Source organism: Schistocerca nitens, chromosome 2 (assembly GCF_023898315.1).
Source record: "Schistocerca nitens isolate TAMUIC-IGC-003100 chromosome 2, iqSchNite1.1, whole genome shotgun sequence".
Lineage (NCBI taxonomy): Eukaryota > Metazoa > Arthropoda > Insecta > Orthoptera > Acrididae > Schistocerca > Schistocerca nitens.
In genome coordinates, this window is record NC_064615.1 from 55,748,608 (window position 1) to 55,820,696 (window position 72,089).

Consider the following 72,089-nt stretch of genomic DNA (forward strand, 5'->3'; position numbering starts at 1 on the left):
GGGCATGCTCATTGGGGTTAGCTCAATGAGCAAGGCCTTATAGTAGGTTTATATTTTTTTTTCAGCTGACACATCTGTAAGCTGCAGGCTTTAGTGACTAGTTATAGTTAATCAGTTAGGTTACCACATAGTACTCACACACCATACTAATTTGCCCATTGTAGATTCACATAGTTTGCCTACTAACTAGTTACTAAATTACACTTAGAATAGCTGCAACCCACATAAATGTAACATACCTTGGCCCACTAATCATATAAGGCAGTGGGCTACTTTGTATAATTAATATGTATTTTGGAAATAAAGAATTTTTTTTTAAAAAACAAAAAAAACTGTTCTAGGAACGTAAGGTCTCGGAATTTTAACAGTAAGCTTCACCGTGGTGCAGAACGCTTCTTTTACAGCGTGCGCCACTGGAGTTAACGTCGACATGCAGCAGGATTTTAGAACATATATTGTGTTCGAACATTATGAATTATCTCGAAGGAAACGGTGTATTGACACACAGTCAACATGGGTTTAGAAAACATCGTTCCTGTGAAACACAACTAGCTCTTTATTCACATGAAGTGCTGAGTGCTATTGACAAGGGATTTCAGATCGATTCCGTATTCCTGAATTTCCGGAAGGCTTTTGACACTGTACCACACAAGCGGCTCGTAGTAAAATTGCGTGCTTGTGGAATATCGTCTCAGTTATGTGACTGGATTTGCGATTTTCGGTCAGAGAGGTCACAGTTCGTTGTAATTGACGGAAAGTTATCGAGTAAAACAGAAGTGATTTCAGGCGTTCCCCAAGGTAGTGTTATAGGCCTTTTGCTGTTCCTTGTTTATATAAACGATTTGGGAGACAATCTGAGCAGCCGTCTTCGTTTGTCTGCAGATGACGCTGTCGTTTATCGACTAATAAAGTCATCAGAAGACCAAAACAAACTGAAAAACGATTTAGAAAAAATATCTGAATGGTGCGAAAGGTGGCAGTTCACCCTAAATGCCGGCCGGTGTGGCCGTGCGGTTGTAGGCGCATCAGTCTAGAATCGCGTGACCGCTACGGTCGCAGGTTCGAATCCTGCCTCGGGCATGGATGTGTGAGATGTCCTTAAGTTAGTTAGGTTTAAGTAGTTCTAAGTTCTAAGTTCTAGGGGACTGATGACCACAGATGTTAAGTCCCATAGTGCTCAGAGCCATTTGAACCATTTGACCCTAAATAATGAAAAGTGTGAGGTCATCCACATGAGTGCTAAAAGGAACTCGTTAAACTTCGGTTACACGATAAATCAATCTAACCTCAAAGCCGTAAATTCAACTAAATACCTACGTATTACAATTACTAACAACTTAAATTGGAAAGAACACATAGAAAATGTTGTGGGGGAGGCTAACCAAAGGCTAGGTATTATTGGCAGGACACTTAGAAAATGTAACAGACCTACTAAGGAGACTGGCTACACTACGCTTGTCCGTCCTCTTTTAGAATACTGCTGCGCGGTGTGGGATCCTTACCAGATAGGGCTGACGGAGTACATCGAAAAAGTTCAAAGAAAGACAGCACGTTCTGTATTATCGCGAAATATGGGAGAGAGTATCACAGAAATGATACAGGATTTGGGCTGGAAATCATTAAAAGAAAGGCGTTTTTCGTTGCGACGGAATCTTCTCACGAAATTCCAATCACCAACTTTCTCCTCCGAATGCGAAAATATTTTGTTGACACCGACCTACATAGGGCGGAACGATCACCACGATAAAATAAGGGAAATCAGAGCTCGTACGGAAAGATATAGGTGTTGATTCTTTTCGCGCGCTGTACGAGACTGGAATAATAGAGAATTGTGAAGGTGGTTCGATGAACTCTGTGCCAGGCACTTAAATGTGATTTGCAGAGTATCTATGTAGATGTAGATGTAGATGAGTGAGCTGAGCATTTCTTTGATGCTTTGCACTTACTAAACGAATCTCTAACGAAACGCTCTGCACTTCTTTGGATATTCTCTATTTCCTCTATCAACCTGTCTGGTATGGATTCCGGTCTAACAAGCAATAATAAATTAGTGACCCAACGAGAGTTTTGTAACCAATCTCCTTTGTGGGTGGAATATGCTTCCTGAGAATTCTTCCAATGAAGCAATGGTATCGTTCAAAGATCACAGGGCCGTAACAAAGTTGGCACCTCGCTTAGATACCACAGAAGCTAGCGATGTCTCGCTGTATTCCGCACTGACAAATGGGACACGCCGGCGGAAGCACACTATCTCTCCCAGCGCCACCAAACGGAGGCCGGTATACAGCCGAGCAGACTAGGTCCACCCCACTCGTCACCTCCAATCTAGCATACAGTATCGTGTAGATAGGGCACCAGTGGATGTTACGTCTTATGCTGAACTGTAACTGCGAACTTTGTACATCAAGACAAGAGTTAGTATATGTGCGCATCAAGTGATGCTTTAATATTGAAAGACAGTTGTAAATATTCATTCCTGTGGCAAAGGATCGTATAAAGTCAAGTAAATCTTTTTACCCTTCTTGTAATAAAGTGAACTGATATTTCATATGTTGTAGTTTCACTCCACCATCTCCCAGAGCAGTCAAAGAACCCACAGTTATATCGGACGATAGTAGTTTAGTCAGGTCGTAACAAAAGCTGTTGGCGTCTGCCACATCTGTTAAAAGTTCTTGTGTTCGAGCCACGTTAAATTTTCCAGTCGCGCGCTCTTAGATATTTAATGAATTTGATTGCTTCTGTCCGCAGCTCGTGGTCGTGCGGTAGCGTTCTCGCTTCCCGCGCCCGGGTTCCCGGGTTCGATTCCCGGCGGGGTCAGGGATTTTCTCTGCCTCGTGATGACTGGGTGTTGTGTGATGTCCTTAGGTTAGTTAGGTTTAAATAGTTCTAAGTTCTAGGGGACTGATGACCATAGATGTTAAGTCCCATAGTGCTCAGAGCCGTTTGAACCGTTCGATTGCTTCTGGTGATTAATCTACATACAGCAATGGACCTTTCTCCCTGTTTATGCGAATAAGTGGCATTAATTTACGTTGATGGCCAATTTCCAATGGCTACAGGTCTTCCTGCATTTCGGTACAATTTTCTCGCTTTGCGACTTCTGCGTATACAACACCAGTATCCATGAAAGGCATTATGAAATTTACATTATGCAATAGGTCACTTATATGTACTGTGAAAAGTAATAGTCCTATAACACTACCTTGGGGTATGCCAAAATTTACTTCTACGTCTGAAGATTACTCTCCGTTAAGAATGACATGATGTGTTCTGTTTACTACGAACTCTTCAGTCCAGTCACACACCTGGTCTGATATTCTGCACACTCGTACTTTCTTGGCAAAGGGACAGTGTGGAACTGTATCGAACGCATTCTGCAAGTCAAGAAACACGCTATCAATCTGAGCGCTATTACCTACTGTTTCTGGATCTCGTACACGAACAGAGCAAGGAGGGCTTCACACGATAATTGTCTGCGAAATCCATATTGGTATACCCATCTAATCTTCAGCATTCATCTGTAGCACCGCATTTCAAAATCTTCTGTTCTGTTCGTGTCTGAACTGTGTATCCTCCGTGTTTCATTTCTATCAGTTCTACACTCCAGACAAATATCTTCAGAAATGATTTCCTAATCTTTAAGTTACTATTCGATTTTACCCAACTCTTCTTTTTCAGAAAGGCTTTCCTTGCTGTTTCCTCGTTGCATTTTATAGCATCTCTACTTCGGCCATCGTCAAACAACCAAACACATCTATTTCTGTTAATATCCCATTTCCTAAACTAACGCGCTCATCATCTTCTGGTTTGTTTCGACTACATTTTATTACCCCCCCCCCCAATTTTTTTTTACTTTTGTTCGTGGTTTATTCTTCCTGGATTTAAATTCCCTTTCCGAATTTCTCCTTGGTTTTCTTCAGAAATTCCTCAATGTACAGATCAAATTACATGGGGATTACGCTACAACCCTTCCTCATTTCCCTCGTAACTACTGCTCCTCTTTTACATTCTTCGTCTTGGTTCTGTACAAGTTGTGAACAGCCTTTCGATTCCATATTTTATCCCAGTTACATTTTTGCATCCCAGACAACATAGACATAGTCAAAAGCTTTCTTTAAAACTATATATATATATATACTCCCGGAAATTGAAATAAGAACACCGTGAATTCATTGTCCCAGGAAGGGGAAACTTTATTGACACATTCCTGGGGTCAGATACATCACATGATCACACTGACAGAACCACAGGCACATAGACACAGGCAACAGAGCATGCACAATGTCGGCACTAGTACAGTGTATATCCACCTTTCGCAGCAATGCAGGCTGCTATTCTCCCATGGAGACGATCGTAGAGATGCTGGATGTAGTCCTGTGGAACGGCTTGCCATGCCATTTCCACCTGGCGCCTCAGTTGGACCAGCGTTCGTGCTGGACGTGCAGACCGCGTGAGACGACGCTTCATCCAGTCCCAAACATGCTCAATGGGGGACAGATCCGGAGATCTTGCTGGCCAGGGTAGTTGACTTACACCTTCTAGAGCACGTTGGGTGGCACGGGATACATGCGGACGTGCATTGTCCTGTTGGAACAGCAAGTTCCCTTGCCGGTCTAGGAATGGTAGAACGATGGGTTCGATGACGGTTTGGATGTACCGTGCACTATTCAGTGTCCCCTCGACGATCACCAGTGGTGTACGGCCAGTGTAGGAGATCGCTCCCCACACCATGATGCCGGGTGTTGGCCCTGTGTGCCTCGGTCGTATGCAGTCCTGATTGTGGCGCTCACCTGCACGGCGCCAAACACGCATACGACCATCATTGGCACCAAGGCAGAAGCGACTCTCATCGCTGAAGACGACACGTCTCCATTCGTCCCTCCATTCACGCCTGTCGCGACACCACTGGAGGCGGGCTGCACGATGTTGGGGCGTGAGCGGAAGACGGCCTAACGGTGTGCGGGACCGTAGCCCAGCTTCATGGAGACGGTTGCGAATGGTACTCGCCGATACCCCAGGAGCAACAGTGTCCCTAATTTGCTGGGAAGTGGCGGTGCGGTCCCCTACGGCACTGCGTAGGATCCTACGGTCTTGGCGTGCATCCCTGCGTCGCTGCGGTCCGGTCCCAGGTCGACGGGCACGTGCACCTTCCGCCGACCACTGGCGACAACATCGATGTACTGTGGAGACCTCACGCCCCACGTGTTGAGCAATTCGGCGGTACGTCCACCCGGCCTCCCGCATGCCCACTATACGCCCTCGCTCAAAGTCCGTCAACTGCACATACGGTTCACGTCCACGCTGTCGCGGCATGCTACCAGTGTTTAAGACTGCGATCTAGCTCCGTATGCCACGGCAAACTGGCTGACAAATGGCTCTGAGCACTATGGGACTTAACATCTGTGGTCATCAGTCCCCTAGAACTTAGAACTACTTAAACCTAACTAACCTAAGGACATCACACACATCCATGCCCGACGCAGGATTCGAACCTGCGACCGTAGCAGTCGCGCGGTTCCGGACTGAGCGCCTTAACCGCGAGACCACCGCGACCGGCAAACTGGCTGACACTGACGGCGGCGGTGCACAAATGCTGCGTAGCTATCGCCATTCGACGGCCAACACCGCGGTTCCTGGTGTGTCCGCTGTGCCGTGCGTGTGATCATTGCTTGTACAGCCCTCTCGCAGTGTCCGGAGCAAGTATGGTGGGTCTGACACACCGGTGTCAATGTGTTCTTTTTTCAATTTCCAGGAGTGTATATAGGGTGAGTCACCTAACGTTACCGCTGAATATATTTCGTAAACCACATCAAATGCTGACGAATCGATTCCACAGACCGAACGTGAGGAGAGGGGCTAGTGTAATTGGTTAATACAAACCATAAAAAAATGCACGGAAGTATGTTTTTTAACACAAACCTACGTTTTTTTAAATGGAACCCCGTTAGTTTTGTTAGCACATCTGAACATATAAACAAATACGTAATCAGTGCCGTTTGTTGCATTGTAAAATGTTAATTACATCCGGAGATATTGTAACCTATAGTTGACGCTTGAGTACCACTCCTCCGCTGTTCGATCGTGTGTATCGGAGATCACCGAATTACGTAGGGATCCAAAGGGAACGGTGATGGACCTTAGGTACAGAAGAGACTGGAACAGCACATTACGTCCACTTGCTAACACCTTTTTATTCATCTTTTTCACTGACGCACATGTACATTACCATGAGGGGTGAGGTACACGTACACATGTGGTTTCCGTTTTCAATTATGGACTGGAATAGAGTGTGTCCCGACATGTCAGGCCAATATATGTTCAATGTGGTGGCCATCATTTGCTGCACACAATTGCAATCTCTGGTGTAATGAATCTCGTACACGCCGCAGTACATCTGGTGTAATGTCGCCGCAGGCTGCCACAATACGTTGTTTCATATCCTCTGGGGTTGTAGGCACATCACGGTACACATTCTCCTTTAACGTACCCCACAGAAAGAAATCCAGAGGTGTAGGATCAGGAGCACGGGCAGGCCAATTTATGCGTCCTCCACGTCCTATGAAACGCCCGTCGTACGTGTACCTCACCCCTCATGGTAATGTACATGTGCGTCAGTGAAAAAGACCAATAAAAAGGTGTCAGCATGTGGACGTAATGTGCTGTTCCAGTCTCTTCTGTACCTAAGGTCCATCACCGTTCCCTTTGGATCCCTACGTAATTCGGTGATCTCCGATACACACGATCGAACAGCGGAGGAGTGGTACTCAAGCGTCAACTTTAGGTTACAATATCTCCGGATGTAATTAACATTTTACAATGCAACAAACGGCACTGATTACGTATTTGTTTATATGTTCAGATGTGCTAACAAAACTAACGGGGTTCCATTTAAAAAAACGTAGGTTTGTGTTAAAAGACATACTTCCGTGCATTTTTTTATGGTTTGTATTAACCAATTACACTAGCCCCTCTCCTCACGTTCGGTCTGTGGAATCGCTTCGTCAGCATTTGATGTGGTTTACGAAATATATCCAGCGGTAACGTTAGGTGACTCACCCTATATACACTCCTGGAAATTGAAAAAAGAACACATTGACACCGGTGCGTCAGACCCACCATACTTGCTCCGGACACTGCGAGAGGGTTGTACAAGCAATGATCACACGCACGGCACAGCGGACACACCAGGAACCGCGGTGTTGGCCGTCGAATGGCGCTAGCTGCGCAGCATTTGTGCACCGCCGCCGTCAGTGTCAGCCAGTTTGCCGTGGCATACGGAGCTCCATCGCAGTCTTTAACACTGGTAGCATGCCGCGACAGCGTGGACGTGAACCGTATGTGCAGTTGACGGACTTTGAGCGAGGGCGTATAGTGGGCATGCGGGAGGCCGGGTGAACGTACCGCCGAATTGCTCAACACGTGGGGCGTGAGGTCTCCACAGTACATCGATGTTGTCGTCAGTGGTCGGCGGAAGGTGCACGTGCCCGTCGACCTGGGACCGGACCGCAGCGACGCACGGATGCACGCCAAGACCGTAGGATCCTACGCAGTGCCGTAGGCGACCGCACCGCCACTTCCCAGCAAATTAGGGACACTGTTGCTCCTGGGGTATCGGCGAGGACCATTCGCAACCGTCTCCATGAAGCTGGGCTACGGTCCCGCACACCGTTTGGCCGTCTTCCGCTCACGCCCCAACATCGTGCAAGCCGCCTCCAGTGGTGTCGCGACAGGCGTGAATGGAGGGACGAATGGAGACGTGTCGTCTTCAGCGATGAGAGTCGCTTCTGCCTTGGTGCCAATGATGGTCGTATGCGTGTTTGGCGCCGTGCAGGTGAGCGCCACAATCAGGACTGCATACGACCGAGGCACACAGGGCCAACACCCGGCATCATGGTGTGGGGAGCGATCTCCTACACTGGCCGTACACCACTGGTGATCGTCGAGGGGACACTGAATAGTGCACGGTACATCCAAACCGTCATCGAACCCATCGTTCTACCATTCCTAGACCGGCAAGGGAACTTGCTGTTCCAACAGGACAATGCACGTCCGCATGTATCCCGTGCCGCCCAACGTGCTCTAGAAGGTGTAAGTCAACTACCCTGGCCAGCAAGATCTCCGGATCTGTCCCCCATTGAGCATGTTTGGGACTGGATGAAGCGTCGTCTCACGCGGTCTGCACGTCCAGCACGAACGCTGGTCCAACTGAGGCGCCAGGTGGAAATGGCATGGCAAGCCGTTCCACAGGACTACATCCAGCATCTCTACGATCGTCTCCATGGGAGAATAGCAGCCTGCATTGCTGCGAAAGGTGGATATACACTGTACTAGTGCCGACATTGTGCATGCTCTGTTGCCTGTGTCTATGTGCCTGTGGTTCTGTCAGTGTGATCATGTGATGTATCTGACCCCAGGAATGTGTCAATAAAGTTTCCCCTTCCTGGGACAATGAATTCACGGTGTTCTTATTTCAATTTCCAGTGTGTGTGTGTGTGTGTGTGTGTGTGTGTGTGTGTGTGTGTGTGTGTGTGTGTGTGCGCGTGTATGTGTGTTTGTGTATGTTCCACATCTCATCCTCTCATCCTAAACCACTGGACCGACCGCAACCAAACTTGGTACACATGTCCTTTACTGTAAGGCAGAAATTTCAGTGGGGGTAATAAACACCTACTTAACCTAGTTCACGAGATATGGCGTCATAAACAACGATACGCGTGAAAAACTGCCACATCATGCATGCTTGATGGTGTTGATGAGACGTTCTCCTACTTTGAAGTTTCCGCATCCTTTCAGCGCTTCTCTCGCCGGCATTTCTCCATACACTGCCACTAGGCAGAATACTACATAATAATAATAATAATAATAATGAACGACCTTTAAATTTATTACTTCTGTACTACTAACATTGTTCCCAATAAATTTCGCAGGCAATATTCATATATGCCGCTAAATGCTCCTACAAAATTGCATCATGGTATCACACATAGCCCAGGAGACATAACTCCATATACACAGAGATGCGAAAAAAACTGCCGCATTATGCATGACGTATAAATTTATTACTTCTTTGCTGCTAACTCTGTCTGTAACACATTTTGCAGACAGTATCCACACATGTCGCTGAACGTACCTACAAATTTATATTGTCGTATGACACATAGATGAGGTGATACGACTTCATAAACACTGAGATACGTGAAAAAATATCACATCAAGCATGAAGTTTATTTTTTTTAGTAAGACACTCCTACAGTCGAGTCACCTTAAGGATATCCCTTAGACCTGGCAGCGCTTTTGACAGCTTTCAACTTGTAAGGCCAAACGCCTTTAGGGGAAAACAATAGCCATCTATAAACCTATGACCAGGCGTTGCCGTACAGACGTCTGCAAAATCGCGTTGTCGGCACGTGAAACAGCTGCGCCCAGCGTACAAAATTTGTAAATTTGTGGTAAGATCTTATGGGACCAAACTGGTTCCGTCCCTAAGCTTACACACTACTTAATCTAACTTAAACTAACTTACGCTATGGACAACACGCACACCCATACCGGAGGGAGGACACGAACCTCCGGCGGGTGGGGGAGGGGGGGGGGGCGCACGAACCGTGACAAGACGTCTGAGACAGCGCGGCTATCCCGCGCGGCCCAGCGTACAGAAACTGTCCTAATGTGCATACTGAACCGATACTTTTCTACAATATAATACATATTTCTTTGTGCGAATGTTTTATAATTTCAAAGAAATTTTCACAAGTACATACAAATGAAATTTACACTACAAACAAAGTTCATTTTTTCTTTCCGTTTCTAATAGAAAACTGGCAAAATGAATACTCGGGGAATGCCTGATTTTGTCATCTGGGTTTCACTTTCTTCAAACTATCCTCTAAGGGAAGTCAAAGGTCAGTCCGTGTTGCTGTGCATGTTCCTATATTTTACGCAAGGTCGGGATCTACCAATCTTTCCATTTGTATGTAAATAATTTGTATCTTTAATTTACTTATTGAGGTGTTATAGTGATGGTTCTGTAATATTCACACCTGTTATCACTTGCTTACTTCGGAAATGGAATCAATACTGCCTTCTTGGTTCAAATGGTTCTGAGCACTATGGGACTTAACATCTGAGGTCATCAGTCCCCTAGAACTTAGAACTACTTAAACCTAACTAACCTAAGGACATCCCACAAAGCCATGCCCGGGGCAGGATTCGAACCTGCGACCGTAACAGTCGCGCGGTTCCGGACTGAAGCGCCTAGAACCCCTCGGCCACCGCGGCCGGCTTTGTGTAGTCCTGCAATATGTTCATTCCACTTCTCAGCCTTCCCAGTTTTGCTTACCACCTCAGCTCTTTAACATTCATACAAGCGGTTCTCTTTTCTCCGAAGGTATCTTTAATTTACCTGTGAGCGGCATGTATTTTTCTCATAGTTAGGCATAATCTACAGCTTTGCATATCTCCTCTAGCCATTCCTGATTTGCCATTTTGCAGTTTCTGTCAATCTCATCTTTTAGATGTCTGTATTCTCTTTTTCTGCTTTCGTTAGTTGAATTCAATATCTCGTGCGTTACCCAAGATTTTCTGTTGGGCATTGTCTTCTAGCCTATTTGATCCTGAGGTGCGTTCACTACAACGTCTATCAAATTACTCATTCGTCTTCTGTTGTTTTCCTCTCCCCTATTTCAGTCAGTCCTTGTCTAACGTTCTGTTTCAAACTCTCAACAACGTCTTGTTCGTTCAACTTATCTACGTCCAACTCCTTATTTCCTATGTTTCGGCAATTTCTTCAGTTTTGATTGCAGTTCTGAAACAACAAATTTTGAAGTCACATGTATTGGGAATTACTGAAAGGCGGCAGGAGGAGGACTTCTTATTTGGTGAGCACAGGATTGTAAATTCAAGCCGGCTGGTGTGGCCGAGCGGTTCTAGGCGCTTCAGTCTGGAACCGCGCGACCGCTACGGTCGCAGGTTCGAATCCTGCCTCGGGCATGGATGTGTGTGATGACTTAAGGTTCGTTAGGTTTAAGTAGTTCTAAGTTTTAGGGGACTGATGACCTCAGATGTTAAGTCCCATAGTGCTCAGAGCCATTTGAACCATTTTGTAAATTCAGAATTACAAAATCAGATAGACGTGACGTGGGAGTATGTCTAATAATGACCAAGACAACGTGAATGCAGTTAAGCTACTATGAACAGAATAATGACCGCATTATTGTAGCAAAGATAAATATTAATCCAACACCGACCACAACAGTGCAAGTCCATATGTCAGTTAGTTCCGCAGATGCAGAGACTGAAAGAGCGTATGATGAGATAAAAGAAGTAATTCCAATAGTTAAGAGGGAGGAAAATTTAATTGAGATGGAGGACTGAAATTCAGTATTAGGAAAAAGAAGAAAAGAAAAAATAGTAGGATGACATGCTCTGGAAGAGAGGAATGAAAGAGGAAGCTGCCTGATAGAATATTTGCACAGGGCGTAATTCAGTCATCGTTAACATTTAGGTTAAGGCTCATGAAAGAGGCTTGCGTACGTAGAGGAGACTGGGAGACTCTGGGCGGTTTCAGACTGATTGTATAATAGTAAGACAGAGATTTAGGAAAGAAATGTTAACTGTAAGACAGTTGCAGGAGCAGTTGTGAATTCCTACCATAACTTATTGGTTACAAACTCTAAGTTGAAACTGAAGCAAAAGTAGAAAGTTGTTAAGGCATTCGTGGCCACTTGTTCGACAAACTGCCTATTGGCTTCTGTCTCGGGTTCTTCGGCCGACGTTCATCTAGTGATTTTTCTGACGTTTCGCCAGCACGAGTGGCTGGCATTGTCAAAGCTTCAACCTCCATTGCCGGTGGTGAACTGGAACCGAGCTCGCGGCCGCAGACTATATGTACCTGGAGCGTCAACGTCCGAGGGCTTCTCCGCGGTCATTTCCGGTGCGGTTCTCCTCTTGCTACCTGCGACGGTCGTTCGCTGCAGTACGGGAAGCCAGGTTCCGTTTACCTTAAGGCTTTCCTCTTTTTTGTTCAAACTGTTCGCGTGTTTTTGTATTTCTACAGCTTCTCTGAACAAGCGCGTGTGATAGTGCTTCTCTACAGCAGAACTTCCGTGTCGGCGAATTTTATTATGTGGTCGGTCTCATTCAGTGCGTGCTCTGCCACGGCCGATTTCTCCACCTGCCCCAACCTGCAATGTCGCTTATGCTCTTTGATCCTGGTGTTAATGGATCGTCCAGTCATTCCGACATAAACTTTTCCGCATGTGCATGGTATACGGTATATTCCCGACATTGCAAATGGGTCTCTTTTCTCCTTCGCCGATCTAAGACACTCTTTGATCTTCCTTGTCGGTTTAAAAATCGTCTTTACGCCATGTTTGCGCAATATACGGCCGATTCTGTCCGTCACTCTGGGAATGTACGGCCTTTCTGTCATGGCACATGGGTAAGTTGAAAGAAGTAGAGATTATTGAGAGTTTCGGACGGAACATTGGGCAAAGTTTCACTGAAACAGGGGCAAGGAATACAGCAGAAGACGAATGGACAGCGTTGGTAGACGAAATAGTGAAGGCACTAGAGGATCCTAGGATAATAAAGGAGAAAGAGAATACACACGTCTAAAAATGAGATTGGTCAGAAAGTACAAAATGGCTGAAGACCAAATGCAAGGTTGTAGGAGCATATATAATTAGGCCAAAGATAGATACCGCCAGTAGGAAAATTTATCACTATCAAGATCTCATATGGAAAACCACTACTAAGCAAAGGAGAAAAAACTGAAACGTGGAAGAGTATATAGCGCGTCTGTACGAGTGAGATGAACTTGAAGTCAATATTCTAGAAACGGAAGAGGTAGTAGACACAGATGAAATGGCATACACGATACTGCGAGAATAAATTGACAGAGTACTGAAAGATCCAAATCCAAACATGGTCTTTGGAGTCGATGACATTCCTTCAGAATTATTGTGATCCTTGGGAGATCCAGCCATGACAAAACTCTTCCACGTGGTGTGCAAGATAATGTGAGGCCCGGGAAATACCTTCAGACTTAAAGAAGGGTGTAATAATTCCAGTTCCTAAGAACGAAAGTGCTGACAGGTGTGAATATTGCTGGACTGTTAGTCTAATAAGTCAAGTTGCAAAATATGACGCAAATTATTCGCAGAAGTATAGAAAAACGGGTAGAAGGCGACCTCGGGGAAGATCAGTTTCGGTTCCAGAGAACTTTAGGATCACAAAGATCAATATTGACTCTACGACGTATCTGGGTAGGCAGTTAGAGTTTGAGAAATATTTGGCATTGTTGACTGGAATACACTCTTTAAAGTATTGAAGGAAGCAAGGCTAAAATACAGGAAGAGAAAAATTGTTTACAGCTCGTACAGAAACCAGACTGCAGGACATGAAAAGGAAGCAGTAGTGGAGAAGGGAGTGTGACAGAGTCTGTACACTGAGAAAGCAGTAAAAGAAACCATGGAAAAATTTAGATAAAAAATTAAAGTTCAGGGAGAAGAAATAAGAACTTCCATTTGCTGATGACACTGTATTCTGTCAGAGATAGCAAAGGAGTTGTAGTAGCTGAGTTTTACTATTTGAGCAGCGAAATAAATGATGATAGCCGAAGTAGAGATAGTACAAAATGCATATTGGCTATAGCAAGGAAAGAATTCCTATAAAAAAGAAATTTGTTAACGTCTAGTATAAATTTCAGTGATAGGAAGTCTTTTCTGAAAGTATTTCTCTGTTGGTAGATCGCATAACTAATGGAGAGTGTCTGAACAGAATTGGGGACAAAAAAACTTTATGGCTCAACTTAACTTAAAGAAGAGATCGGTTAATAGGACACATTATGATGCATCAAGGAATTGTAAATATGGTGTTAACTCTGAACATAATAGACATAAGTCGGCAAGGTTGTTTGCCATGCTAGGGTCTCCTGGGGACCCCATGTACTTTTCTTAATTTCTCAACATATTAGGTAGAAGGTTAATCAGATTAGATTCTTTGGATATCTAGAAGTGTATTTGAATCAAATAAGCATTATTGATGTGTTGCTTTATCGTCACATCTAATAAACTGAAAAAATATGCGCAAATCAATTCCGTGCAATGGCTGTAGTAAAAACTTCACGACGAATTTTTTCGTCTTTGTCCATATTTCAGAAAGTGATTTCTTTCGGCAGTGAAGAGCTCCAGCAATCAGTAACAAACCAAAAGACACTCTCAGTTTGGCAGAAGATACATCTGCCCTAACTCTCTTTTTGTTCAGAGCAGCATTTGCCTTGTAATGCTGAACAACATTGGACGCTTCAACATTGGTGAAAGTAAATATAGTAGGACCTATCGGCAATTTAGTCATCAAAGGGCCTGTTGAAAACATCGAATATTGTGAATGTAAGACAGCGAGTCACGGGGACACTGAACTTTGTCATTTTCGTGATGGCTTTGCAAGAAACATCTCTTTCACCGGAATCCTCATCAGAATTTTCACGGCAATGTCACTTTTTTCAGAATTCACTTCAAGGTTATCTTCTGATTCAGACGCATCCTGTTCTGGAATAAAATACTCAACGGGTACGCTCCAGATATCTTCTGGGTCACTGAGAACACATTCAACCAACATCCAAAGGCTGTCCGGTCTGTAATGGCCTCGATAACGACGGGACGTTAATTCTAATCTTTCTTTTTCCTGCTCCAAAGAATCTCATCATCTGAGATTCGCTTGAGGGCCATTTAGAAAATTTATACCGTTCATATTATGAAAAATTATAAAAGCTAACTCCATCAACATATGTAACAAGTTTTTTAAAATTTTTAAAATATTTTTTAACGAACGCTTCATGGACGTAATTATGTAATACACGTCTTAAACAGATGCAGGGGATATAAAGCCAAGAATAAACTGTTTCTTACAGTTGCAGCAGTATCACCAAAAATCACTGTTTAGTTTCCCTAGAGGACATCTCTTGGTATATTAAGGGTTATGGGAGGTGTGCGGTGGGAGGGGAGGGGGTGGAGGGTGTAGTGATGGGTCAGAGTCCACATCTGCCGCTGACTTTAAGCAGTTTAAGTTCAAAATCCGATTTCGAAATTGTTAACATGATATAATCTTACTGAAACCTTCGAGCGTCTTGAGGTGTCTTCCGCATACACAACCTTCTTTCATGACAAGACCAAGTGTTAGCAATGATGAAATTGTGCTCTATGCAAATTCTACCACAATGCCTTTCGTTCTTTAATCCCAATCCATATTCTACTGTTTTTCCATTTCTACCTTTTCCTGGTATTGAACTACAGTCCCCCATCGCGAAGTGCTGCATACGGCCTAATTAACGAGTAGCACCGTCCCATGGGGAGCAAGCCCTGTCGTGAACGGGTCCCAAAAACACACAGAGGGCCGAGCACAGCTTTCCATACGCGTTGTCATGCCTTAAAAAATGAAAAAAAAGTAACGACTATTAAGAACTGCTGTTACTCAGTCATCTTCTCTAACTGCACATCTCAGACGCTTCGATTCTCTTCTTTCCCAGTTTTCTAAAGTCCATGTTCTACTTCCGTAGAATGCTGTTCAAATGGTTCAAATGGCTCTGAGCACTATGGGACTTAACATCTGAGGTCATCAGTCCCCTAGAACTTAGAACTACTTAAACCTAACTAACCTAAGGACATCACACACACCCATGCCCGAGGCAGGATTCGAACCTGCGACCGGAGCGGTCACGCGGTTCCAGACTGAAGCGCCTTTAACCGCACGGCCACACCGGCCGGCGTAGAATGCTGTGCTCCAAACGAACGTGTCCAGAAATTTCTTTCACGCATTAACTCCTATACTAGATACTAATGGATTTCTACAGACTAGAAATGTTCTGTTTGTTTGGGCTAGTTTTCGTCTTACGTCCTTGCTTATTTCGTCATGCATTACTTTGCTTCTGAGAGCAAGAAGGAGAAAGAAGTCCATAACTTATTCTACTACATGATCCCCAATTCAAAAGTTAAGTTTGACACTTATCTTTTCCCAGGTACTTCTCAATTTTATCTTCACTTTCAGTTCATATTCTGTGATAGTTCATTAAAAAGGTTCTGTAACTCTTCCATCTTACACAAAGGATAGCAATGTCACCAGTGAAGCTTATATCACTCATATTCTTTGACTCTTAATTTTAGTTCTACTTCTTCTCATTTTGACTATTTACTTCACTGATTTTTCAATATATAGATTGAACAATGCAGGAGGATGAGTACATTATTGAAAACTTGAGCAGCCATTTATTTCCTGTCCGCACTTTTCGCCAGTAAGTTCTGTCTTCATAAAAAAAAGTTCTCATGCGAACATATAGCAACACCTTGGTGGCCCTGCTTCAACACCTACCCAACATGTGTTCCACAAAGGCGCTGCATAAATGGCAGTAAGAAATATGCAGCTGCTCCATCCTACAGCAAGTGCGTTGCAGCCTTTGTTGACAAAAGGACGGATTGCAGACGTTACAGATACCGAGCGCCGTTACTGTGGGTGCCTACAATAACGAAACCATTGAGTTGGTTATCAGTGATGCTGCACCACATGTTAATCGTGTAACAATGCTTATACTAACTGTTCACAGTACACTTCTATCCGCTGTGGGAGAGAGATGTTACTGTTGTTGGTTCCGTCTTGAGTAGACATGTAGTCATTGGGTAACAACCATTGCAGAAGAATTTCATAAATAGCATTTAAAAGTTCCTACCTCGCGATATTATGGAGTTTTTACACATGCTCGTGGTTGCTATAATACAAGTCTTGTTCCCATAGCACAAAGGTTGCTATGATACAGGTCTTGTTCCCATAGCTTACGCAGCGCATCTATCCACGTACCTGTAGTTGGATTGGCTAGTTCCCTAAAACATACTGTTGCGACTACTCCGGGGTTTCGTTCAATTTCTCGTATAATATTCCTCATTTCATTTACATTCTTTTTTGCATCATCGTTCTCATACAACAGTGCCGGCCGAGGTGACCGAGTGGTTCTAGCCGCTGCAGTCTGGAACCGCGCGACCGCTACGGTCGCAGGTTCGAATCCTGCCTCGGACATGGATGTGTGTGATGTCCTTAGGTTAGTTAGGTTTAAATAGTTCTAAGTTCTAGGGGACTGATGACCTCAGAAGTTAAGTCCCATAGTGCTCAGAGCCATTTGAACCATACAACAGTTGCAGTCATTAGTAAGGGACCATCTCTCGTACCCTCGAACAAGTACCACGCCATTCACTGCCTTGACCACGGAGTATACCATATCCACATACATTGCATTTGTAATGCCACAGTGCGAAGACAGTAAACTGTGATGCTGGGATGCTGTACTAACTACAGATCTGTAGATGAAATGGAGAGACAGTCGCAGAAAAGCGAAACAAAGATGAGATACAATTAAAGATAAACATAATGTAAACATCTGCAGTTATATAGTGCTCGTGTATCGTGTGAGTAATATTGTGAGTAGGCTGTTTAGGTTTTTATATTGGTAACACCACGTAGCGCTCTGTATGAAAATCACTGGCTGTGCTGCGTGCAGTCTGTGGTTGGTTGGCATTGTTGTAATACTCGCCATTGTAGCGTTGGGCAGTTGGCTGTTAACAGCTCGTAGCGTTGCGCAATTGGAGGTGAGCCGCCAGCAGTGGTGGATGTGGGGAGAGAAATGGCGGAGTTTTGAAATTTGTAAGACTGGATGTCATGAACTGCTGTATATATTATGACTTTTAAACACTGTTAAGGTAAATACATTGTTTGTTCTCTATCAAAATCTTTCATTTGCTAACTATGCCTATCAGTAGTTAGTGCCTTCCGTAGTTTGAATCTTTTATTTAGCTGGCAGTAGTGGCGCTCGCTGTATTGCAGTAGTTCGAGTAACCAAGATTTTTTTGAGGTAAGTGATTTGTGAAACGTATAGGTTAATGTTAGTCAGGGTCATTCTTTTGTAGGGATTTTTGAAAGTCAGATTGCGTTGCGCTAAAAATATTGTGTGTCAGTTTAAGCAGTCATATATAATTTTTCTAAGGGGACGTTTCAATATTTTTATCTTTGTATTTTCAGAGAATGTAAATACACGCCCACTGCGGACATCACAGCTGTGATGAATCACATCTCGGCAAACAAATTGCTTCAATCTTCCAAACCTAGCCGTACCAAAATAATAAACCATATCGCGAGTACGGTATGCTCTTCTTTACATTACTGTCGTGCGCATTCAGGTGGCTAGCGTGACAGACTCCCTAAGTTCTACATTATTGTATCGGCGCAGCCACTGACAATAACATAACGAGATGACGTAGTGATTAAGTGAGTTGACTTGCATTCGGGATGTTTTGGGTCGAGTTTCCCACACGACCAATCAGATTTATGTTTTCTTGGTTTCGCTGAATCGCTTAAGTTGGATTGTACAATGATTCCTTTGAAAAGGAAACGGATAACTTCTTTCGCAGCCATTGTTTTGTCCAAGGTGAGTACAGACTCTAATGACCGCGAGAACAGGGCCGAAATCCTTCCCCACCCTTGAAATAATACGAGCTTGCGCTCCGCCTCTAATGATCTCGGTGTCGGCTGCACGTTAAACTCTAATCTTCCTCCCTTCCTTCTAATTATCTAGATGTCTACGGCCTAATTAACGAGTAGCGCCGTTCCATAGGTCGCAAGCCCTGTCGTGAACGGGTCGCAGAACCATCAGCTTTCGAAGCACGTTGTCACACGTTGAAAAACCTGGAAAAAGTAATGAGTGTTAAGGTTGCTCCCAATCGAGACTGTTTCCTGTTCTCTTTTAATTATCAGTCTCTCTTGACAAGTTAATTCCATTTTGCACTTTCCGTAGACAGAGGTGCACATACGTCCTTAACGTGATTTGTACTGTTTTAGGTCATCAGACTTCTGACTGGTTCAGTGCTGTCCACCATGTTTTCCTCTTGTATGGTAACCTGTTCATCTCAGAGTAGCACTTACACTCTTGTCCTCAACTAATTTTTATGTTCCAGTCTCTGTCCTCCCTTTCAATTTTTGCTCTCTAGGATTCCTGTCGTTCCACAGAAGTTATGCTCTGATGTCTTAAAAGACGTCGCATAATTCTATCCCTTCTTCTAGTTACCCTTACCTTTCTTCATTGATTATAATGGTTACGTGATTTTTTTTCCTTTATAATTGTTGCGTTCTATTACAAGTATGTTTGTTTCCTTCTTAAACACTCCGCAGTACCATTTCTGATCTGATTTTGTGTTTATTCTATGCATAGAGCTGTCAACAGAAATATACTTTATTTTTTAAATGTTGGAAATGGAACTGTCTGAGAATCGTGTCTGGTCTTATGATAGAGAGAAACTGTACGGTAAAGACCTTAGAATGGTATTGAGGAGAAGCGGCGTCTGAATCCCAGTTCAACAATTCAAATTTAATTCTTTAGTGGTTTTCCTAAATCACTTCATCTCAAAGCTGAACCTGTGCTCTAAAAAAGACAGTCACCACAGTTCTGTTTCGTCCTTGAACCACTATTTTCTTTCTTGCAGTTACGAAATAAACAATTATGTCCTCTGGGGTAATGCAGATGTTATGTATGCTGAAATATTATCCAGAGTCAATAGAGAATAGAGATTGCTCTGATACAGCCAGTCAGGTGTTAAGAGCAAATATTTGTAACCTGACTCCAAGTGTAGGTATATGTGGATTTCATAAATCGTATAAATGCATTAGTCTTGGAATATATGGTTAGTGAATTACAGGTAACTGAAGTTCATTATACCACTGTAACCTCGCGGATGGAGAGCTATGAAATGGAATGATCTTACAGATCCAGTCATGAGTAAAGGGAATGGCCTATTCATTTCCTGGGAAAACGCGTCTATAAAAGTGATGGCCTACAAAACTCTTTTACTACCTCTGGTGGCTTGGTGTTCTGTTGTGTGGGACACATATAATGTTTAAATAGCAGGAAAATTGAGGACATTCGAAGCGGGAAAGTGTGAACAACTGTGTTATATGCTCGTTTAACTCACTGGAGACTGTAACAGAAATTCTGAAAAATACCATTCAGCAGACTCTCTGAAATATATGCATGCTAGCTCAGGAAACATGTACGTAGCAAATTTCATAAATTTCTTTGGTGTCACAGAGAAGTTTTGGAATATCATACAGCCCCCTTCAGGCCACAGAGCAAGTGAAGTTAAGATTAAACTAATGACATCTGGAACAGCCATACATCACACATTGCACTGAATACTGGAGAGTGTTTCTTAGGACACTGGGCTCATTTTCCATAGGAGTGAGTTTGAAAAACCTCTTAGACCATCCAGAACTAGGCTTTGCATGGCTTCGACGAAGCACCTAATGAGGATGTCAGGAGGATTCCTTCAGTTGGCTGTGGCCAATTCCATCCTCATTCTTTTTCTATTCTAACGATCTTGATGTCGACTATGCACTGAAATGTAATCACCCTGACAACTGTCTTGTGTCATTTCTTGGAAAACAGTAAAGCAGAATTTGGATGACTGGTTGGAACCACCCTCCTTCCACATAAACGTCCAATGCCTTAACCACTACTCCACCTAGCTCGCTTACCTCAGAGCGAAGTTTCATGGATGTTTACGGCGGTGGTTACTGAAACAAGCACACATTTTCAAACCTCCATCTCGGACTAGCGGTTAAAAAGTGTACAAAAATAAACATTTTACAGTCCCATTTACTGATTTTATCAGAATAAATAATTCATCAAAGCCATATTAGGAAACAAGGGCGTCCAACCTTTTAGCTAACTGGAGTAAGAGAAGTATTTTTGGACCACACATAATAGACTTAACACAGACAGTAACGACTGAGAAAGAAAACATGGTAAAGACGGTAGGAGGTATATATTAGGTTGGCACATAACTTCATAGCGTTTTGAGTTGCGTGTTGGTATTCTGGTTGCTATGGATTTATTTATCGACTGTCATTTATTAACTGTAGTTCACTATTCCTATTTGATTTCAGATATTGTCATTTTGTCATTTGGAGATACTGAGACACTACACGCTAGAAAATGGAGCGCCAAGAGGAAAAATCGTATTCTTCTGTTTGAGTTCAGTAGAGGGGTGACAGCAGCGTAGACAGCCGGAAAAATTTGCGCCGAATATGGGGATAATGCCGTTGGACAGAGCGCGGCAAGGAAATGGTTTTCTCGTTTTAAGGAAGATCGTTTTGACATTAGTGATTCTCCATGTGAGAGGTGGCATGAGCCCCCTCTCATATTTCTATCTTACGATTTTCCTCTCTAATTGCATACGGTGAAAAGTTGCTATTCCTTCACACGCGGACTTCCCACGCAGCGTCTCTCGTCACCCAGGTGGTCCGGTGACAGGCGGGCACTGCTGATCTTGAAAGGGTAAGTCGACGGGTGTGAGGGAGTTGAGTGAATGCTTTCCAGACGCCGACATTGTCAAAAGACACGCCCGGAGGGGCCTGAAGTAGCGGCTGGGCTAGAGGTTCCGTTACTTCGCAGAAACTTAGCGAAAACACTTTCTGGCGGGCTACCAGCGAGGCATGGGAATGACTTGTGTTCCCAAGCAGCCTTGGCGCGCAAATTCCCGCGTTTTCTGCCGTATAGTAACTGTGATTGGCTTGCTCAGGGCATAGCTCCGTGACGTAGCAGAATCGGCGCAGAAATTGGCGCCAAGAATCTCCATTGGTGGAATGGTAGTGCTCCGGCAATAGAGTGGAATTTTCCGCCGGTTTTCGAGTTGCTGATTGGAACAGTTAACCACGGCCACTGTCGTGGGGGCGGGAATGTTTTGTGTTTGGTTTGTACGGGTGCTCTTGTGAAGGAGTCAGCTCTCGCCTTTCGGTCGGAGTAGGTTACAAGACTAAGCTCTCGCTGCTCGGGACAGGCTGCCTTGCGTTGGCTGTCTAATATACTTTTATTTAATTGTAACTGTTTGACGAAGTTGCTGAAGTTTCGACTTCAATGTAACTTTCCGAGTACAGTTGGCAATTGAGCGTTCTGCATACAAGCGGCCTATGTTGTCTGTCTTGAGCAGTTTTGGCTAAAGTTGACTGTATCGGAGTTACTGTGTGACTTCGCTTGTGAAAACCAATCACTGTACCGTCAGTGATTGTGTGGCGAGCCTTCTTCGTCTCCCTCAGAGGCGTGTTTGTATTGATAGGAGGTCTTCAGTCTGGAACAACCAGACCAGGACAATTTGTTTCGGGCTATACTCGCGACATTATCATCACCACAACGGGACGTCGAAGCAACCAGCCATCTCTTCCATTACGCCAGATCGTGTCCTTGCAGCTAAGAAGACTGCTTGGTAATGTACGTCCGCAGCACCGGCAAAGCAGGCATTTTTGCTAGGCGATAATCAGAGCTCAGCAGAGCGCGCCTGTTCGTCTTTTCTAACTTTGTTCTATCATGGGTGTTCATTGTCTGAGTTCTCACTAATGTAGCAGCAATTAATGTTAGGTTAGCTGTGTGTCTCTCTTAAGATTTGATTTGCAAGGAATTGGCTCCACATACCACTTCGTCATAAACGTCACAATCTAGTTTAGGGACAACTTCACCTTCATAGCGTTTATTTGAGTATCCAGTTTGAGCCAATTTGATGTATTGTAAATGTTTCATGTGTTTTTGTTTATTATTTTGTGTTTAGTCTTAGTAAATCGTATTGTTATTTTGGACAGAACTTTCATTCTGTTAATCGGTAGAGCAACCCTATCATTTCTCACTATGTTAATGAAACCTTCCTTTATTTAACTTATTTATCAAATTAAATTATTGCAGGTGCCAAACTCTTTTCTACTCCACTTGCAGGGTTGATTACAGTCAGTTAGCGTATCTTTTTAATCCATGTGCAACAGCAAAAGTCGGAGTTAGAATAGGGGGGGGGGGGCTTAGAGCATCATTTACATATGTAGATTCTAGAAGAATTTAGTGTTAAATACACTGCTAGCCCCGGCACCTCGCACACGTTCAGGAAAATTTTTGGGGCTTGATGAAGAACGTTCAAACGCATTAATCCACAACGATCCTCGTCGGTGTACTCGAGAACTGGCGAATGTGATGAATTGCGGTCACTTCACCATCGTGTGACATTTGCATGCAAATAGGGAATGTTCAGAAATCGGGTGTATGGGTACCGTGTGCTCTAAGCCAAAATCACCACAATCAGCGAGTGGTGATATGTGTATCTCTGCTTGGTCGTCAACAAAAAATGATTCAAATGGCTCTGAGCACTATGGGACTTAACATCTGAGGTCATCAGTGCCCTAGAACTAATTAAACCTAACTAACCTAACGACATCACACACATCCATGCCCGAGGCAGGATTCGAACCTGCGACCGTAGCAGCAGCGCGGTTCCGGACTGAAGCGCCTAGAACCGATCGGTCGCAACGGCCGGCGCTCGTCAACAATTGACTCGTGAGCAACACCGAAGATTCCTATCCTGTGACGAGAAATGGTGTCCTTATGCTACCATAAAGACATTAAAGAAGTGGTTGAGCCCAAACAAAGCAGCAATTCCTCGTATAAAGACCTGTGCGCATCGACAAAAGATGATGTTATACATCTGGTGGAACAGCGACGGCTTAATGTACCACGAATTGCTTTCCCGGGGTTTAACCATCACCGTTGACATTTATTGTCAACAACTAAGACTTCTTGCACACGCAATCCAGAAAAAAATGACCAGGAAGATTGCGTGAAGTGATGCTACTCCACAATAGCGCCCACTCGCAGTGTGCTAGACTGAGTTTGGTTGGGAAATCATTCCGCACCCACCTTAGTCACCTGATCTGGCGCCCTCAGATTTTCACCTTTCCCGATCTCTATCGAAGGAACTTCCTTTCCCGATGAAAATGTTCTTCGATTATGGCTCGACGAGTTCTTCGCCTCAAAAACACGTGATTTCTATAGTTGCGGAATGGAAAAGTTACCTCAGCGTTGGCACACGGTTGTAAATAGTGATGAGCGGTCTGAGGCGCTGCAGTCATGGACTGTGCGGCTGGTCCCGGCGGAGGTTCGAGTCCTCCCTCGGGCATGGGTGTGTGTGTTCGTCCTTAGGATAATTTAAGTTAAGTAGTGTGTAAGCTTAGGGACTGATGACCTTAGCAGTTAAGTCCCATAAGATTTCACACACATTTGAACATTTTTGTAAATAGTGAAGGAGAATATATTATTGATGACTAAAGTCTCTGTTATATGTATCTGACATGTTTATTAAAGTTAAGAGAAGACGCTGCGAACTTATGCATCAACATAGAAGTTAACACATTTAAGTTATTTGAGTTTATTAATTTATGATTCTTTATTTTTTTAACCCATTGTGTGATAGATGCTAATTTCTTAGGCCGCATAGAGACTGGCTTTGGGCCGCATGCAGCCCGGAGGCCGCGGGTCGGACATTCCTGTTTTAAAAGGTGAATGATTTCATTTCCATTTCATCTTTACGTTACACATCAGTTGACAGTAGGAGTAAATGTTACTAGCTGATAGCTCACACATTACGGAGAAATATTACTAGAGGGGAAGAGCAATGTTGATGCAGGCATTTCAGTCAAAAGCCAGTCAGGGCAGACAAGATGGTGTTAATTTTTACACAATTTCGGAAGTTGGAACTGCGAATAGTGGGACAGCCGCCTGCAGCCTCCGCAGACGTACCATCTGGGCTGGAGGTGCTGTTTCATAGCATTAGTGGTTTCTCATGTCGGGAGTTAGTGCTGTATAGTGATCGACAAACGTATTCTTGCAGTACGGGAAGATAAGAAATTGGAAGTGTGTTCCTGTGCGCAGACGTTGACGTCTGCTCAGTCGTTCCATTGTTCATGGGCATATGTTGTGGCTTAGTGAGTGTGGGCATCATTGACAAACTCACGTTTTGTATCACGTCGTAGAACTTTTACATAGCTGGAAGTAGTGTTTTATGGAAGAGTCAGTCCTGGTAGAAAGCAATTAAAATTGTTGAACTATATTTAGTTCTATGGTAACTTCATGTGTTTTGATTGTGGTGTGACCCCTACCTACTTGAACTTGTAAGGTGGCAGAATAAATAAAGGTCAGATTCGCACCTTACATGAGAGCTTTATACATTGCTACGGGAAGGTGAATATGACACCTAACTTAATTCAGCGGTAATGAGCAAATTTGCCTATCATTATATAATGCAAAAAGGGATGACACTCAATTGACGGTAATTAACACACCGTTCCTGTAATGCATGTTTGAGTGGAAGGTGAAACAAGCAGCGAGAGGCGTTTTAGTTTGGAATTCAGAGGGATGAGGGCAGAGGCAAGGCAGCGCTACAGGGGGTACCACAGAAACCACTAAAAGGGGTGTCCCAGGCAGAAAGTCAACGACTGACCAAGTGACTCAGACGGTGAGAACGAGTACAATGACCCATCTGAGGGAGAACAGGAAACAAAGCTTTTAGGAAACTGCGTTTCGGAATTCCAAATGGGTACGAAACAAGACCAGTGACGCATTTTCGATTACATGTCCAGCGCGTGGTACACATGTGAGAGAGTCAATGCACACATTTGGGCGTCTTGAACAGGCACAAAACGTCCGTTTGGCGGAAACGCGCTAGGAAGGAGGAAAGAAGCAAAGTTTCAGCGTAATTTAATGGTAGGGACCTTGTGATTGATAGGGAGAGTTTCCAAAAAATAAGAGGAACGCTCCTATTCGTCGAAAAAAGCCGTGATGTGAAGAACGAAAGAACCCAGGTGTGGAGACAGTTCGGCTATGAGTAAGACAAGACGGAAATTTTAGAGGACTCTTCTCTGAATTGGCGTCAAGTGCAGAACAGAGTGCATAACGCTCTGTACGATGCAGAGGAGTAATTTGTGTGAACACTGCTTCACAGCGGCTGATATCCAGCTAGAAATTAGCTGTAGCATCGTTTAGTTCCAAATGTGGAGAAACGAAACAGCCAATTAGTTAATTGTCTAAACATTCTTCGTGGTTTCTGTTTGATCTATATCGTGTCTCCCTACCACTTTCGCGCAACGACGCTCTCAGCGTGTTTTTTAGGGAATTGACTAGTTTGAACCTGGGACCTGTTGCTGGTAAGGAGACGCCAGACCACACATGACATGTAGAATTCAGAAGAGTTCAGTGAGACTAGCGATGATATAACCAAATACTTAATGATTTCATCGTCAGCTCCACTTCACTCCCTGTAAAAGAATCTTAATACTAACTAAATTTAGTGGAAGGGGTTCAAGGCTTTCCTATTTTTAGTTAGCTGGTAAAATAACGTTGAAAAAGCAGTTAAGTTTACCATTGGAAATTTTATTCTACTCACAAAACATTGTTTATAAATTGCACTATTGATAAAAGGAAATGTTTTAATACAGGATGGTAAAAACCAACTGCGTTCAACAAAAATGTGAACGAATATTCCCTGAATGGGTTTCCAAGTTCTACAATGGATCGAAGGATGACCTATGCCATATCACATCTATAATCTAAGTTTAAATTAAGTTTCACAAAAGAGAAAACTATCAAAATGGTCTGCAGTGACCCTCAATTATCTTTAATCTCTTATCTAACTTGTCGTAAATTACAGTGGCTGATGTGGCTTCTCAATAACTATATAACAGAAAAATCATCGCGTTTCAGATTTTTACTTCAAGTGGCATATGTGAACAACATGAGCTTTAGTTGACGATCGACACTAGTATTACGCAAAAAAGGGGGTGTAACAGATGAGACTTCTGCAGTTCTGAGTGAAGCCTTGTGCGCTCAAAAATGCAGCATCGTGTGTGTTCATTACCTTGTCGGTGTTCGTCAGGGGGCGGCGGACAGCACAGCTCCGCTCACCTCGCCGTCTCCAAAGCAACTCTTTCCAAACTTCTCCTTACTATATTTTACCGAAGTTGGTTTAAAAAAAACTATCTGGCTGTGTTTTCATCTGACCAATCAGGGTCTCAATGTTAACCTTAAGCTCCGCCTACAAAAATTCTGTCTATCCAATGAGAAACGTTATACTTTTCGTGGTGGGGCAATGTTTTTAAAGTTTGCAACGTAACAGAGACGCGAAAAAGTCTCACGCTAAAACTTGCCGCTGATATGGTCCTTTAGTGTTATCGTAACATCTATACTGTTCTTTTGGAGGGCTCTATCTTTTAACAAGGGCTGGGGGATGGTCCTAACGTAACAGACACGCGAAAAAGTCTCACGCTAAAACTTGTGGGTGGTGTAGCCCTTTTTGTGTTATCGTAAGATCTATACTGTTCTTCTGGAGGGCTCTAGCTTTTAACATTGGCTGGGGGTGGTCTTGACGTGACAGAGACGCGAAAAAGTCTCACGCTAAAACTTGCGGGTGGTGTGGACCTAGCGGTTAGCTGGCGACGTGGGTGTCCGTCCGTCCCTTATCGTAGGCCCTTCCAGCTTAACACGGTTCTGCTCTCGGCTTCTGTTCTTGTTTCTCCCCTCGGAACTGCGTCTGTCCCACGGTGGGAAGGTATGACATGCATTTAGGCATTCTTGTGTTAGTCTGTGGTATTCCATTTGCTCACTCGTTACTCGTATTACTTTGGTTAATTTAATGTCACGATTTATTCGGAGCTATGTGACATACTACTGGATTTGCTTATCATGTCAGGGTTTTCATGGAAGGTGTTGGATTTGCCTGACACCTTACAATTGTTCTTGCGAGAACTGAGAGGGCATTATAACATGCACGGTACTTCAACCATGCGCGTGTATATCGCCACATTCTAAGACTAGGGATGAGTACATGTTCTCTCACATAACGAGAAACATAGGGAAAGTTTCTGCTGGAAAATTCAGCAAAGGTGTAATTAGTTTTATAGGAATTTCAGCGGAAGAGAGTGGCCTAGCAGACGACAGCTCATCGCAGCTAAAGGTGAATACCATGTGCAGAAGCGTAAACTTGCTGGTTCACCAGCTTGCGTCCACTGTAAACTCGAGCGACCTTGGGCAATATTTTGCTCAATTTGTCACATAACTAACCATCCACTGTAGACTTGATTCTCATCCTAAAAATAGTACCGAACTTTTAATCGGAATCGGACTATTTTAGTAGTACTGACCAACATCATAACATAAGTGTAGGAACAATTTTGTAAAGAAAGTTCTAATTAAACTTTAATATTGAGGTGCTTAGGATAATTTAACCTTATGAGAGTTAATATTTAATATTGTCGTGTTTAGGATTATTTTACTTTTTGATGTTGACGAGATGCATTATCCTGACAACTGTTTTTTTTGCTGTCACATCGAAAACTGTGTAAAAGCGTGTATTTTTGTACTAATATTGCGGCATTTAACATGTCATTTCAACTTACACAGTTGTCTTCAATCGTAGAATAAGTAAACCACAAAAATATTGCACCTTACAAACTGTTACCTTGTTTCGCCCTTTAGAGAGATTCATGTGTAAATTCCTGGAGCCAGTTGGAGGCGGTGAGTTGACTGGTAAAAGTGTACAGTGGCCAGATCTCGGCATCGTCTGAGTGCAGTTACACTGCTAGGACTTATAGCGTTGCTGTTGACATAGGGATGATTTTATCCCAGTCTCGTAGGTCAAAACGGAACTTAACTCTCAAAATTTTGAAGACTGTTTTCTAATGGAGCAGTGCGGAGAATACATTCGGGTCAGCTCACAAACACTCCCTTGTTAATCGGCGATACAATACTGGGCGTAATTGTGTTGCACGTCGCGCACCGCCCGGAGTGCGACGGTTCCAGACGTGGACGCGCACCACACCCTGCGTAACGCCACGGCAACTCCGTCGTCGACGCGAAGGCACGTTTCGAGGGTGAACCAACATCAAGGGATACTGCGAACAGGTTTTTCTAAAGTGTGTGGAAAGCTTTCTCAAAGCCTGCGGATCAGAAACAAAAGAGTAATACGTACTCGTTGCAAAAGTTCTTTTATTCAGTTCACGGTTCGTAAGTGATCCATTGTATAATATGTCTAGAGAGACAGACTACAGATCTAATGGTGTCATTTCGATCTCCTAAGGTCTTTATCTGTCACTTATCATTTGTTAAGCTTCGGGCAGTGTTTGTTACAGTGAAAAATACCGAAACGCATTGTGCTTCACGTTCCACATTGAGTTGTGGGTCCGTCTACAACTGCCTGGGTAAGCTAGTTCGAGGGTCGGAGGGAGGAATCACAATACCATATCCAACAAAATCATGGCTGGTAAAGCAGAGTGGTGTTCCAAACAACCTTCCGCTTGATGACAACTTTACTTAGCTAAGGCCGGATCGTTCCACTGTTCGATCAAAACCCATAGTTTATTTCTCTGTGGTAGGTGATAATTCTAATGAATACATTGTGCATTACAGTGAGAAGTCATACTTTCACAGTTTATTGTTTCGTTTTTATCTCTTTACTTCTGAATCAGGGTAATTACAGTCTTGTGACAGTTGTAGGTGCCTGTCTTCTTTCGGATACATTCTGTAAGTAATTTTGCCAGTTCTTGTTTACTACTTTTGTGTCAGTTTTAATCATTTCTATTAAATCACGATCATGTACAGGCACCTTTAGTTTCTTCATACCTATAATGGTTTTATAAACCTCATCTGAAACTATAAACAATGTTGCTGGAGGAACATCCGCAACAGAGCATTATACCAGAGGTTGAAAATACTGCTTCAGTTTGAAACCTCCCCTTAGAAAAATTGTAAATTACTGTGCTGGTAAACCCCTTAAGTTATTTGATTTTCAAACAGCTGAGCAGAACTGAACGTACTCAGTGCCAACCAGCCACAGACTGCACACAGCACAGCCAGTGATTTTCATACAGAGCACTACGTGACGTTACCAACATAAAAACCTAAACAGCCTACTTTCAAGTTGTAAACTTCTTTTATTATCACACGACCGGTTTCGGGCTCTTATAAGACAATCTTCAGGTGTCGTAACTTGGTGATGTGGCCCCCGAGCGCCGCGGTGGACGTGTGCTAGGCAGTTCTGCGCTTATAGGTAGCACACCGCGCCTGGTACACGTCCACCGTGGCGCTCGGGGGCCGCAGCACCAAGTTACTGTCCAACTGGCCATGGGCCATCAACAGTGGTTAGCCAAAAGTGAACAGAAAGCCAACGACAGAAGGAAAACGGCCAACGGAGATGGCACGACAGTATAACAAAATTCAAAAGTGTAATCCAAGAGCGAACCTGAGATTTGGCGATATCTGAGACAAAACAAATGATGTGTAATGGGATTGGTTCAAATGGATCTGAGCACTATGGAACTTAACATCTGAGGTCATCTGTCCCCTAGAACTTAGACCTACTTAAACCTAACTAACCTAAGGACATCACACACATCCATGCCCAAGGCAGGATTCGAACCTGCGACCGTAGCAGCAGCGCGGTTCCGGACTGAAGCGGCTAGAACCGCTCGCCCACAACGGCCGGCTGTAGTGGGAATCGTACGAAAGTGCAGCAAATACACAAATGAAGGAAGAGCCAGGCGCAGCTTGCTTTAAAGTGCAGCCTCTGCCCTGAATTGGCTGGCAAGGCGGGAATTCCCCCGGTGTCGCTCAGAGCCCACTATTGCAGGGGCGACACCAGCTTCCACAGATGTAGCGGGTGCCTTCCAGCAGCCGCCATCGAGTTCCAAGCACACCGCCTGGAAAGCGTTCTGATAGTGCTCACACGACACGGTCCTGCAGGGCAGCCGAAATGTCAGGCATTATCAACCCTTTTCACCCCCACCCCATCCGCCCCATTAGCTGAATGGTCAGCGCGTAGGAATGCCATGCGCGGGGGCCCGGATTCGATTCCCGGCTGAGGTGGGATATTTTCTCCCCTCAGGGTCTGGGTGTTGTGCTGTCCTCATCATCATTTCATCCCCACTGTCGACGCACTCAGTAAGGCTTGCGCTTGGCAGCCGAACGTCCTGCCTGGGAACTCCCGACCACTGACGCCATACGCTCATTTCCATTACCCCCACCCCATCCCTATGGGAGCTAGTTGAATCAGACAATCGGGAAAGCGCGTTAATATTGCATTATCCTCAAGTTCTGAGCTATGTTGAAAATAGAAAGTCTCTAGTTCATCAGGAATAGTTTAAAATCAACAACCAAACTCGTACACAACAGACAGACAAGAAAGCGACCTAAAAACATGTGTCAAAATAGAGAGGAACGCTGCCAAAGATCCCTGGCTCACAAATACGTATAAATTGCTTATTAGGTTGGTATGTAGTCAGAAAAGTCTTTTGCTGTTGGATGATGTAGCACATTCAGTGTTTAGTAGGGGAGGCAATACACAGAATTGGGGTAAAGAAATTCTGTTGAGATAGTACGAAATTTCTCACGTTTCACTGGAAACGGAAAAGGTAGAATTCTTGTTGATATCCATGCTGAGTATACACTTGCCGCATCAAAGTGGGCACTTGGGGCTTCAACCACTCATGTGGCCACGTGTGAGGGATTAATGTCCAGAAACCACTACTTCGGAGCACAGTGAGCAGACACTGGGAACCTTCCCACACTGCCACCCTGCTTGAGGCAAACTTTTCTGCTGCCACTCGAGTCGTCCTGGAAACCATTTCCTTACATGAGATCCTTTCACCTGACAACCAACAATTGGTACTGCCCCCTTTTAGTTATCAAATAAATGTAACTGCTTTGATGCAGGATCATGAAGCGATTGATACCGGTCATGATACATCACCTTCTTGTCGCTCGAAATAGAATTAATGTTATCTGTTGTCTTTTTGTTTGGCTACATTTGTTCGTCAGTTGATGGTTTACAAATGTTCAAATGCGTGTGAAATCTTTTGGGACTTAACTGCTAAGGTCATCAGTCCCTGAGCTTACACACTACTTAACCTAAATTAACCTAAGGACAAACACACACACTCATGCCCGAGAGAGGACTTGAACCTCCGCCGGGACCAGCCGCACAGTCCATGACTGCAGCGCCCCAGACTGCTCGGCTAACCCCGCGCGGCGATGGTTTACATATCGCCCAAAAATTCAGCGATACTATAGTAATAAGAGAAAGACCAAACTTCGAAGCTGTATTGGCGTGACATGTTATAGCTAAAATTACTTTATACAATAACATAAAAGAAAAGAACATTTCTGAATGCCAAGTTTTAAGCTGAAACATGTCAGAGAAACAAAGGCATTATAAGTTATGTTGAAAATTCAGTTCCAAATAAAACTGAAAATGAAAATTGAGTTACTGAGACTTCATAAACACGGATATTCACAAATGACTTAAGATCTAGCAAATTTGTCTGTGCGACTTCCCTGTGTTCTTGAAATTATTGTACACATCATTCGAGATACTTCCCTATCAAGTGCATGCTAATATGATTTTCTGAAATACAAAAAATAATAATAATAATAATAAGCCTAAAATTAAAAAGGGTATGAGGAAACAGTTATCTCTAAAATTACCCATCTTTGTAAGGATATAAATTCATACAAAATGTTTTCGTCCACAATTTCTAACGGTAATACATTGTGATGGATAAATGTATTTACACCAGAAATAGCTTATAACTAAATGTGTAACTTCACAGAAAATTAGTTTACTCAAGTACTTTCCAGCATAACGGCAAACTAAAAAGCTTGTGAGTAAAAATTTAGCTTTGTGACTGTCCAAATCAGCATAAATTCGTTCTAACACAGTACCCCGTTCTCCTGTCTCTCTTCATTTTTCTGTGATGATAATAAACTCGTCTGTATAAAAGAAACTTCCATCTAAGAGAAAAATTTGATGCTGACACATAACACTTAAATAATATAATTGACTTTACAGTTTTTGACGAAACAGATATCACACAACATAGATCAATTCCTTTGAAATAAATGTGAAACACGTAAAACTTTGTACAATATAACTGACTTTACAGGCTTTAACAAAACGGATGTCACACAACAATTAAATGAGTGTTCCCGTAGATGATTCCTTTAAAATAAATGTTCTTTCAAAAGCAGATCTACGGCAGGGACATGAAAACATTATGCTGGCAAGGCACTACGTTAAACTAATTTCCTGTAAAGTTGCACATTAATAGTTATTTAACGACATGTTCTTTTTTCATAATGACAATATTTATAATTAACTCCGTCTCGTGACAGTTTTGTCCATTCTGTGGTTTGTGGCTTCTTGACTTAGGGTGTTGACTTGGCAGCTTACATCAGACAAGCCAGTGGGATGTTTTGTCGTCATACATGATAACAGAATGGCCAACATAGTGTTAAGGGTCTGCCCTGACTGGCCCACCCAGTAAATGTAAATGTCGCGCGACGAGGGCCTCCCGTCGGGCAGACCGTTCGCCGGGTGCAAGTCTTTCGATTTGACGCCACTAAGGACAACACAACACCCAGTCCCTGAACGGAGAAAGTCTCCGACCCAGCCGGGAATCGAATCCGGGCCCTTGGGATTGACGTTCTGTCGCGCTGACCACTCAGATACCGAGGGCGGACGCCCACCCAGTAAGCCGTCCAGTTCAAACTGCCAGGGAGAAAAAATAGTTCCTGACACGAAAAAAAGTCAAAATCAGCCAATACTACATCGTCAAACTGGTGTCTAATAAAAACTCGCACAACATTCCCTAACTCAAATAAAATCAAGATCGCCCAGTGCTCCTTGGCTAACAGGCAATTGATAAAAAATCTCACAGTCTGTCTCAGAAATTTTGGCAAATAACCGACTGCATTTACGTGCTACCGGTGGTATGCCGTTCCATGAGGAAAGGAGTCTGCAGTGTGTCTTATTGACCACTCACATCATATAAGAAAATCTATGAATGTTCCACAGCCATTTGCTCCAGACTTACACCCCATAAACCATTGAATTAATTCTCACCATTCAAAGCTTTATACAAACGGAAGAAACCATGATCATCACAAAAATTTAGGAATTACGTAAGTTGCAGTATTCTTAATGTAATGGGACATGGCATACTTGAAATGAGACATCTTTTCTGGAATTACAGCTTTATAGAGGAACGATACTTGACGTTGTGTTACCTTCCCCCTCACATTGCGACCAGACTGAAAGAGAGAGGGAGAGAGAGACAGCGCGAGTCTCTCCGACATGTCTCGTTGACTATTGCTGTAGCACTTTAATATTTGAGGAACAGGGATTGCATTTTTGCACTACAGGATTGCGAATCTATGTATTCAGTTTTAATTTTAGTTATGTCATGTTCCGTAGATCATTTACCCGATTATTTTATCGATATGACGTGGAACAAGTCAGATTACAGTGCTAATATTAATATTACTGAAATTCTTAGATCTACACTTGCAACTGCAATTAGAGGTACTTTTTTTTACCATTTCTGAGACAGAAAATCGTCCATGGAGTAGAAGGAGTTGTCCAAAAGAAATGATTTTAAGCTAGGTTTAAAACTTGATCGCTACCTGTCTGACACGTCATGTTGTTGGGCAAATGATCAAAGATTTTTGTTGCTGAATAATGTACTCCTTTTTGAGCAACTGACAGCTTCAATAACGGATACGAAAGGTCATTTTTCCCTCTAGTGTTGTAAGTATGAACACCACTGTTCTTTGCGAATTGGGATGGGTTATTTTTAACGAATTTAATTAGCGAATATATGTACTCTGATGGTGCAGTTAAAGTACCTAACTCCTTGTAAAGGTGCCTACATGACGTCCTTGGGTGAACACCACTAATTATTCTCACTGCTCTCTTTTGTGCAATCAATATTTTATGTCTAAGTGGTGAGTTACCCCAGAAAACTATTCCATAAGACATTATTGGGTAGAAATATGCAAAGTGCGTTAGGAGGCTGATCTGTTTATTACCAAGACTAACGATTGTACGAAGAGCGAAAGAAGCTGAACTTAGTTGTTTGAGAAGCTCAGTAATATTCTTCTTCCAGTTCAAGTTGTCATCAATGTGAACACCCAAAAATTTGGAGAAATCTACCCTGTTAACTGAGCCCTGTTCATATGCTACATCAATTGTCGGTGTGACTCTATTCGGTGTACAGAACTGGATATAGTGAGTTTTTTTCAAAATTAAGGGAGAGTACATTTTCTGAGATTTACTTAATAATTCTTTGAAAGACATCCTTAACAATATTTTCAGCTGTATTTTCTGGAAGGGATTTATTATAACACTCGTGTCATCTGCAAAAAGTACTAGTTCCACTTGCCGAACGTTAAGTGGGAGGTCATTCACATAAATAAGGAACAGCAGAGGACCAAAAAATTGAACGCTGTGGGACTACCTTTGTGTTAACTCCCCATTCACTAGAATTTACCACCCTCCCAACATTATTTGTGGTATTCAGCACAACGTTTTGCTTTCTGTTCATTAAGTATGATTCAAACCGGCTCTGTTTATGGCCTTCAATTCCACAAAACCTGAGTTTTTCTAAGAGTGTGACATGATCCACACAATCAAATGTCTTGGAGATAAGACAAAAACAATTTATTATCAAACAGAAACAGCTTATTAATAATATTTACACAATACTTAATGACACTTAGTGATAAACACATATATTGGGGCTGGTGAGTCTACTTACAGTACCCTACACTTTCACAACATGTTCATGATACATAAATATAAATACTTACTGGTCCGTTGTATGATAATGACGGGAGATACCACCATCTCGGCCAGAAATTCATCACTAATCTCTTTATGCATAAACATGTTTAACGTATGAACTCAGCGCCCCTCTATCCATATTTCCCTCTTATGCATAACTCAGGCCTGCTGATTGCTATGGGCTTGGCGTCCGAATTTCAATGTATTTAATGTTCCTCTTCATTAGTTCTCAGATCTACTATCTATCCTTCAGCCTGCTTCCACAGCACCAAATTTCAAAAATTTCTATTTTCTTCCTGTTTGTGCTGCTTATCGCCTATGTTGCATTTTCGTGAAAGGGTACCATCTAGACGAATACCTTCAGGAAAGCATTCCTAGCCCTTAAATTTGTATTAATTATTACCACAATTCTGTCTCTTAGAAACACTTTTCTAACACTTTTCTTACTATTGCCAGTCTGCATTTTGTTGCTTCTAGTACGTCGGCTATCGTCAGTTACATTGCTGTCGAAATAACAAAACTCATTTATTACTTTCAGAGTCTGTTGCCCCCTGGATTTAATTCTACTACATTCATCTACCATGTTTTGTTTTGTTGACACTCATAGTCTACTTTCGAGAAACGATCCATTCCGTTCAGCTGGTCTTCGAAGTCCATTGCCGTCTCTGAAAAATTTGCAATGTCATTAACAAACTTCAAAAGTTTTTATTTCCGCTCGCTGAACATTAATTCCCTTTCTCCTACTTTTCATTAGTTTCCTTCACGGCTTGCTCACTGCACAGACCCAGTAACTTACAGGACAGGCTACGGCCTTATAGATTCGCTTGTGGACCACTGCCTCACTTTCGCTCCCTTCGCGTGTTATAACTGCTGTCTGGTTTCTGCACAAATCGTAGATAACCTTTCTCTCCACAGTATTTTCTACTACCTGCAGACTTTCAATAATTATATTCTACATCTACGTGAATGTATATGCTCCGCAAACCGCCATTGTGGAGGGTACTTTGTACCACTACTAATTTTTTGCCGCGCTTGCAGATGGCGCGAACGAAAAACGGCGGTGGAATTGTTCTGCAGTCAGCGACAAACGCTACTTCTTTAAATCTTCTCAATCTTCGTCTTCCTTCCGACAATTCCCATTTGAGCTCACGAAGCATTTCTGTAATGTTCGCGTGTTGATCGAACCTAACCGTAGCAAATCTAGCAGCACGACTCTGAATTGTCTCGATATCTTCCTTTAATTCGATCTGGCGGGGATTCCAAACGATCAAGCAGTACTCAAGAATCGGTCGCGCTAGTGTTCTATGAGCGGTCTCCTTTATAGATAAGCTCCACTTTCCTATAATTCCCAGAATAAACCAAAGCTTCACCTACTGCCGACCCTACACTTTCTCGTATTTTATATCGCTTTGCAACATTACTCCTAGATCTTAATCGCTGTGGCAAGTCAGCATCGTCAAATCCTTAGATTCTCCCCGAGTTGGGCCCTGTGGTCGTCGTAGCGTAGAACAGTGAAAAAGAAATTCTTTTATAGAAAAGATTTTTATTTAATTTTTTACCAGATTTACCAGTCTGCCACAGGAGTACCTGTTATGATAGGACAAAACTGCCAGTACTAAGTACGATACGTTTGACATGAAAGCGGACATCGAGCCTCCTCACTATCAAAAAAAAATGTGTGTGAAATCATGTGGGACTTAACTGCTAAGGTCATCAGTCCCTAAGCTTACACACTACTGAACCTAAATTATCCTAAGGACAAACACACACACCCATGCCCGAGGGAGGACTCGAACCTCCGCCGGGACCAGCCGCACAGTCCGTGACTGCAGCGCCTCTGACCGCACGGCTAATTCCTCACTGTCGGAGAGGCGGGGGCGAGTAGCCGAGTAGCCAGGTACGGACCGCGGCAGTGGCTGTGTTCGCCACTTCGAGCTCTGTTCAGCTCGCGCCCTGAGGCCAGGAGGTCCAGCACGCTCACTGAGCCAACTTTCCTGTGCGTTGCTTTCAAGCGTGAGCGTACGTCTTCGGTCTGCCAGTGCAGGCGGCACTCGCTCTGATCTCCTCCCGGTTACTCCGATCGAAGACCGCTTTTTGCCCCGTTACCGTCACGTCGTAAACTGAATGTGATTAAATTAGCAGCCGAGTCAAGGAAAGGAAAGACTGGACACTTGACTAGAGGAGTATTCATCTACATCTACATGATTACTCTGCAATTCACATTTAAGTGCTTGGCAGAGGGTTCATCGAACCACAATCATACTATCTCTCTACCATTCCACTCCCGAATAGCGCGCGGGAAAAACGAACACCTAAACCTTTCTGTTCGAGCTCTGATTTCTCTTATTTTATTTTGATGATCATTCCTACCTATGTAGGTTGGGCTCAACAAAATATTTTCGCATTCGGAAGAGAAAGTTGGTGACTGAAATTTCGTAAATAGATCTCGCCGCGACAAAAAACGTCTTTGCTTTAATGACTTCCATCCCAACTCGCGTATCATATCTGCCACACTCTCTCCCCTATTAAGGGATAATACAAAACGAGCTGCCCTTTTTTGCACCCTTTCGATGTCCTCCGTCAATCCCACCTGGTAAGGACCCCACACCGCGCAGCAATATTCCAACAGAGGACGAACGAGTGTAGTGCAAGCTGTCTCTTTAATGGACTTGTTGCATCTTCTAAGTGTACAGCCAATGAAACGCAACCTTTGGCTCGCCTTCCCCACAATATTTATTTATTTATGCATTTATTTTACCTGGCAAGATTACGGCCTTCAGGCCCTCTCTTACACCTAACAGGCATACTCAGATTCAACAAATTTCAGTTTCTACAGAACATTAAGGACATATAACATGTTATACAGTATTAATGTTAAAGAAAAAAATAGAGATTATAAAAGTAGTACAATGATAATTATAACAATCAAAAAATAATTATAACAATCAAGAATAATAATAATAATAATAATAGTAATGACTATGTATATGAAAGTAAACATACTTTTCTTTTATGAATGTCAGTCCTATTGCTAGTTGGGAATTTTCTCGTTATATTCTTGCAGCTTGTGAGTTATTCTCATCAAGCAGAGACATAAGACGATAGAATGGGGTGAAAGAGATATAGAAGAGGTAGATAGGTTAGAGGAAGAGAAATAGAACGGTAAAATTCGAAGCTATGATGGAGAGGAGAAAGAAAGAGATGAGAGGGGCACAACAATGGTGGCTATACCGTCCCTAATATGTAAGTCTTGAGTTCCCTCTTTCTATGTGGTCTTTCCAGCTGAAGTTGTTCGTAATTTTAACACACAGGTACTTAGTTGAATTGACAGCGTTGAGAATTGTACTATTTATCGAGTTATCGAATTCCAATGGATTTCTTTTGGAACTCATGTGGATGACCTCACACTTTTCGTTATTTAGCGTCAACTGCCACCTGCCACACCATACAGCAATCTTTTCTAAATCGCTTTCCAACTGATATTGGTCTTCGGATGACCTTACTAGACGGTAAATTACAGCATCATCTGCGAACAAGCCAAGAGAACCGCTCAGATTGTCACCCAGGTCATTTATATAGATCAGGAACAGCAGAGGTCCCAGGACGCTTCCCTGGGGAACACCTGATATCACTTCAGTTTTACTCGATGATTTGCCGTCTATTACTACGAACTGTGACCTTCCTGACAGGAAATCACGAATCCAGTCGCACAACTGAGACGATACCCCGTAGGCCCGCAGCTTGATTAGAAGTCGCTTGTGAGGAACGGTGTCAAAAGCTTTCCGGAAATCTAGAAATACGGAATCAACTTGAGATCCCCTGTCGATAGCGGCCATTACTTCGTGCGTTGCACAAGAACGATGTTTTCTGAAACCATGCTGATTACGTATCAATAGATCGTTCCCTTCGAGGTGATTCATAATGTTTGAATACAGTATATGCTCCAAATCCCTACTGCAAACCGACGTCAATGATATAGGTCTGTAGTTCGATGGATTACTCCTGCTACCCTTCTTAAACGCTGGTGCGACCTGCGCAATTTTCCAACCTGTAGGTACAGATCTATCGGTGAGCGAGCGGTGATATATGATTGCTAAGTAGGGAGCTATTGTATCAGCGTAATCTGAAAGGAACCTAATCGGTATACAATCTGGACCTGGAGACTTGCCCTTATCAAGCGATTTGAGTTGCTTCGCAACCCCTAAGCTATCTACTTCTAAGAAACTCATGCTAGCAGCTGTTTGTGTTTCAAATTCTGGAATATTCCATTCGTCTTCCCTAGTGAAGGAATTTCGGAAAACTGCGTTCAATAACTCCGCTTTAGCGGCTCAGTCGTCGGTAACAGTACCATCGGCACTGCGCAGCGAAGGTATTGACTGCGTCTTGCCGCTTGTGTACTTTACATACGACCAGAATTTCTTCGGATTTTCTACCAAATTTCGAGACAATGTTTCGTTGTGGAACCTATTAAAGGCCTCTCGCATTGAAGGCACTAGGCCATAGTTTACGATACAGCATGTTAATTATGTAATGCACTTGTCAAGCTGTCCAGTATGCGTAGTTAGCTACACTTGTCAGTACCAGTAAACCTAATCCCCGAATCTTTAAATAATCCCGCTCCCACGAATAAAACGTTACGTTTCCCAAAGTATGTGTCGTACTGTGAAATACACGGTCCAGTCTCTGCCGCCTATGTTCAACGTCAGCTTGCAACAACAATTCACAGACAGCAGGTGGCGGCACTAGTAGTGGGGGGTATACAAAGCGTGTAGGTGGGGTTGCGGAAAACAGTGCAATGGTTGTCTTAATAGAGAAACCGAGCGATTTATCTGGCGTCCAAAAGGCTCGATTATTGGCTTTCGGGACAAGGATGGAAGCATTTCCGAAACGACTAAATGTGTAAAATGAAAGCGTGTCGCCGTGGTTAAGGTACAACGTGCATGGCAAAATGACGCTATCCATAACTGGCGCCAAGGCAACTGTGGTACACCAAGGACCATAGATGACGCGGGTGAACGGTGACTACGGATATGTGTACTGGCGAATAGACGCGCATCTGTTGACCAGCTGCCCGCCCACATGAACCAAGGAGCTACCAACAGTGCCTCATCAACGATCGTTCAGCGAATGCAACTGCGTTCATACATCCATGTTGAAAGCTGTTGCCAGCCGGAGTAGCCGAGCGGTTCTAGGCGCGTCAGTCTGGAACCGCGTGACCCTTACGGTCGCTGGTTCGAATCCTGCCTCGGGCATGGATGTGTGTGATGTCCTTAGGTTAGTTAGGTTTAAGTAGTTCTTAGTTCTAGCGGACTGATGACCTCAGAAGTTAAGTCCCATAGTGCTCAGAGCCATTTGAACCATTTTGAAAGTTGTTCATCGGCGGCGAACGCTGGAATATGCACGCCAGTGCCGTTTCTGTACGTGCACCGAGTGCGACAAGTGGCAAGTGGCCTTTTCAGATGAGTCACGTCTTCTGCTCCATCGGACAAATGGCCATTGGCGGGAACGACACGAAACGTCTGAAAGCAAACACGTAGCAACAATCGTCAGAAGGGTCCAGGCTGGAGGAGGCAGCGTTACGGTCTGAGAAAGTTTTCGTTGCATTCTCTGGGTGATCTCATCATTCTGGAAGGCCCAATGGATCAACAAAAACATGCACCTATCCTTGGAACCATGCCCACCCTTACATGCAGTTCGTTCTTCCTCGGAACGATGGCATCTACCAGCAGGACAGCGCAACGTGTCACGCGGTTGGCAGTGTACGTGCTGTGACGGTACGTCACATAAATATTGATATTTTTATCGGTTGTAAGCAGTGAACAATATTGTGAAGTGTTCAGGGTGAACTGAAAATTATTTGTAAACACTTAATGTATTTTATGAACATAATTAGTATAAAAGATACAGTTAATGTTCTTGAAACAGCTGATACGCAGTGATAATTTAAAAGTAGCATCTTTATTTAAAACATGTCTATGAAAACAAAAAAGGATCGCTAAGAGACGCGATTGTACGGCCGAGGAGGACGGACGTACTTTGCAGTTTAGTTTGCAGTAAAAACCGACTAGCTCCCATAAAAACATAACTCTTCCACGACTGGAACTTCTAGCGACACTTCTTGGATCAAGACTACTTCATTATTTCTGTAAGGCCACGAGCTATAATGCAAGTCGTGCAACATTGTGGACTGACTCAACTGTAGCCATAGGATGGATACAACATGACCCTAATCGATGGAAAACCTTTGTGTCAAACCGTGTTACGGAAATACAACGACTAACGAATCCGTCACAGTGGAGGCACTGCCCTGGTGACGAAAATCCAGCTGATCTAATCTCCAGAGGTACCACAGCAGATAAACTTCACCATGCTTCTGTATGGTTCCAAGGACCTGCTTGGTTAACTAAGAACAGAACACATTGGCCTCGAATTTTACAGACGGAAGAACACTCCCTGCCAGAAAAGAAGAAATTAACAGACCAAGTCTTCATGGTACAAACAACGATTCCTATTCTAACAGCTACACGGTACAGTAGCTACTTCAAGCTGTTAAGAGTTACTGGACGGGTACTTCGCTTTAAACGGCACTTATTGAAAGAAAACAGAACATCTGGAGAACTAACAGCATCAGATTTGGGCGAAGCACGCACTTACTGGATTCAAGTTGTTCAACAGCAACATTTTGCGCTCTAACTGCATGCACTATACAACAACATGTCTCTACCACGTAATTCTCAGATAGCTCGCTACAGCCCATTCTTGGATAATGGTCTTATTCGTCTCAGTGGACGGCTGCAGTTTGCAGAATTACCCAGAGATCAACGCCACCCGATTCTTCTTGAAGGACATCATTTCACACGTTTACTGATCCAGCAGACTCACATACGTTTGCATCACCTTGGAGTAAACATAGTGTTATCTGAACTGAGAACAGAATTCTCTGGATCCTTAGAGCTCGACAGGTAATTAAACATGTTCTACACCGTTGCCTACCTTGTACGATGGTGAAAGCTCGCGTTGTTCAACAAACTGAGGCTCCATTACCAGCTGAACGAATCTCACCACTGAAATCATTTACAGTAACAGGTATTTGCTGGTCCATTATATGTCAGACAAGGACATATTACGAAGAAAGCGTATATTGCTCTATTCACATGCGCAACAACACGAACCATACACCTGGAACTATGCTCAGATATGTCAACTGACAGATTTCTTCAAGCCCTACAAAGGTTTGTCGGAAGACGAGGAGTGCCCAGCACAATTTACACTGATAATGCTACTACCTTCCATGCCACGCACTTAGAGCTGAAGGAGCTCTGGCAGGCTCTCATGGCAAGCAAGACGCACAAGTACCTCGCCCAGCAAGCCATCACTTGGAAATTCATCGCCCCACACGCGCCTTGGTGGGGAGGATTCCGGGAACGGATGGTGGGATCTGTCAAACGCTGCCTGAGAAACGTTTTAAGACAGTCACAGTTGGACGAAGAAGGTCTCAACACAATCCTGGTCAGCACAGAAGCAGCACTAAACTCTAGACCAATTACGCAAGGGGGAGAGGAATCTGAGCCACTGACGCCAGCGAATTTCCTTGTAGGTGATCGACTCATAACACTACCTACTGGTCGTTCTTCTACAAGAGGATGTTCGTCCACGACACATGTGGAGGAAGGCGCGGATAGAAGATCTTCATGAAGGAAGAGATGGAAAAATACGAACTGTAACCTTACGAACTTCAGAAGGATCCATAATCTCCCGTCCCGTTCAACTGGTCATTCCTCTAGAAGTTGACCAGAGTGGGGAGGGTGTTGCGGGTTGATATTTGTAATTATAGACACTCTGGAAATATTGATTATCCTTGAATTAATGTTTTATATTCCATGATGTACGTTCCTTGCAGAGAAATAAATTAATGTTGCATTGGAATCACGGTGTTGTGTGTCCGTAATAGCAGCCATTGAGCGGCTACACATATTTTATGTAAGATATTCTGTATTATGCTAAAATACACTAATTATTTTTACACAAAATGAATTTCTTTGCATGGTAGAAGCGGACCTCGGCGAAGATCAGTTTGGATTCCGTAGAAATGTTGGAACACGTGAGGCAGTACTAACCTTACGACTTATCTTAGAAGAAAGATTAAGAAAAGGCAAAGCTACGTTTCTAGCATTTGTAGACTTAGAGAAAGCTTTTGACAACGTTAACTGGAGTACTCTCTTTCAAATTCTGAAGGTGGCAGGGGTAAAATACAGGGAGCGAAAGGCTATTTACAATTTGTACAGAAACCAGATGGCAGTTATAAGAGTCGAGGGGCATGAAAGGGAAGCAGTGGTTGGGAAAGGAGTGAGACAGGGTTGTAGCCTCTCCCCGATGTTACTCAATCTGTATATTGAGCAAGCAGTAAAGGAAACAAAAGAAAATTTCGGAGTAGGTATTAAAATTCATGGAGAAGAAGTAAAAACTTTGAGGTTCGCCGATGACATTGTAATTCTGTCAGAGACAGCAAAGGACTTGGAAGAGCAGTTGAACGGAATGGACAGTGTCTTGAAAGGAGGATATAAGATGAACATCAACAAAAGCAAAACTAGGATAATGGAATGTAGTCAAATTAAATCGGATGATGCTGAGGGGATAAGATTAGGAAATGAGACACTTAAAGTAGTAAAGGAGTTTTGCTATTTAGGGAGTAAAATAACTGATGATGGTCGAAGTAGAGAGGATATAAAATGTAGACTGGCAATGGCAAGGAAATCGTTTCTGAAGAAGAGAAATTTGTTAACATCGAGTATAGATTTAAGTGTCAGGAAGTCGTTTCTGAAAGCATTTGTATGGAGTGTAGCCATGTATGGAAGTGAAACGTGGACGATAACCAGTTTGGACAAGAAGGGAATAGAAGCTTTCGAAATGTGGTGCTACAGAAGAATGCTGAGGATAAGGTGGGTAGATCACGTAACTAATGAGGAGGTATTGAATAGGATTGGGGAGAAGAGAAGTTTGTGGCACAACTTGACTAGAAGAAGGGATCGGTTGGTAGGACATGTTTTGAGGCATCAAGGGATCAGAAATTTAGCATTGGAGGGCAGCGTGGAGGGTAAAAATCGTAGAGGGAGACCAAGAGATCAATACACTAAGCAGATTCAGAAGGATGTAGGTTGCAGTAGGTACTGGGAGATGAAGAAGCTTGCACAGGATAGAGTAGCATGGAGAGCTGCATCAAACCAGTCTCAGGACTGAAGACCACAACAACAGTTGTCACCTCAAATGGTCGCAGCGGCTAATTCTTTTTAATAAGCATATTTTTCAGTAATTTGCGCTGCGGGAAGCTCATCTTCCGATGCAGCCTCTGGTCGGCCATTACGCTCCGAAGTATTAATTTATTTTTCAAAGTGTTAACAGTAACTGTAAATGCGAGAGATTTCGTTGTAAGAACCTTTCTAAATTGCAACGGATAATTAATTTAACGTTAAAGTTCATTTTTTTTTAAATTGTACAGATTACATCAGTTCAGTAAGTTTTATCTTGGACGCTCCACGGCAACAATCGAAATTCTCTCGAGCCATGCTTTCAATCAATAAATAGAAATTAACAAAATTACATTCAATTCAGCTAACGGAAACTATATTTTAGTCATCACGTTCAAAATCTAAACTTGGTACATGAATAACAGCGGTCCTTCAAGAACCAGCACAAGGATGTCCCGCAAACTCGGCGGATTTAAACCACATCGAGAATCTGTAGGACCACCTCGATCGGGCTGTTCGCGCCGTGGATACTCTCATCCGTGAAGCCTGGAGCTGCTGGCCACAGTGCCCGTTCATCTGTCGCTGACTTCCAGAAGCTCACTGGCTGTCTTCCTGCACGCTGCGGTCTTTGCTTCAAAAGATGGTTACTCAGACTTTTTCAAACAATGGAAAATCGAGGGTTTAACGTAACAATCTTATAAATAGGATAGCTGCTACTCACCATACAGCGGAGATGCTGAGTCGCAGATAGGCACATCAAAAAGACTGCCAGAAAGTGAGTTTTCGACTAACAAGGTCTTCGTCGAAAATAAACAACATACACACACACACACATCTTCATGCAACACACATGACCACATCTCTGGCTCCTGAGGGCAGAGACTGAGGTCGTGTCAGTGTGAGTTGCGTTTGCGTGCAGAATGTGTGTGTGTGTGTGTGTATGCTCTGTATTTTCGACGAAGGCCTTGTTGGCCGAAAGCTCACTTTCTGACAGTCTTTTTGATGTGCCTATCTGCAACTTTGCATCTCCTCTATATGGCGAGTAGCAACTATCCTTTTCATAATATAGTTATTCGGGCTTTTGATAGACGGTCACGTTGAGGTGACTGGGCTGTGTAATTTTGCAGGTGCGTTCATTGGTGGATCTGGATACTGACTGCACTGTTTTCTGCAAATAGAGTTAATAGTAATGAAGAAGTAAATTAAAACGTCATGCCTGATGGTAAAGATTTTACTGCATGAACAGTGAAAATATAGGAGGGTTGAAATATTAATAGTGGTAATGACTTATTTACAGCTCGTACAAAATAGATACGTGTTTCATAGTTTTACTGACCTTCAAAGTAGTCACCAGCATTGCGTATAACCCGTTGCCAGTGATGTGGAAGTCGTAGGATACTCTTAGCAGTGCCAGTTGTCTTGACAGTTCGAGCCGCGCGGTCTATTGTCCGACGAATTTGTAGCAGTTCTGAAGCGAATGCCTTGAAGTGTGTCCTTCAGTTTAGAAATCGAGTTGAACTTACGATGGCTTAAGTCAGGGGAGTGCAGTAGGTGGTATAGCACTTAGCAGCCCCATCAGTCAAACAAATCAGTAACACTGTTCGTGCTTGAGCATTGTCCTACAAAATTATGGTTATGTCCTGCAGAAAGTGTCATCACTTCCACCTCTATGCTGTTGATTTCTGGAACACAACCTACGACCAGCTCAGAGACAGAAGTGATGACACTTTCTGCCGGACCTGACCATCATTTGGCAGGACAATCCTCAAACACGTACAGAGCAAGCTGTTACTGACTAGTTTGAGGCGACCGCTGTGGCCGAGCTGTAGGCGCTTCAGTCCGGAACCGCGCTGCTACTACGGTCGCAGGTTCGAATCCTGCCTCGGGCTTGGATGTGTGTGATGTCCTTAGTTTAGTTAGGTTTAAATAGTTCTAAGTCAAGGGGACTGATGACCTCAGACGTTAAGTCCCAGAGTGCTTAGAGCCAATTGAATCATTTTTGACTCATAAGGCTGTTAAGAGCTATACCACCTACTGCACTCCCCTGACTTAACCCCTCGTAAGTTCTGTAGTGGACTGACAAGGCAGCCAGTCCACAGTGACGGGTAACCGAAAGGCACGCGTACACACACGCCGACTGGCGTTAAGTCTGAAACAGGATACGTGATGAAAGCTATAAAGAAAAGAACGGAGCTTCTCGTATACTTAACTTTAATTCATTGTGGTACATTTCTCTTGATAATACAAGTGAGACTCTCTCCAGATATGGTTAATGCGCCTTGCTAGGTCGTAGCCATGGACTTAGCTGAAGGCTATTCTAACTGTCTCTCGGCAATTGAGAGAAAGGCTTCGTACGTGTAGTCGCTAGCAATGTCGTCCGTACAACTGGGGCGAGTGCTAGTAAGTCTCTCGAGACCTGCCTTGTGGTGGCGCTCGGTCTGCGATCCTGACAGTGGCGACACGCGGGTCCGACATGTACTAATGGACCGCGGCCGATTTAAGCTACCACCTAGCAAGTGTGGTGTCTGGCGGTGACACCACAAGTTCAACTCAGTTTCTAAACTGTAAGAAACACTTCACAGCATTCGTTTCAGAACTGCTACAAATTCGTCGGGCAATAGACCGCACCGCTCGAACTGTCAACACAACTGGCACTGCTAAGAGTGTCCTACGACTTCCACATCGCTGGCAACGGATTATACACAATGTTGGTGACAACTTTGAAGGTCAGTAAAACTATGGAACACGTATCTATTTTGTACGAGCTGTAAATAAATAGTTGCCCCTATAAAGATGCAACCCTCGCAGTAAGCGATAAATTATTTTTCTTTCATTGTTTTGTGAGGGAAGGGTGTCAGCAATAACAAATTCAGCAAGGTTTGAAATTGGGTGTACAGTTTATAGAAAAGAATTAGCTAAGTGCTCTCATTCTCAAATACTGGTTGAAGGTAGTCTGGGTATCGTCATTTTTTTCTGTTTTCAGTCTTTCTCTGGATTGCTCTAAATTCGTGGAGGTATGTACCGTCTATGCAACTAAATGAAGGCAGTTTGTTTATTGCCGTATGCGTTTCGCTTTTTTTATTTTGGAACCGTCATCAGTGGCTTGAAATACTTGTTTCCTTTTACAAATACAATAAACGTATTATGTGGTAGATATAATACGGCGCTGTATTACACTTTGTCTTTTTTTCTCTTGCTTTTAGGTTAGAAGCAGCTTTTGTACCACAAGTTCCGGAAGATGAGTTCACATTACGGAATATATACATATTTTTAATGTGTTGAATATATTGAAATATATATATTGTTTTTATTTGTTCTCAAACGATTGGAAGGGAAACTATTAGTTAAAATATTTGAGTATTTCAAACTGTAAGTCTCTCATCACAGCCTGATGATGAGGTGGTTAATTTTTCGTTATTGGTCATATTTATTACCATGGTTCAAATTTGAGTAACTCATTAGCCGCCGTTGGAAGAAACTGCAGTGAATGAAGACTGCGAATTGCGACTGTTAATCTGAGATAAGCTGAAATTGGCAGTCTGAAATTGTGGCTATATTGCAATACAATCGTGAACCATCTGTAGAAGTATTTCGAAATCTTATGTATTCATCCAAAAGAAATTTCTGAATTCCAATCTAGAAGATCGTTTCGATGTCTTTACGATTTTTAAAAGGCCTAAACCTCTTCCTCACCAGTGGATATTCGTTTACCAGTCTTCTCTATAATTTCAAAGTGTCCAGATAAGTAATATCTTTCATGCCAGAATGCAGAGAATCGTGTTCGCATCTACGTTTGACTCAAGGAAAGCAGGAAGCCTAAAGCTGAGTCATTTGCTGCGCTGTTGTAAAACTTTCTTCGTACTAACGAAGTAACGCTACATCCCATGCCTTGTTTTTTACTTGGCGTATAAATAATTGAAAAGCAGAGGTTTTGGACTCGTACGTTCTTTCGTTAGGCAGTTGTTCCGAAACGATTTCAATCAAATGGATGTCACTTAAGCGACTAGCCGGCCAGGGTGGCCGAGCTGTTCTAGGCGCTTCAGTCTGGAACCGCGCGACCGCTACCGTCGCAGGTTCAAATCCTGCCTCGGGCATGGATGTGTGTGATGTCCTTAGGTTGCCGTGTTCTGTTCACTAACATTATCCCCATATATGGCGCAAATGTTTCTGGCTATCTCCGCTGCTTTTACCCCTCTGAACTGAAACAGAAGAATATGTCGAGAATGTTCCGAATTTTCCACTTGGCACTCCATTTTCTAGCGTCTACAACTGCACTCTCTATCTCCATATAACAAAATGACAATATGTAAACTCAAGTAGCGACAGTAAAAAACGACAATCCATAAATGTACCTATATAGCAACCAGAATGCCAACAAGGAAAACAGAAACGCTAAGAACTTATGCACCAACCTAATATACTGTATAATAAATAAATAATAAGAAATGTAATAATAGAATAAAATATATAATGTATATTATAATATATAACATATAATGATAAACATCGTAATAATAATAATAAATACAATAAATAATATGTAATCCATCTCCATACTAATATTAGAAAAGCAAAAGTAACTCTGTCTCTTACACTTTCACGACTAAACATCAGAAACGATTTTGATAAAGTTTGGACTGAAGATAGCTTGAATGCTGAGGAAGAACATAGGCTCCTTTCGGAAGTATCTAGTATGACACATTTATTGCTGTGAAGACTGTAACGCGAATTATGGAACAATAATTACTCTTTGAAAAAGCTATTTGCTCTTTGTCTTTTGAATTTTATCATATTTGTAAAAATGCTTTTATTGTTTGATATGCTCTGCTTAATATGATTCAGTTTAATGATTACAATGTTCATACAATCTTCTACACGTTTAATCCATACTTCCATGCCAATACCAGTCGCAAACACGGCGCATTTTAGCCTCTGAGCATCACGCGCTTCGTATAATAACCTCTTTGTTGTGTTCAAATTTGTCTGAACAGCTCGTGATCATGCGATTAGTATGGCTGCTTCAAGATCCTGGGTTTCCGGGGTCAGTGCCCGACCGTGGCGAGTTTCTTTCTGTCGCGTCTGGATATGTACACTGTCATCATCATTTTATCATCATCGACATGGAAGTCACCAAAGTGGCATCAAATGAAAAGGCTTGCAGCAACACCTCAACCGGGTTCTCCCGGCCTTCGAAGCCATACACACATTTGATTTCATTTTACTGATAATGCTAGCGCAGCTGTGGGTAACGGCTAGAATACAAAACTTAAATAATCCTCAGGGTGTTTAATTCGGGCTAATCCATAATTCAGCACTAACATAATAAATGCGAAAGTTACTCTTGTCTGTTACATTTTCCACGTCTAAACTGCAGAACCGATATCCTTGAAATTTGGTGTCAGTTAGCTTGAACCCTGATGAAGGTAGGCTACTTTACAAAGTGATTTGTACAAGAAATTTACACTCCTGGAAATTGAAATAAGAACACCGTGAATTCATTGTCCCAGGAAGGGGAAACTTTATTGACACATTCCTGGGGTCAGATACATCACATGATCACACTGACAGAACCACAGGCACATAGACACAGGCAACAGAGCATGCACAATGTCGGCACTAGTACAATGTATATCCACCTTTCGCAGCAATGCAGGCTGCTATTCTCCCATGGAGACGATCGTAGAGATGCTGGATGTAGTCCTGTGGAACGGCTTGCCATGCCATTTCCACCTGGCGCCTCAGTTGGACCAGCGTTCGTGCTGGACGTGCAGACCGCGTGAGACGACGCTTCATCCAGTCCCAAACATGCTCAATGGGGGACAGATCCGGAGATCTTGCTGGCCAGGGTAGTTGACTTACACCTTCTAGAGCACGTTGGGTGGCACGGGATACATGCGGACGTGCATTGTCCTGTTGGAACAGCAAGTTCCCTTGCCGGACTAGGAATGGTAGAACGATGGGTTCGATGACGGTTTGGATGTACCGTGCACTATTCAGTGTCCCCTCGACGATCACCAGTGGTGTACGGCCAGTGTAGGAGATCACTCCCCACACCATGATGCCGGGTGTTGGCCCTGTGTGCCTTGGTCGTATGCAGTCCTGATTGTGGCGCTCACCTGCACGGCGCCAAACACGCATACGACCATCAATGGCACCAAGGCAGAAGCGACTCTCATCGCTGAAGACGACACGTCTCCATTCGTCCCTCCATTCACGCCTGTCGCGACACCACTGGAGGCGGGCTGCACGATGTTGGGGCGTGAGCGGAAGACGGCCTAACGGTGTGCGGGACCGTAGCCCAGCTTCATGGAGACGGTTGCGAATGGTCCTCGCCGATACCCCAGGAGCAACAGTGGCCCTAATTTGCTGGGAAGTGGCGGTGCGGTCCCCTACGGCACTGTGTAGGATCCTACGGTCTTGGCGTGCATCCGTGCGTCGCTGCGGTCCGGTCCCAGGTCGACGGGCACGTGCACCTTCCGCCGACCACTGGCGACAACATCGATGTACTGTGGAGACCTCACGCCCCACGTGTTGAGCAATTCGGCGGTACGTCCACCCGGCCTCCCGCATGCCCACTATACGCCTTCGCTCAAAGTCCGTCAACTGCACATACGGTTCACGTCCACGCTGTCGCGGCATGCTACCAGTGTTAAAGACTGCGATGGAGCTCCGTATGCCACGGCAAACTGGCTGACACTGACGGCGGCGGTGCACAAATGCTGCGCAGCTAGCGCCATTCGACGGCCAACACCGCGGTTCCTGGTGTGTCCGCTGTGCCGTGCGTGTGATCATTGCTTGTACAGCCCTCTCGCAGTGTCCGGAGCAAGTATGGTGGGTCTGACACACCGGTGTCAATGTGTTCTTTTTTCCATTTCCATGAGTGTATTAATTTGAAGAACATTATACAAATGACAAAAAATATTTACTCTTTGAAAAAGCTATTTACTCTTCTACTACCGAACTTTATCATATTGGTGCAAATGCTTTTAATGGTTGACATGTTGAGCGTAATATGATTCAGAGTAATCAATATAATGTTTATTCAGTTTTCAGTGTGTTTAATCCATCCTTCCATACTGATACCAGTATTATTAATGGCGAAAGTAATTCACTCTGTTCTGTTTTCATGGCTCTACCACTGAAACGACCGAGCGAGATGGCGCTGTGGTTAGCACACTGGGCTCGCATTCGGGAGAATAATGTTTAGCCACGTACTACTTATTACTATCTCCAGAAAGACTCACGAAGTAGTTAGGCTATAATATTTTATTTTTCTGTTGCAACGAAAAGCTCATATTAACATTGAATCAATAACAACAGAACTGTTATATGTAACCGAAGAATAAACAATCTGTCCCTTGTGCGCGCCGCCACAGAATAATGCTATCCTTCACTGTGCGTCTACAGATGTTCTGCTGGCGACTCCCACACAGCCCCCCTCCGATAGAGCGGAGCTCCGGGAATGTAGGGGTATTTCTATTTCACCCGACGCCCAGCTCTTGTGTGTACTGAAGGCATTGGTTGAACTTCATCAGTTTCTGTTGCTGGTAGTGACGGTACCGCTTCCTCTTGTGGTGGTGAGGTGGTGTCATCCTGGTCCAGTGGTGGGGAAGGTGGCGCTTGGTGCCTGACCTCTGTGTCCTCCTCAGTCGGTAACACATGTGCAGGTTTGAGCCGTTCCAGTGATACCACTTGACTCTTTCCATTTAGATCTATCTGCATGGTATGTTCATCCTGTGAGAGCACTCTGTAAGGTCCAGAATATGGAGGCTGCAGCAGTGACTAGACAGCGTCCGTCTGTAGAATCACATGTGTACATGAGCGTTGATCTTTGTGCACGAACGTATTTACCGCTCCATGTCTCGAGACAGGAGATGGGCGAAGTCTGGCCATATGCTCGCGTACCATTTGCAATGTAAACGGCAATTCGGTCTGTCGTGCCCCTTCTTTATCGGTGAAGAATTCTGCAGGCAGTTGTAAGGGTTCACCTTACACTAATTCTGCGGTGGATGCCCCTAAATCCGTTTTCAGTGCTGTGCGTAGGCCCAAGAAAACTAGTGGTAACGCTGACGACTCAGATTGTGCATGGCACATTAATGCAGCTTTTAATGTTCTATGCCAGCGTTCCACCATCCCTTTGCTTGCCGGGCGGTACGCTGTGGTGCGATGATGTTGGAACCCGCAGAGGTTGGCCAATTCTGAGAACAACGTCGATTCAAACTGACGCCCCTGGTCTGTGGTGACATGTAAAGGGCAGCCGAAACGTGCGATCCAAGATGAAAGAAATACGCGTGCCACCGTTTCTGCTGAAATATCCGATAACGGAATCGCCTCTGTCCATCTGGTGAAGCGGCCCACTGCAGTGAGCAGGTAACGGTATCCTTTCGACGGCAAAAGCGGTCCCACGACGTCCAGGTGCACGTGTGTGAAACGTTGCGTGGTAAGTGGGAAGTTTCCTACCGCTTTGTGCACGTGTCGTCCCACCTTGGCCTTCTGACAGTCCAGGCACGTTTTTGCCCAATTACGGTAGTCTCCATTTATACCGGGCCACACGAATCTGTCTGTCATTAGTTTGACGCTGGCGTTTATTCCCGGATGAGCCAGTCTATGGATGCTATCAAATAATTGTCGTCGCAATCTCTCAGGTATGAACGTTCTCGGTTTTCCTTGCGATACGTCACACCAAACTCGGAAGTGTTCACCCGTAGGTTGTATTTGTTGCAAGCGTAACCCGGACGTACTATCACGAGAGAGTTTAGGAAGTTGCTGGTCTGTTTCCTGTGCTGCAGCTATTTCCTTGTAGTCAATAGTCTGAGAAATTGTTTCCAACCTAGACAGGAAATCTGCCACGACGTTCTCAGCTCCTTTTATGTGCTGCAGGTCTGTCGTAAACTGGGGGATAAACTCGAGTTGTCTAAATTCTCGTGGTGAGCAACCATCCTTGTTCTTACTGAAGGCGAAGGTAATTGGCTTGTGGTAAAGGCGAAGGTAATTGGCTTGTGGTCTGTGAAAACAGTGAATTGTTTGCCTTCTACTTGCGGTCGGAAATGTCCGATGGCTTCATACATTGCCAGTAGCTCCCTATCATAGGCACTCCATTTTACTTGTGACGATGTAAGCTTGCGGGAGAAGAAACCTAGTGGCTGCCAATTGTTTCCCACCTTCTGGTGTAGAGCTGCACCAATTGCCTGCTGGCTCGCATCCACAACAATTGCCAGTCGAGCTTGAGGAATCGGATGTGCCAACATTATTGCCTGATGTAGACAGGTTTTGATCTTGTCAAATGCCATCTCCATCTCTGATGTCCACTGTAAAGGTCGTTTGCCTACTGCATCCTTGCCGACTAGTGCTGACGTCAAAGGTGCTTGAATGGCCGCCGCATGTGGCAGATGTTGTCTGTAGAAGTTAACTGCTTCAAGAAACCGGTCTAGTTGGCGATAGTCAATGGGGCGAGTCATCTCTTCGATACGGTCGAGTTTGTCTTGCAGTGGGCTGATACCGGTTGCTGTCACTGAGTAGCCCAAGAATGGCACCTGACGTCATCGAAGTAAACACTTTCATTCATTGACCGAAATGCCATATGCCTCAATACGTTGGTAAACAGTCCTCAGATGTTGTTCGTGCAATTCCTCAGACAACGAAAAAACCAAGATTTCGTTGAGGTACGCGAAGCAATATGGTAAACATCTGAGGACTTGGTCAATGAAACGCTGCCAAATTTGTGCCGCGTTTTTTAACCCGAACGGCATACGGAGGTATTCGAATAAACCGAATGGTCTTGTGACAGCAGTCTTTGGTATATCAGCAGGTGCGACCGGTATCTGGTGATACGCTTTTTAGCAATCAGTGACACTAAAAATGGTCGCGCAGGCAAGTGCGTGCGTAAAGTCCCTGATATGTGGTATCGGATAACGATCGGGGATGGTACGAGTATTTAGTGCCCTGCAATCTTCGCATGGTCTCCAAGTCCCATCTTTCTTCTTTACGAGGTGAAGTGGCGATGACCACGGGCTGTCAGATCTACGGACGATTCCCGAGCGTAATAATTCTTCGAACTCTGCCTTCGCTGCAGCAAAACGATCCGGAGATAACCGGCGTGGGCGTTGAGACACTGGTTGACCGGGTGTAGTCCTGATGTGATGTACCGTATTGTGCTTTATTGTCTGCCCACCAGACATGGATTCGCAGTTTGCTACTTGTCTGCAATCAGACGTGGACATAGGGCTTCGTCCTAGAGTGCCTCTAATACACTGTGTCCCCCATCGAATGCTCACTGAGCTAATAGATACCCCAAGTGCATAATGAAACAAGAAATCTGCACCCAATATTGCGTCTGACACATCGGCAATTACGAAAGTCCATGGTAAACTTTCATGGAACCCGAGGTCTACCTCTGTCTGACGTTTTCCATAAGTCGCTATCGACGTCTGGTTTGTTGCTGTGAGTTTCGACTGAGATGGAGGGAGCTTCACATCACAGTTTCTAACAGGCAATGCACTAACGTCCGAACCTGAGTCGACTAGATAAGCACGGCCGGACTTAACGTCTGTAACAAACAGCCGATGGGACAGTGAAGGTAAAGGAGAAAGGTTACTCACCCGTAGCTGCCCCTCGTCGATCTCACCTCGTAACAGTAGGCGCTGGTGCTCGAACTCGCGACCGGCGGCGCCTAACGCCGGCCGCTGACGCCATTTGGGTGATTGCAGGATGATGTGCAGCGCGTCGCCTCGCTTCCGAATCGTCAATGGTAGCAGCAGATACGCCCCTTAGACACAATGTCATCTTCTTTGCCCTTCTTGTTTGTGCCTGTCTTGCCTCCGAGCAACGTCGATATCTGCTGCTTCAATCCTCCAACTTGTTTTCGTAGGTCATCCAGTTGTCGAGAAACGTCCGGCTGTTGGCGTCGCTGTATCGCCGCCGTTTCCTGTGAGTCTGTACTGTTGTGTCCGAACATCACCGTCGACGTATGCGCTGCGTCTAACGAGGTGTAGACCTTGTCGGCTAATGAGATCAAGACGAGATATCTAGTGCGTCTGAGAGCGCCACAGCCGTTCTAACTGCCTCTGGCAACTGCACACGCCTTACATGTTGCAGTGTCGTATCTGGCAACTCGGTGTCGTTGACTAAACTTCGCAGGTGCCGCCAAAATTCCGAAGGTGACTTATCTCCTCTTTTTTCACCGTGCAATACTTGCAGGATACGTTGTCCCACCGGCCGACGTAGTCGCTCAATGAGTAACTGCTTAAAAATGGTTCAAATGGCTCTGAGCACTATGGGACTCAACTGCTGTGGTCATAAGTCCCCTAGAACTTAGAACTACTTAAACCTAACTAACCTAAGGACAGCACACAACACCCAGCCATCACGAGGCAGAGAAAATCCCTGACCCCGCCGGGAATCGAACCCGGGAACCCGGGCGTGGGAAGCGAGAACGCTACCGCACGACCACGAGATGCGGGCAACTGCTTAAAACGCGTATACTTTTGCGTGGCGGGCGGATGAAGTATTATACCTGCGCTGATCGTTGCTGTTTTATTTTCAAGCGCACTAACGGCGATCATAAATTTTGTCTCTTCGTTTACAATGCCATGATGCTGGAAAGTCAGATCAAGCATTGCAAGCCACAGTTGATGTTTATCAGGTATGAACTGCGGTGGGCGTAATTTCATCTTGCTACTGTTCTCTGTCGTAAGACCGTTACTTGATGGCGCAGAAAAATTCAACACAGCGTTTTCTTGTTCTTCAATGTCGCGTCGTAATTCCTCAATGTTCTTTAGCAAAACGTCGCGCCGATCCGTAACACCATGTGTGCCGCGCGGACTCGCCGATCTCCTGGTAGACGAAATTGAACTGGGCTGCATTTTTTCGTCTACAACGAAATTCTTTATACGGAGTCACCACTTTAGCCACGTACTACTTATTACATTCTTCAGAAAGACTCACGAAGTAGTTAGGCTAGAATATTTTATTTTTCTATTGCAACGAAAATCTCATATTAACATTGAATCAATAACAGCAGAACTATTATATATAATCAAAGAATAAACAATCTATCCCTTGTGCGCGCCGCCACAGAATAATGCTATCCCTCACTGTGCGTCTACGGATGTCCTGCTGGCGACTCCCACAAATGGTTCAAATTCGCGTCCGGCCATCCCGATTTAGGTTTTCCACGATATCCCTAGATCACTTCAGGAAAATGCCGGGGTGATTCCTTTCACAGGGCACGGCCGACTTCCTTCCCCATCCTTCGCTATTCTGATGGGACCGATGACCTCGCTGTTTGGTCCCCTCCCCCAAATCAGCCATCTAACCAACCGCTGAACCGATTCTGATGGTATCTGATACGGAGATTGTTTGAACCGTGAGGGAGACCACAGGCTACTTTACGAAGTTGTATCTTTTAGAGTATTAACATTTTAGTATATGATATACGTGAGCGGCATGCAGACAATGCTGGCGCGATGGCCGGCGACTCTTAGTGTCTATAGATTATTCCGTGACAGTGCAAATCCAGTGTTACTGTGCTCGTGATTTATGATATTGAGTTCCCACACTACCTGGCATAGCTGGAGAGTTTGGTGGAGATACAACGATAAAATCGGACGGTAAGCCCGAGAACCATCTATAGAACTATTACTATAAACCTCGCACACGTTAAGTCTGATTTAGCGCATATTTCAAAGAGCCATTTGAACTGCGGACGTAACACGAATCCAAAAAACCTCAGATCAATCTCATGTCCGCCGGAACTTGGATGCAGAAAGTCGGGCGGCCGTAAGAGCTACAGAGACAGTTACAGTCCCGTCACATGTTAGACGCTGAGCGTCAGTCGTCTCTTGCAGCTTCCAAAACTCCTGAAAACTCACAACTACGGCGTTATGTAAAGGCTCTGCGATAAACGGACAGACGACGTACCTTTTACATGTCGAACGTGGGACGCTTTTGCTGAGGCTGAATTTGATTATGATCTGTTAACTGACTACGTTAATCACAAATTAGTCATCATAGGGGGATGACACCATCACGCATTAAAATGAAAGGGAGAAACGGTTGGTGTATGTTGCTCTGGTGGCAAAATCTCACATACAGTAATAGGTGAACAGAGCAACCCCTAAAAATTTTACTTCTACACGATTGTGATGAATCGAGGCATTTTTGAAGTATAATTAGAAAATATGATGCGTGCTTTCAGATTCGACAAATAGCAAAACAATAGAAACACGTTCATTATGTATCTCCCTACCGGCCGTGCATAATTTTTTTTTACGTAAGTCTCTACACCATTAAGTACACAGACATACCGTAAAATCACTAGCTTGCTTACTCACCATCTCTCATCATAACCACTGATATGCGAGCAAAGCAGCGGATAACAGCTAGTACTATACAAGGTGTCCCATTTATCTTGACCACCCTAAGTAACTGTTCGTCCAGATGCAAATTACAAAATGTTTCAAGGAAATGTTCTCTACCCGTCAGGGGCGTATCAATCAGCATGATAGGCTTCGTTGTAGCTTTGTTTTTTTACAAAGATATGAGCAGCGGTATGACTTTTTTAAATGGCACTCTGAATTTTTTGTTCTGTAATTCATTTCCTCTCCTAAAGACCTATTCAAAAATATATCACAGACTACCATTCACTGAAACACAACGTTATTAATTACGTAACACAACACTGACTTTGAGCCCGGGATCACAAACTCATCCACTTGCTGTAGTTGTCAGGAAACAAATGAAAACAAAGTAAAAACATCACACAAACTTGACTTTGGCTCTCCTATACCATTCCCCAGGAGTAGAAAATTCAAAGGTGCTCAAAGTGGTGACCCTGGACACCGATACACTGGTGCATTCGTTGAATGAAAGAATTATTTACTGCTTCCAGTGTTGCCTGCTGAAGAGAATTACAAGCAAGCACAATACGTTCCTGCATGTCCTCTGAAGTTGTTGGAATGTCGCGATAGACAAGGTCTTTAATGCATCTTCACCAAAGAAAAATGTCCAGAGGATTTAAATCAGGAGACCTAGCAGGCCAAGTAACTGTTCCTCCTCGACAAATCCACCTGGCACCTTCGTTTCAGATCACGACATGCACCCAATGCATTTTGTGCTGGATATCCATCGTGTTGATACCACAAAAGCATTCTGGTTCTTAGCCGCATTTCGTCCAGAAGAGGATGAAGAATGCGTCTCAGGAAGTTGGCATACGCAGTGCCGTTTACTCTCCCACTGATCAAATAAGGGTCAATAATTGTAGTACCAAGCATCCCAGCCGGCCGGAGTGGCCGAGCGGTTCTAGGCGCTACAGTCTGGAACCGCGCGACCGCTACGGTCGCAGGTTCGAATCCTGCCTCGGGCATGGATATGTGTGATGTCCTTAGGTTAGTTAGGTTTAAGTAGTTTTAAGGGGACTGATGACCTTAGAAGTTAAGTCCCATAGTGCTCAGAGTCATTTGAACCAAGCCAAGCATCCCACAGCAGACGTTAACTCTCCATTGACGCTGATGTTCCACCTGTCTAAGCCATCGAGGGTTGTCGTTGGACCAATAATGCATGTTCTTTGTATTTACCTGTCCTTTATTTGAGAAGGAACATTCATCGGTAAATATAACATTGGAGAAGAAGTTCGGGTTGGCGAGGATTTGCTGCTGTGCCCACAGACATTCTTGACGTAGGTGTACATGGTAAGGATGGAAACGGTGACGTGTAAGAATACGATGTACACTGGTTTTAGGAATGCCAATCTCTTGTTCAAGCTGTCGTGTGCTCACATATGGATTCATGGTAACGGAAGCGAGAACAGTAACTTCGACAGTTTGGCTAAAATGGTTCAAATGGCTCTGAGCACTATGGGACTTAACATCTATGGTCATCAGTCCCCTATAACTTAGAACTACTTAAACCTAACTAACCTAAGGACATCACACAACACCCAGCCATCACGAGGCAGAGAAAATCCCTGACCCCGCCGGGAATCGAACCCGGGAACCCGGGCGTGGGAAGCGAGAACGCTACCGCACGACCACGAGATGCGGGCTTCGACAGTTTCGTCTGTGCAAGTGCTACGACGATTGCGTTGTCGTGAGTTGAAACTTCCCGTTTCCTGAATCGTCGCATCAAGACGAGAAAACATCTGTCGGGAAGGTGGGTTCTTGTCAGGATATCGCTCTCTGTACAGTTCCGTTGCCTGCGTAGCATTTCGCCTACCTTCAACAACAACAACAACAACAACAAGAATAAAAGAAACGTTATGCCGATGCAGTTTATAGGAAGGACAGCCTTTACTGTATGCCTACTCTACATAACATTATTTAAAAGGACTAAACTACTGTACTAAATGTACCCGTACATAAGAAAACAGTATTGCAATTACTGTTCTGTTAACTTACATCCCCCATAGATGAGTAGAATTTCTACCTTCTCTTCGTTGGTGTACATTTTACTCACACAACTCTTCAACTGACGATGGTTGGCGGAATGACGGGTGTGCATTTTACTTATGTTTACGTTTGTGCTCTGTCAACGTCAGCACGTGGATGTGTTCCTTTACCCCGAGTACCTGCACTAAGCACTGGGAGCGTCAACATCAATGTTGTGTTATCTAATGAATAACGTTGTGTCAATGAATGGTACACTGTGATGCATTTTTGAATAGGTATTTAGGAGAGGAAATCAATTTCTTAATAAAAAAATACAGGATGCCATTTAAAAAAAGTCATACCGCTGTTCATATCTTTGTAAAAAACAAAGCTACAACGAAGGCGCCAGACGGAGTGGCCGAGCGGTTCCAGGCGCTACAGTCTGGAGCCGTGCGACCGCTACGGTCGCAGGTTCGAAGCCAGCTTCGGGCATGGATGTGTGTGATGTCCTTAGGTTATTTAGGTTTAAGTAGTTCTAAGTTCTAGGGGACTGATGACCTGAGAAGTTAAGTCCCATAGTGATCAGACCCATTTGAACCATTTGAACAACGAAGGCAATCATATTGACTGATGTCCCCATGACGGCTAAAGAACATTTACTTTAAACATTTTGTAATTGGCATCAGGACAGACAGTTGTTTAGGGTGGTCAAGATAAATGGGACACCCTGTGTACTATACAAAAGTGTTAATTAGCATTTTCGCTTCCCATTTTTCGCCATTACTAATACAGGGACGAAATTATCGTAAAAACAAATACTTAGATATCTTTTTCACATATGTATCACAACATTTAACAGAATCTGATCGATAAGAAACTGATGTCTGTTTTATCACAATAACGACTTCACTTCTTTGAAAAGCTTAGTATCCTGTGAGGTATGCAGTTCAAGGGCGAGAATCCTGCAGTCGCAGACGAAGGCGAACGACATCTTACTCAAGGTGAGTAGCCAAGAGGAATTACGCTGTGGGTGCCGTGCGGTTCACAAGTCGTAGGTCGTTCCTAGTTTCGTAACAATTTGAAAGACCGGTTATTGCCTGCAGTCAGAACGGGTTCTGGCTGCCGCCACGTGCTGCACGGCGATGCACGGATCCAGTCAGGCGAAAATATGTCCATGCTTGGTAATTGAGGAGACCGAGGTATAAAAACCCATCTTGCGACCGTGGTATCGAGTGTTAATGCTGTTAGAATGGCTCTTATTCATGGATATTGTAAAAAACTATCCCCTCTTAGCATCGTTTGCCTTCAGTCCAAAGTGAGAAAAACTGTTGTGACGATAGAGAACTGCTTTCACTCAGAGAGTCGTCACGGAAGTTACGATAATTCAGGAAGCACTTGTAGGTACTAATTTTATTATGCTCTCATGGGAATGCTAGGCTATTGGACATAAATATCGAATCCGATAACAGGCTTTACTACTGAAACTTCAATAAATTTGGATCTTGCAGCAGGGAATTGTACCTAAATTGCAACTAAAAAGTTTTCATGGATTTGTATGTTGTCCGGAGTCCTGCTCAAATTACTGGATATGTCACTGTACTGTGTTTCAAAACGGCCGATTCATCATTTTTTAGTCAGTGATCAAGCCAGCCACGAATATCTCTATTATATTCATCATTCTGTTTTGCAGCTACTTGTATTGACCGTGTTTGCAGTTAAAATTGTTGGATGTGAGGTCCGCCAGTTATGCAAAACACCGTTTTTTTCTCAGTACCCAAACATGTTTCGGCACCACTGTGCCATCATCAGTGGGTTTTTGTTTTTTATTTATTCTGCAATGTGAACATTTTTGTTAAATGATTATAAAATTATGTGCATCTTTAGTTCAAACAACAGATCGTTTCTTTTTGTAAATACCTTTACATTTGGTGTGCATGAATTTTCTCGATCACGTGTGTGTTAATTACTACAGGTAGCTTGCCATCAGCAACCAAACGATGTTGATGAGAACGTTTGTGGAAAATACTTGTTGTAGTCACGTGTGCATCACAACTCCTCGCCATGATGCGGAGAATGGAAGTGCTTGCCACACGAAAACGTAAGTAAAAACGAATATAGGCGCGAAAACATCGCGACAAACTAAATTACATTCCAGAAGATAGGTTAACTCCCAGCAAAAAACTTTCTCATCAACATCGTTTGGTTGCAGTTGACAAGCTACCTGTAGTAATTAACACAAAAGTAATCCAGAAAATTCATGCATACCAAATGTAAAGGTATTTACAAAAAGAAACGATCTGTTGTTTGAAATAAAGATGCACATAATTTTATAATCATTTAACAAAAATGTTCACATTGCAGAATATATAAAAAACGAAAATCCACTGATGATGTCACAGTGGTGCCGAAACATGTTTGGGTAATGAGAAAAAACGGTGTTTTGCATAACTGGCGGACTTCACATCCAACAATCTCTATTCTAGTTTACAATTTTTCTGCGTGTTCACTTCTCTTCTAATACGTATATTTCAACTAAGACTCAGCATTTTAACGCCCAAAAATGAAACTGATGATCAACTGTTTCATGTTCTCTTTCCCTATTTTTATTAGTGCCAGCCATCCACATGTGAGCTACCAGGGAATAACCTTTAGCAGTTTTACGATATTGCAGAGCCTTTCTTGTTGGAAAGACGATGCAAACAAAGTTCCTTCGGACATGCATGCATGTCCGTAGGAACAGCCACTGCCGCGACTACAGCCGTTATGAAAAATACGAAATTTATCACAGGTGATCATATGGTAACTATCAGTTATAATGGAATGACGACAATGAAAATTTGTGTCGTACCGGGACTCAGAACCGGATTTCTCGCTTATCGTAAGCGGTTGCCTTACCATTAGGCTATCTAAGGATGACTGACAGGCAGACCCAAATTTTCACATGTCGTCAGTCATATGTCTACAACCTACACTTGTACGTCCATTGTGTATATTCCCGGACAGAGGAGACACTTTAATTGAAAGCCACTGGCCGAGTGTCGGCGGATAAATACACTCCTGGAAATGGAAAAAAGAACACATTGACACCGGTGTGTCAGCCCACCATACTTGCTCCGGACACTGCGAGAGGGCTCTACAAGCAATGATCACACGCACGGCACAGCGGACACACCAGGAACCGCGGTGTTGGCCGTCGAATGGCGCTAGCTGCGCAGCATTTGTGCACCGCCGCCGTCAGTGTCACCCAGTTTGCCGTGGCATACGGAGCTCCATCGCAGTCTTTAACACTGGTAGCATGCCGCGACAGCGTGGACGTGAACCGTATGTGCAGTTGACGGACTTTGAGCGAGGGCGTATAGTGGGCATGCGGGAGGCCGGGTGGACGTACCGCCGAATTGCTCAACACGTGGGGCGTGAGGTCTCCACAGTACATCGATGTTGTCGCCAGTGGTCGGCGGAAGGTGCACGTGCCCGTCGACCTGGGACCGGACCGCAGCGACGCACGGATGCACGCCAAGACCGTAGGATCCTACGCAGTGCCGTAGGGGACCGCACCGCCACTTCCCAGCAAATTAGGGACACTGTTGCTCCTGGGGTATCGGCGAGGACCATTCGCAACCGTCTCCATGAAGCTGGGCTACGGTCCCGCACACCGTTAGGCCGTCTTCCGCTCACGCCCCAACATCGTGCAGCCCGCCTCCAGTGGTGTCGCGACAGGCGTGAATGGAGGGACGAATGGAGACGTGTCGTCTTCAGCGATGAGAGTCGCTTCCGCCTTGGTGCCAATGATGGTCGTATGCGTGTTTGGCGCCGTGCAGGTGAGCGCCACAATCAGGACTGCATACGACCGAGGCACACAGGGCCAACACCCGGCATCATGGTGTGGGGAGCGATCTCCTACACTGGCCATACACCACTGGTGATCGTCGAGGGGACACTGAATAGTGCACGGTACATCCAAACCGTCATCGAACCCATCGTTCTACCATTCCTAGACCGGCAAGGGAACTTGCTGTTCCAACAGGACAATGCACGTCCGCATGTATCCCGTGCCACCCAACGTGCTCTAGAAGGTGTAAGTCAACTACCCTGGCCAGCAAGATCTCCGGATCTGTCCCCCATTGAGCATGTTTGGGACTGGATGAAGCGTCGTCTCACGCGGTCTGCACGTCCAGCACGAACGCTGGTCCAACTGAGGCGCCAGGTGGAAATGGCATGGCAAGCCGTTCCACAGGACTACATCCAGCATCTCTACGATCGTCTCCATGGGAGAATAGCAGCCTGCATTGCTGCGAAAGGTGGATATACACTGTACTAGTGCCGACATTGTGCATGCTCTGTTGCCTGTGTCTATGTGCCTGTGGTTCTGTCAGTGTGATCATGTGATGTATCTGACCCCAGGAATGTGTCAATAAAGTTTCCCCTTCCTGGGACAATGAATTCACGGTGTTCTTATTTCAATTTCCAGGAGTGTACATGCATGCATGTTCGAAGCAACTTTGCATCGTTTTTCTGAACAACACAGGCGCCGCAATATCGTATTTATCCGCCGACACAGGGCAAGCGACTTTCAATTAAAATATTATTCATAATGGATGTACGAGTGCATGTTGCAGACACTTGGTTGACCAGATGTGGAAATTTGGGTCTAACTGCCACTCGTACTCGGATAGCCTAGCGGTAATGTCAGCTCTCGCGATATGCGGGAAGTCCCGGTTCGAATCCCGGCCCGCACAAATTCCCTTTGGAGTCATTTCATTATACAGCTGATCGTTATCCATATTTGAAACTACGAATACATTTCATGTTTAGCAGCTTTCTCCGCTAAATACCGTTTTGTTTTGTATCGTATGGCGTGACTATGTTATTTTATTTTATTATTATTTTGAGCTTTCCTCATTACAGAGGCTTCTCTTCAACATAATAATTTACTTGGAAATTACAATACAAACAATAAACGTTCTTAAACTATATTTTCAAAATATTCCTCCAGGTGTTTCGATCTTGTGTGTCCTCTTCCTCTGCGCCCATTCTCCTCATTGTGTACTGTACATTTTGGAGCCAGATGGTCATAGGTCGTCCTCTACTTCTTCTACCCTCCGGTTCCCACTCCAGTATCAATTTCGGTATTTTGGTTTTCTCCATTCATCGTACATGCCCGTACCACTGTAATTTCTTCCTATCCATAACGTCATATATTCTTTCTTTTATTTCCATTCTCCTTATTATTTCGGTGTTCCTTATCTTTTCTTTCCTGGAGATTCTTGCCGATCTTCTCCAGAAGTCCATCTCTAGAGCTTGTAATTTTTTAATGTGCTTCATGTTAATTGTCCAGGTCTCCGTTCCATACAGAACCACACTCTCTAATATGGATATGTATATTAATTTTTTAGTTGTGCTCATTACATTCCTGCTCCATAAGACTGAGTTAAGCATCCCAATGACCCTCCGTCCGCTACTAGTTCTTTTACTGATTTCTGATTCTGATTTTCCCTCGATTTCTAAAATGGATCCCAAATAACAAAAAGTGTTTATCTTTTTGATTTTCTTTCCTTCAGTGTATAGCTCATCTGAATCATTAGTCAAGTATTTTGTTTTTTGGTAATTAATCTTCAAACCCCAAGTTTTGTATGCTACTGCTAGTTGATTGCACATATAGTTAGATCCTCCCCATCTTGTGCTACGACTACTTGATCATCAGCAAACAATAAATGATGCAGGTAAACTCAATCTCTTATTTCTAATCCCATACTATTACATTTACGAGACCATGTTCTAAGGCTAATATCTATATACATTTTAAATAATGATGGTGACATGGGACAGCCCTGTAAAAGGCCTTTGATTGTTCTAAATTTCTGTGAAAGTTTATTACCAATTTTCACTTGGCAAATGTTATCTTTATACATCTTTTGTACTATTTTAATCAAGGAAGGGTTTATGTTTGCCATATGTAGTGCTCTCCAAAGTAATTTTCTTGGAACAGTATCATACGCATTTTCTAGATCTATGAAAGTTAATCCTATATTTTTTTATTTTTCCCTATGTTTCTCCAAAATCTGTCTTAATGTGAAAATATGGTCTACACATGATCTTCCAGCCGTGAATCCACATTGTTCTTCTTGCGTTCTAAAATTTTTTCCAGTTTGATTTTAATTACTTTCGCAAAAATTCTCATTAATGTGTTTGTAAAACAAATTCCTCGATAGTTCGAACAAATTTTGCGATCCCCTTTCTTAAATATTGTATTAATGTAACCTAGCTTCATCTCGTTGGGTATTGAACCTCCATGTATCATTTTGTTGAAGAGCTGTGTTATCAGTTTCACAGTTTTGTCACCACCATATTTCAGACACTACAGATTGATATTGCCTGGTCCCGGTGATTTACCATTCTTTCCTGTTCTCAACGCCTGAAGTACTTCACTTTCTAAAATCTGGATCTCATCATCTTCATGTCCTTTTTCTTCCACTGTTCCTTCTTCTAGATATTCTTCTCTGTCCTCACTTAATAATTTTTGGAAATACTCTTCCCATTCCTTTTGTGTTATCAGTTGGTGATTAGTTTTGCTTTTTGTATCCTGTCGAAGCCCTTTTAATACTGACCATGCTTCTTTTTCTCTCCCAAATCCTAGTTTGCTATTCACCTCGGCACATGTTCTTTCCCATGCTTCATTTTTTGCCATCCTTATTTTTTTCATCACTTCATTCTTCTTTTCCTTGTATATTGATCTTGTTTCTTCTGATTTATCATTCAACCACTGAAGGAACGCATTTCGTTTTTGTCTAACGAGGACCTCTAGTTCCTCTGACCACCACTCTGCTGCACGGTTGTGGTTGCTATCTTTTTTACCCAACACCTCTGTTGCTGTGATTTTCACATTAGTTTTTATATAGTCATATATTTCCTCAGTACTTCCTTCAAATGATTTAACCAGTTTCCTTTCCATCCTGGCCGCAAAGACTGTTCTGATACTTTCGTCTTGTAGGCTGTCAATATTAAAAGGTAAATTTTCATTTCTCAGTTTGGTTCGTTTTATTTATGTTACTTGTATCATTCCTTGCATTCTTCCATGGCCAGAAAGACTTCATTTTTACTACATAGTGGTCTGATCCATACTGGGCTCCTCTATAAGATCTGACTACGTCATGGTTTTGTGCGAGGAAAGCGCGCGGATGTGCATTTTGACACTCACGCTCCTAAACGTGACTTTTTTATTGTCGATTTTAATGTATTCCTATGCAAATGCCGTCTGTGTTACCACAACCTTCCAAGTCTCTGTGTCTATGGTTCGTTGTCCTAAGGAGATTGCTTACGGGGAAAGACTTTGTTCGTCTTACTAAACTTTTAGATTATATCCTGTGCTGACGACCATACCGTTAGAGAGCCTGAAGTCAATCTCATCGTCATCAAAATCTACATTAAATATTTTACCTCTTGTGGAACATTGACTGTGTTATACACTGATGACAAATAAAAGGTGTGTACTGAACCGCGTACCGAACTTGAACACATGTGACGTGTCAGACTGAAGTTAAGAGATGAGCTGGGATGCTTCAATTGGAAGAAGATAGTGCGCGTAAGGCAGTGCCCGGACTTGCGTACTGCTGCATCTACATCTATATCTACAACTACATCCATACTCCGCAAGCAACCTGACGGTGTGTGGCGGAGGGTACTTTGAGTACCTCTATCGGTTCTCCATTCTATTCCAGTCTCGTATTGTTCGTGGAAAGAAAGATTGTCGTTATGTCTCTGTGTGGGTTCTAATCTCTCTGATTTTATCATCATGGTCTCTTCGCGATATATACGTAGGAGGGAGCAATATACTGCATGAGTCCTCGGTGAAGGCATGTCCTCGAAACTTCAACAAAAGCCCGTACCGAGCTACTGAGCGTCTCTCCTGCAGAGTCTTCCACTGGAGTTTATCTATCATCTCCGAACGCTTTCGCGATTACTAAATGATCCTGTAACGAAGCGCGCTGCTCTCCGTTGGATCTTCTCTATCTCTTCTATCAACCCTATCTGATACGGATCCCACACTGGTGAGCAATATTCAACCAGTGGGCGAACAAGTGTACTGTAACCTACTTCTTTTGTTTTCTGATTGCATTTCCTTAGGATTCTTCCAATGAATCTCAATGTGGCATCTGCTTTACCGACGATCAACTTTATATGAGCATTCCATTTTAAATCACTCCTAATGCCTACTCCCAGATAATTTATGGAATTAACTACTTCCAGTTGCTGACCTGCTATATTGTAGCTAAATGATAAAAGCACAAAGAATAACCTGTTACGAATTATGTTACTTCTTTTTCCGCTAAATATGCACTATTAGATGCTATGCATACCTGACAACGACGTGGTACCGAAGTGAAAGTAATTCATGGAATGTTTTTGTGTACACATATGTTATGGTTCAAATGGCTCTGAGCACTATGGGACTCAACTGCTGAGGTCATTAGTCCCCTAGAACTTAGAACTAGTTAAACCTAACTAACCTAAGGACAGCACAAACATCCATGCCCGAGGCAGGATTCGAACCTGCGACCGTAGCGGTCTTGCGGTTCCAGACTGCAGCGCCTTTAACCGCACGGCCACTTCGGCCGGCTCCTGCTCCAAAAACTGCGGCCGAGTTCCAGATGTGTTAGGGAGAATTTAGGTCAGGTAGTCTGAGGACACACGTAAGTTCTCCTGTAACCATTGTGGCACAGAGCGGAGGGTTGCCTTGCTAAAGATTTAGGTTACACTAAGGGATGTGTGGGCTGGAAAATCAATGCACAATGATACGACAGTAGGTTCCTGTACACTCCACACGTGAGATGGCACATGTATTAGGGATCCATCTACTCATATGTAAACGTCCCCATACACGAGAATATATTCGTCATTTGAATGCTGTCTTCTTGGCAAGCGCGATGCACAACTACACGTGGAGCCATCGCCGTGTGCCGACCTTACCTCGAATCATCAGTCCTGATGACGTCTTTAATGCTTCGTGTGTCCGGAGGTGTTCTTCCTGTGCTTGTGTTAATCTGAGTACCTTGTGACTTGCGATGAGTAGAGGCACACTTCTGAGGCGGTGTGGTACTATATTTGTTTGAAACTTAAATCGCTTGTTCGTCGTAGTGCCGCTGAATGACAAAAATTCAGTGCACCTGCCGACAGAGTCACCGCCGTGGTTAAGTCACTGAACTCGTGTTCGGAGGAGCCAGTTTGATATTGTGAAACCACATGTTGTTAAAAACAATCAGTTTCAGAATTAACTGGGAGATAGATCCTCAGCCACTTATCAGTGCAGGATTAAATCTGCACAATAGATTAAATTAATGTTTTATAAGTTTGCGGCCATAGATGTGAAACTAAAGTTGGGGTATTCACAATTCTTTTAGTAAAAAGAATAGATCATGGTTGAGGGTTTGCTGCCTATGTTAATGATAAGCATGATTTGCGTGACTGAATTTTTACAAACGTTTAATTGCATAAAAAAGTGAAAAATGCATGACATAAAATTACTTGTTGCATAGTTAAACATTGATTAAGATCAAGCTGAAATCAAATAACGGATAGCAAAGTTAGTTGATGAGGGACTGGAATTTGCTAAAAACCATATCTCTTTCGTAGTTAATGAACCACAACCTGCCTATGTATTAATAACATCAATTGTATGGCTCAAAACAGAAACTGAAGTTCTCCACGCAGCCGTGACAGTACAGCGCCGGCCTTGGTGACAGAGCGGTTCTAGGTGCTTCAATCCGGAACAGCGTGACTGCTACGGTCGCAAGTTCGAATCCTGCCTCGGGCATGGATGTGTGTGATGGCCTTAGGTTAGTTAGGTTTAAGTAGTTCTAAGTTCTAGGGGACTGATCACCTCAGATGTTAAGTCCCATAGTGCTGAGAGCCAGTTGAACCATTTGACAGTACAGCGGGACATGGGAAGGCGGAAACGAAGATGGTGATGAATCCCTAAGTTCCATTCGTGCAAATGCGCCGGCGCTGAAAGTTACTCTCAGCCCACTCGTTGTTGTCACCTCGTGCCTGGCTGCCATCAACTGCACACTTAGAAGTGCTCTCCTGTGAACTCGAACATTGGACTCCTTCAGTCTCCACTGCAGAAGAGAGCTGCCTTCGAAGTCTGCCGTTCCGGTCGAGAGTGAGGCCAACCATTTAGTACCACCTCAGAAACCAGAGTTTCTTCTCCTTCCGCGTCCGAAGACCAGGTCTCTGTTTTTTAGAAATTAGAACGAAGACTGTTTGCATTTCATGCCTAGACAATTTCGACTACCAATCCTTCAAAAGTCACATGTTCTCCGCCAATGGGGTAGTTGCTTTTTGTTAAAAAAAAGTTCCAGCAGAAACTGGCAAAAACATGAAATACAATAAGCTCGCTTTCTGCCCCTGTATTCACGAAAAATTCAACTAAAACGCTACGTCGTACTGGCGTCACACTGAAGCCACCAATAAACGTTCTTGTTATTAGCCGCGCGGGATTAGCCGAGCGGTTTTGGGCGCTGCAGTCATGGACTGTGCGGCTGGTCCCGGCGGAGGTTCGAGTCATCCCTCGGGCATGGGTGTGTGTGTTTGTCCTTAGGATAATTTAGTTTAAGTAGTATGTAAGCTTAGGGACTGATGACCTTAGCAGTTAAGTCCCATTTCACACACATCTGAACATCATCATCTTGTTATTAGTTTCTCATGCAGTTTCCTCTAGCCGTGGGAAAGTAATTAAGAGAAAGAAAGAAACTTCGTTCCCTAGTGACAGCGTGCCGGCCATCTGTAAGCTACAACTTTTCAGAGTCTATTTCCATGTATTCTGGATGTTTCTTTGACGCAGACCCGACTGCCGCTCCCTTCTTCACCGAATTCCTCGCTGCAGACCTAAATATTTCATTGCACCTTTCTCTAACAGAGCACGGGCCAAAAAAAAAAAAAAAAAAAACCGCTTGTGTGATATCGTTCGAGTCACTGACTTCGACATGTTGGCGCCGTTGGGCCTCAGTGTCCGATACCCCACTTCCACGCAGACGAGGCGTGTCACCCCAACTGCCTTTACCTTTCTGAGCCATTGCCAATTCTCAGAGCAGCTAGTCCCTTATCTACGGCGTTCCATCTCTTGCGTTTCACTCTGAACGTACTATTCCATAAACTGCAGCACGCCACAGCTTGAAAGTTCATCAAAAGAAATAGTTGTGACAGTATGCACTAGGTTAATTGTAGTGCAGTAAAGAAAAGGAAATGTAATCCTACCTTACAATCACTGTTAGTTTTATCCAACACGAAAACATGTCTTCGCAAACATACACTACTGGCCATTAAAATTGCTACACCACGAAGATGACGTGCTACAGACGAGAAATTTAACCGACAGGAAGAAGATGCTGTGATATGCAAATAATTAGCTTTTCAGAGCATTCACACAAGGCTGGCGCCGGTGGCGACAACTACAACGTGCTGACATGAGGAAAGTTTCCAACCGATTTCTCATACACAAACAGCAATTGACCGGCGTTGCCTGGTGAAACGTTGTTGTGATGCCTCATGTAAGGAGGAGGAATGCTTACCATCACGTTTCCGACTTTGATAAAGGTCGGATTGTAGCCTATCGCGATTACGGTTTATCGTATCGCGACATTGCTGCTCGCGCTGCTCGAGATCCAATGACTGATAGCAGAATGTGGAATCGGTGGGTTCAGGAGGGTAATACGGAACGCCGTGCTGGATCCCAACGGCCTCGTATCACTAGCAGTCGAGATGACAGTCATCTTATCCGCATGGATGTAACGGATCGTGCAGCCACGTCTCGATCCCTGAACCATCTGCACGAACAGTCCGACGACGCTTGCAGCAGCATGGATTATCAGCTCGGAGACCGTGGCTGCGGTTACCCTTGACCCTGCATCACAGACAGCAGCGCCTGCGATGTTGTACTCAACGACGAACCTGGGTGCTCGAATAGCAAAACGTCATTTTTT